Source organism: Glycine soja, chromosome 9 (genome assembly GCF_004193775.1).
Source record: "Glycine soja cultivar W05 chromosome 9, ASM419377v2, whole genome shotgun sequence".
Classification (NCBI taxonomy): Eukaryota; Viridiplantae; Streptophyta; class Magnoliopsida; order Fabales; family Fabaceae; genus Glycine; species Glycine soja.
The window spans coordinates 17,407,584-17,479,672 of NC_041010.1; the positions used below are offsets into that span (position 1 = coordinate 17,407,584).

Genomic DNA, 72,089 nt, shown 5'->3' on the forward strand with positions numbered 1-72,089 from the left:
GATATGTCGCGGGGGTCAGGAGACCTTGGGGACGTCAGGTGGGGTGCTATTGTCCAAAACCAAGCTTGACCAATCCCGACCCAACCCGGGCATAGTCGGTCAGTGAGAACCTGTGATGTACCTAAACAGGCGAGCTCCTGGCAGTCAACAGATAAAAGGAACAAAGACCACAAAGCAAGGAGGCTTGTGGTGGCTGGCCAGCTGTGAAACTTGATTGATATGTGAGATATGGTCTCTGGTAATCGATTACCAAGGGTGGGTAATCGATTACAAGGCTTAAAAATGAAGACAGGAGGCTGAGATGGTCTCTGGTAATCGATTACCAAGGGGTGTAATCGATTACCAGGCTTGAAAACAAAGTCAGGAAACTAAGGGAGCCTCTGGTAATCGATTACCATCCTGTGTAATCGATTACACAGAGGGATGGGTCACTGGTAATTGATTACCAGGTATGTGTAATCGATTACATAGTGCATTTTTGCATATTTCGTGTCCTGAGGCTGTGTAATTCAAGTTTAGCCTCTGGTAATCGATTACCAAGGCTGTGTAATCGATTACCAGAGATGAAAAGCCTTAAGATACTCCTTTTAATTGCATGTAGTGGTTATGAGGCGCATTGTGCGGCGGCATAGTTAGATTCTTGTGAAAGAGTCTACCCCTTTCTTTTCTTTCTTGTAGATCGTGATGGCGGCGCAGCTAATCCGTGATCGAGTAGAGATGGAGTGCCTAGAGGGAGCTTGGGAGACCCTCGAAGGCAACACGAGGTGCCGATTTCGGGGCACCATTCGATTCACGGCTACTTCTTTGGTGCATCCAGATGAACCTGCAAGGACGCTTCAGCGCACGGTGGAGTGGATACTACCCACGCCTACACCATATCGTCTAGTGGAGCCCGTCCAAGTGATCGAGGTGACGTCATCCGAGGAAGACCCCGAGGAGGATCTGGAGGAGCTACCTCCTGAGCCTGCCGTGGATGCCCTTGACTTTCTAGAGGGTGATGAGGATTCACTTCTTGAGGTGGATTCTCCCGAGGAAGTCATGTCGGCATCTGAGGCAGACTCTACGGAGGATAGTGGCCCGGGGGAGATGGCGATCAGCGGAGGCTCTTCATCATAGTGGACAGTTCCATGGATTAGTTTTATATATTTTTTGGGTGGGTGTATCTAGGACTGACTGTTAGGTTTACTCTTTTGTTTTATATGGGTAGACCTGATGTATAGGAATTTGATAATTGTATACATGTGGCTGAAGCCACCACTATGGACACCTTTGCTCTGGATGACACTATATATTTTGTAAAACTCCCATATTTTGGACAGCTTTAAATGATGAATGCATTTATGATCGATTTTGTTACTTGAAAAGAAAGCATTAGCAAATTTATTTGTAAAAGAGTTTATCGACCGTATTTTATTCTTTTATTTTCACGTGACGACCTAAAGTAATGGCTGGTACATTCTTCCTTTTGAAAAAGCAAAATAGTTTAGAGAATTATGAGCGGTAAGAAAGAAATGACTCCGAATAGAGTTGTGAACTGGCCATTCAGGACTTTATAGTGAGGATTTTCCTTCTACACCTAGTTATTGTGAAAAAGAGAAAGATATGAAAAGGGAAAATAAAAAAAAAAATCTACCATGGTTTTCATTATTTAAATCATTACCACCAAACCAATCATTAATTTAGGGACGCCACACGCTTAGCTAATTGATTCTCGTTGAGCGCATCATGAAAACTCATCTGCTTCCAAGATATTCTTCACGCTTAGCCATAAACTGCTACGCTTAGCAGATGGATCGCTAAGCCAGAGAATTGGCTTAGCGAGCGGCTCAAAATCAGCATTTCCACAAACTTGCTTATTTAACCTGAAATTGAAATGGAAGGGTTATTAAATACACAAAAGTGGGATACTAAGTACTTATTACCTATATTTAACAAAAATTAATTACAACACTACAAAAAGAACTGTAAATGGAAGGAGTCAAATTTAATTTACACTGTTTTTTTGCATACAAGTTAGTCGTATTAACCGACTAATAGTGAGCCAGAATGTTTCGGTGAGGCTACGCATGGGAATGACTCTATTGAGTGGGAGCTAGCATTGAAAGATGAGATGACATCCATTCAGAAGAATAAGATGTGGTCTCTAACTAAATTGCTAGAAGGAAAGAAAGCGTTTTAGAATAGGTGGGTCTATAGGCTAAAGGAAGAATCTGACGGTAGAAGAAGATACAAGGCGAGACTTGTGGTGAAAGGGTTTCAGCTAAAACATGGAATTGATTTCACAGAGATCTTCTCTCAAGTTGTAAAAATGACTACCATCAGAGTTATTCTGAGTATTGTAGCTATAGAGAATCTTCACTTGGAGCAGTTACATGTTAAAACTACATTCTTGGATGGGGATTTAGAGGAAGACATCTATATGACCCAACCAGAAGGTTTTGAAGTGCCAGGCAAGGAGAATCTTGTGTGCAAGCTTCATAAAAGTTTATATGGCTTGAAACAAGCACTGAGGCAGTGGTACAAGAAGTTTAATGAGTTTATGAGCAACTCAGGATTCAACATATGTGACATGGACCATTGCTGCTATGTTAAGAAATATACTAATAGTTATGTTATCCTTGTCGTGTATGTTGATGACATGTTGATTGCAGGATCTAGTATGGCAGAAATTAATAGGTTGAAGTAGCAGTTGGCAGAAAACTTTGAAATGAAGGATCTTGGTCCAACTAAACAAATCCTTGGTATGAGAATTCTTAGAAACAGATCAGAAGGAATTTTGAAGCTGTCTCAGGAGAAATATATACACAAATTGCTTGACAGGTTTTACCTTGAAGATTCTAAGACCAGGAATACCCCTTTGGGATCTCATTTGAAGTTTTCAAAGAAGAAATCTTTGTAGACAGATGAAGAAAAATGTTACATGTCAAGAGTACCAAATGCATCAGCAATCAGGAGTTTGATGTATGCTATGTTGTGTACCAGACCTAACATAGCACATGTAGTGGGAGTTGTCAGTAGGTTCCTATCAAATCCAGCAAAGGAGCATTGGGAAGGCATAAAGTGGATACTCAGATATCATAAGGGTACTTCAGAGATGTGTTTGTGCTTCAGAAAAAGCAATCTCACTTTACAGGGATTTTCAGATGCAGACTTGGGAGGAGATTTTGATACCAAGAAAAGCACCGCAGGCTACACTTTTACTTTGGGAGGTATTGTTGTGAGTTGGCAGTCTAAACTTCAAAATAGAGTTGCTCTCTTGTAAGCTTTTATATGTGCAAATAATAAAAAGTTCTGTGTAGCCGTGGACGTAGGCACATACATTGTGCGCTGAACCACGTTAAACTTTGTGTTTTCTCTCTTCTCCTTATTCCTTTCTCTTCTTATTGCTCTATACTAACAAAGGATTCCCTTTAAGTAAGAAATAAAGTTTTTGATCGGGGTATGAATCAAATGGGGGGTTCCCTTAACTATTTAGGGGTCCAAAAGAATATGACAATAACATAAATTCATGTTAAATCTTCAACAGCCAAACCACATGACTGTTTTTCATGATTTAGCATGCATAATATTTTTTTAGGATAAAAATTCTACATACACCATTGTGCCACTATATGAATGGAAAAACACAATTCATCATGTCTCACTAGAAATAGTAGCCGTACAATGATTCACAGGATGAATCCAGAAATAGCTTGAGGTTGAAAAACTATAGTCAATGCTTTCTTCCCTAATCCTTTTTATTTATTCTCTGGTTAGAAAACAAACCAAAAAACTATAGAAGAACAACCTATATAATAATAATAATAATAATAATAATAATAATAATAATAATAATAATGAAAAAAAACCAAAATATAAGCATAAGCACATTCCTATGAGTACGAAAAGTATAAGCAACTAAAATTTTGATTTCTTAATATCTACAAAAGTGAACCACTTCCCAAAGTGCATCCTTTTTTAAGGAACACAAAGAAATCAAACATACAATAGCAAAGTGGAATCTTGAAATATTTTCTTGGCTTTTTATTAGAAAACAAACGAAGAAACTATAGAAGAACAAAACCTACATAATAATAATGATAATAACAATAATTAAAAAAAACAAAAAAAATAACACAAACTAATAAAATGTATAAAGAAGACCTATGCTTGTTTAAAACTTCATTTTTTTGCCCCACTCAACAAACCAACAATTTATTTTCTGCACTTGTTTAAAAAATTTGGAATTTAGGGGTAAAAATGCTGAATCTAAGTACCCGCGAATCTGTTTAAAAGCATTCAATCCAGACAACATAATATTTACATAAACCAGCAAGAACAGAAAGGTGTCCTAGTAGAATACCCAGCTTTGTATTCTTATTATTAACTTCATGAATACATTATACATGTCTCAGCAGAAAGAAGGGTCCAATAACTATCAAAGAGTACACTTTTGATTCACTTTCATAGTTTTCTGACAATATTATCTAGATAAGTATTTGCAAGCCACCAAAAAGTTAAAACTTTGAAAATCATAACCAATAGTTGTTAAACCTTTTAATGATTTGACAATATGCGATTAGATCAAAGTGTAAACTCAATGATACAAATTAGCTTTTAAACTCAAAGATGAACCATTTCCCAAAGTGCATCCTTTTTAAAGGAACCCAAAGAAACCAAACATACAATACCAAAGTGGAATTTTGAAATATTTTCTCAACTTCTAATTAGAAAACAAACGAAGAAACTATAGAAGAACAAAACCTACATAGTAATAATGATGATGATAATAATAATAATAATAATAATAATAATAATAATAATAATAATAATAATAATAATAATAATTAAACAAAACAAAAAAAGCACTGCGTAGCATTACCCACACATCCTTACCCCATAGCTACAGTTCTGCAAATTGCTCACAGTATCTAAACAGAACAAAGGAAATATATAATAGATATTAGCATTCAGAAGAAAAAGGAGTGGAAAGAGAAAATACCACATTTTTCTTCATTATTCGTCGAATTGAAAAATCAAAGGGACGGTATCAATCGATCTCCCTCGAACACCAAAAGAATCGAACAATTGACAAAAATATAAAAATGAAAACAAAGAGAAGGATGGTGTTGAAGAAAAGTAGAGATGAACGAACACCGTTGAAAAGCCATAAACACAGCTGTTAGCCATTAGAACACCGTTGAACGTACACTTTTTCAACTCCTCTTGATCTATTGCCCAATTAGAATCCTCATCTATAAGAAAAGCCATAAACACAACGGTTAGCCATTATACTGAACAAAAATGTCAATAAGTCAATTTGAGTAGGCATGCAATGGTGACAAAAACATTGTGATAGAAATTTTTGCTGACCGGTAAAGCCAGTGAATGTGCTCAGTAGATAACAAACACTTCCGACCACAGAAATAAACAATATTTATCAGTTTTAGTGTATACTGAAATCTAATTGAATTTCAATAAATATTTAAGTGTTTAAACATAGGATTAGCTGCAGTCTTTCATCACATGGATACAATAAAAATGACTCTAAGAAGACATTTTTATGGTATCTACTTTCAGGTCCATGTGTTTTATTTACAACATTCATAGGCTTTTTGTTGGAAAGTATCAAATCAAAATACCAATTTAACAAAACCATAACTTTGATGTGGAAACCTACCAAACTGCTCAAAAAATAGCATTTAAAAGAAAAATAAAAAGAAAGAAGAAAGAAGAAAATACCTGAAGGTGAGTGTGTTGCAGTGGAGAAAGAGAAATGTGAATCCGAAAGGAGAAGAGGTAAATGTGGCGGTGGAGGCTGAGCTATATCCTACAGGAACGACAGCAAGATAAACCATAGCTACCTAACCCATCCTCACCCTAACCAAAATTGTAAAAAATAGAATGAAGATGAGAAGAAAACCATATTAAAAACAGAAAATGCAACACGCACAGCACAAAGAAAATGACTTTCTTGCGGCTGGTTGTGTTCGAATTGGAAGAGAAGAGAAGAGAAGAAAATAGAAGAAGAAAGAAAGGAAGAGGCAGCCAAAACTGTGCTCTACGAAAGAAATAGAGAGAGAAATGGAATTGGGCACAAATACACATGGAAAAAGCAATGAAGGTGCAACAAGCCAGCAAGACACATGGCACAAAACAAAGCAATCCAGTAAGCCAGGTGGTAGAAAACTAAGGTCAAAGTTGGAGGGGTAAAATGACCAAAAATCCAGCAAAAATGCCACATGTCAAAATTTCAAGCATGGGCATAATAGGCATTTCATAGTCCTTCTCTTTTATTATATAGATATAGATACAATGACAATGATTGAAAATAAGTGGAATTGTCCTTGTAGCTACTTTACATTACTATGGCAAAAAAGTTATCACAGCCCTCATAGAATTGGTTATCTTTTAAGCAATTTAGGCAACTAGGATCACTAACTAGTTCCAAGTTTATCTATTCCTTTGCATGACAATGACATAATTTTTCCTTTGAAGTAGAAGCTTAAGAGCAGTGGTAATCTTAAAATGCATAATATAAATCAAGTGATAAGAAACTGGTCCCCTCAGTGAATGAAAGAGAGTTTCTTAGCTTTGGTGAGAACCTTTGTTTTCTATCTTGTGAGGAGGAATCTATGTCCAAAAACTCCATACAAATAAATGGAACACCCGTGAGTGACTCCACTACAAACAAAGGTAGCACAGAGGGTCCACCAACAGTGGCAGATATTGCACAAATTCCTCAAACTTGCAGAATCTATTTTTGGGGTAGTAAAACAAAATCATATCGAAAATGGAAAGAACCAAAGAAATGGGTTCCATAATGCATAGAATATCTAAAATGTATCAAAACCAAATTTCAGAAGCACAAAGATACTAATAAAACCCCAGTTTTCAGTTGCAAGATGCAACATAAGCAAAAATTTGTGTTGGAAAAAATATGAATCCCTTAACTTGGTTTTCCTGCCAACAAATCTTCAATTCTCCCTTCATTTTCCTAAATCTTCTAATTATAAGTAGTGGAATCAGAAACTTAAAATTCTACTCAGAATAAATAATGCATCATCCTTGAGTACATAATGTTAAGTATCTCTCTCACTCCCCTGCACAACCCAAAATAAAATCAAATTATATAATAGATACAGCCAACCAAAAAAAAACATCCAAACTTATCCAATACCTGAAAGCCCTCTAATAAATAGTCATTTTGCTAAACCACCTAGACTTCTACTGTTCCTGTGTCATTTAAGAGATCAAAACCTGACACCAGCATGCTCAATAGTCAGTGAAAGTGAAAGTCCAATCTTTTTCTTTAACATGAATTCCATCTGGTCCAAATTACATTGACCATAGTCTCAAATAATTATCTCATTAGCATGTACCAAGACATGTTGCTGAAACTTAAAGTTACAAGGATAGTACAGTAGTTAGGAGCTCAAGTGTTTTACTGCTAGCACATGAGTGGAATGACATATCACTAACTAACTCTAAAAACTATACAATAACAGATGACATGCACTTCATATAAATAGTATAAGGTGGAGAGTTCTTGTGACACTTAAGTCTCTTCAAACCTAAGAACACAGTTTGTGGAAAAGTTCACCAGCAAAACAATACAACAAACTGAACATCTTCAATCATAAGATTTTGCTTTATCCTTGACACCAACAAAATAAAGCATGCATAAACCCACCATCCTTGCCACAAGAAACACAAAAGAGATGGCTGAATTTCCTCCTGTAGAAATAGGCACCAGAGGCACAGTTGGATCCCTTCTAATGCAAGAAATTGAGTACTTTAGCCGGCTTGAATTCAATTTCAAAGACTGGTCACAGGAGAACAAGTCTCAAAATATCAACATGGGCTCCTCAGTCAGTACTGATTCCAGACCCACAATTGTGTCCAGAGTAGAAAGTACAAAGAAAAGACGAAGAAGTAGCAAGCTGCCAAGCTCCTACCAAAGATGTGTTCTATGGTCAATGTATCTGACAACAGTAAGCAGAACCGGACCTCTCCGTTTGGCTACAAGAACCTGAAGTCTGACATAAAATTTCAACTTTAGGTAACGCTCTTGAAGAGCTTAGAGAAACCCAACTTCTTGAGAGAATTTGGTATAGGGGTAGCCCGAGTTTTATCTACATAACCACATTTGATGTCCACTACTTCAACAATTTTAGATTTTTTCTTCTTATCCTTTTTCTTCGTAACTGGACTTGCCTCCAATGGAAGGTTCTGGGAACCAAGCATGGGTATTTGATGGGTATGCTTGCCATTAAGTTTTGTTTTGAGGCCAATGCCGGGGCTTAGATGGTTTATGATGTTGCTGCTTCTGCTACTGCTAGCTTCAAATGATTTTCTTGGTTGCGGTCTTTTTGGTCTAGCACTACCTCTCGAAACTGAAATTTGAGATTTACTTGTTGAATATACCTCCTGGTGTGGAACAGAAGACATCTGATCCAATTCCCTTGTCATCAACAAGCCAATTGTTCCAGTGGTTCCTACTGCGACAGTTCCTTCATTGCCCTTAAAACCTTCCATGCTCTTCTTGGCGCCAATCAAACACCCAAATTTTCAAAGCTTTTCAAACGGATATTGCCAGCAAATTTACTGCATCATCAATACATGTAAATGACGCAAAACCAATCAATAACTCAAAGTGTTCCATTGTATAATTCAGAATTGAAAAATGAAAATTTCCAGCATAGTTAATAATACATGCAAATAGTGTATGCAAATTATAATTAGTAAGTAGCCCTAGTTTACCATTAACAATTCATGATTGAAATCTGAAAGTAAATGCCAATAATTAATAAATAAGCAATAAATCATCAAATCATACGGCAAGAAAGAGGGGTGTAAGGTGTCACCAGGCTCACACTAGAAAAGCATCGCATCAACCACAGCATTTGAAACCCCTACTTGACTACTAGAAATATTTTGAGATGCAAATCACAAAACAAGGAAGCCCATTTTCCAAAAACAGCAAATTTGAGTAGGGCAAGCAAACAATGAATGCTAAAATTGGGTGAAACAAACACAAATTTGAAAGCACGTAGCCATGATACGTCATGTGGCAGCCTCTCAACCACAAGATACCAACCACAGATCAGTTTGAGAATGCCAGCTACACGCATCTTCATGCATTTATGACCCAAAAGGAAACAAAAATAATAATGATATTTTTCAATTAAAAATATAAGGAATGAAGAGGTAAAGAAACAAAACCCAAAAGGACCACCGACCCAAAATGGTTAGGATGATGCAGAATCAAACCTACTAAAAATCATCCAACCTTTAAATGGACTACATTAGCAGAATCCAGAAAAGGGTAGCAACTTCACCAAAAGACTTAGAAATCAAACACCAAAAATCCATAACATTTGACTATATGAAAGAGTATTCGCAAACAGAATACCAAAGACTTTAATATTAAAAGAAGTAACAAACAAACGAAGAAGAAAAAAACATGCACTCAAATTTAATCAAACTGCTAGTTTGATCCTAACTAAACATACATTGTAGAAGCAAATCAGAACATAGGAAAAGTTCAAAGGGAGTGGAAATGAGGTTAGCTACCTTACTCAGAAGCATTATAGTGCATTCCTTAACACAGCTCCTCACATTTCAAATTTGAAAACTTGAAACTGACCCAGCTAAGATTTTGTCACATAAAAGAGAAAGGGAAAAGAAAAAAAAAAATCTTTTTGCAGATTAGAATCTGGGAAAATGAAAGTTTGGTTTATAGGAAAAAATAGGACAAAATGGCTTACAGCCAAAATATTTTTTTTCCCCTTATAAAAAACAAAAAGACAAAATCATATCTAAATCCCACTTTAAGACAAACTTTTTGAGTCTCTACAACAGGGTGTGTCGGATTCTCTGTTGGTTTGACAATAATCATTGTAGGCGCCGCGGGGTTAATTTCCAAACCAAATGTTCATATTCTCCCGAAGTATTCCCGTCGAATGCGTTACTAATTTTTATCATAGACCGTGAGCTTATATAAAGTATTTTCCTTTTAAAATAATTTATTTTGATATGCTTTGCAACATAATGTTTATAAATATGATATTATTTTTTAATATTATAAATTGTATGTTAAGTATTAAAAAACATTAAACAAGTGTTTAGATATTATTACTTTTAAAAAAATTATTATTTTTGTTAATTATTTTATAATTGATATTAGCATACAGTTTTTATTTTTGCAAAATAGTGTGATCTTTTAAAAAGATAGGTTCAAGTCATGTAATTTTACCGTTTCATTTTTAAAAAGATAGGGTCAGTTTTTTTTTTTTTTTAGAGTGTATCCTTATTTCTAGAGAAGTGTCGCTATTTTAATCTTTTTAAAAATTGATATTATTTTAGTTATTTTATTATTATCAAATATCGGCAATTTTTTATTATTATATTTTAAAAAAAATATAATTAATTCAATCTTTATAAACACTAATATAGTTAGTTTCTTAATCATGAAAATAGTTTCAATTTAATCTTTCAATCATATAATATAAAATTAATATTGAGTTAACTCTGCAACTAAATAGTTAACTAATTTAAGGCCCGTATATTTTCAAGGTTTAGTAGAATTGATTTTAATTGAATTATTAAGTAGAATTGAAATGTGTATATAATATCGATCATAAATGTACACTGGAACATGTGTTTTTTTTATTATTGAAAAATACAAGAATTAATACTCCAACGATAAAATAAAAAAGAAACTTAATTTATTAATATCAAATAGGACAATTTTTACAAATAGAAGATTATTCGAGATAAATATAGTAGATTAAATTGGGATAATATATAGAGAGTATATGTTCTCTAATATAAGAATGAAAGAATTAAATATAAATAGCTGAGATGTAATGTAAAAATAATCGTCACATTAAATCTTAATTATATATATATATATATATATCCAATAATCGATCAGGCAACAACAAGTCTAAACAGTCCAAAACTCGGGAATCAAATGTTGATTAAGAACTAATTAAAACAAGAATCAGTCAAAACTGAGTAAGAACCTGTACAAAGTGAATTGATTTTTTAAAAAAAATTATTAAATAAAAGGTTTAATTGTCCATTTAGTTTCTATAGTTTCAAAACTTATCCAATTTAATCTTTATAATTAATAAGTGGTTTTTTTAGTTCATGTAATTTACCTTTTAATTTCCAATAAATTCATGTCATTAAAATTATTTAACACCTTAACTTTGTATAGCATGAGTTTTTAATTGAGATATTGAAAATTAAAAGATAAACTACATGAAAAAAAAATCACTTATTAACTATAAGAATTAAATTGGATAAGTTTCAAAACTATAAAACTAAATGGATAATTAAACCAAAAAATAAATGAAAACTCTAAATATATGTAAATACTGTTAATATTTAAATATTATGATTTTTTTGAAACATTTTCCTTTATGGTAATGTATAACTTTATTTAAGAAATGATAATTTTCTATTAATTTATTGCTTAATCATAAGCATTACTCATAGCATTCACTTTAATTCTTTCACCAATCGACATGCAATCATTGTAATACATTTCTGTAAATTATAGAACGGTTAATGAATTTCCTAAAAACAGTCACTGACGTCTTAGGGTCAATACTAAATAATGAGGAGCTTTGCATTTTAGCCTTTACAATGAAATGATCAAAATTCCAGCCCAACATGCTATCATCATTTGCACAAATGGCTGTGCATTAACAGATGTACAGCAGAATCAGTTATATTAATATTAAAGAGTTACCTGAACGGGAATCGGTTATATTAAAGAGTTACCTGAACGGGAGTGGGAGTTATAAGATTGATTTTAAGATTAAAAGAAAATGAGGAAAAAAAGAGATTGGAAGTTCCAATCTATCTCACTAATAAATTAATAATTAATATTGACCTTTTAAAAAAGAAAAGAAAAAAGTTATCTGAAATAAATATTTTTATCTGAAATAAATATTTTTTCTATTGGTAACATTTAAAACTGAATCTAATGCTAGGATTACAAAATTGAGCAGCTATAATTTATGCTGTCCATTTTTAGGACAAGAACCAAAGCTCATGTCATACAATTAACCAAAAAAACAGAGTATTTACAGTAGTTACTACTACCATACCCTATATTACCATGGCCACCCAAAAACACCCACAAGCAGCAGCCCAAACTCACCTTTATAGTGGAGTTGATATGGTATAAGGACACGCATTGCAGATTTATGGTCCTTCCATGCACATATTTATGACAGGGATTGTTAGCCTCAAATGCTACTTGCGCTTGTACCTGAAAAGCGAATTTGAATTAAGACTTTATTTATTAGCGTTGCGCAAACAAGTGTTAAGTAATTGTTGAGATGCATAAAGTAAATGTTGAGAGCACACTGAATTTTCACCGTGTTGTACAGCAAAAAAACAAATAAATAGCAATTTATTGGATCCAAATATCGAATTCACCACAAAAATATCAAATTCAATAAACCAAAGGAAATGAAAATGAGTGCAAAAAAATCGATTGCCTATATCATTATTGTTTAGTAGGGCTTCTCAAAAGCCTCACCACTCCAGATCAATGATTATTCCAACTTTAGAAGCAAAGAATTTTTGGACTCAATCAAGATGGAATCAATAATATGTTGGATGCTTAAAAGCTCAGAAACATGCAACTAACTAGTTTCTGAAAAGAGACAAGATTTTTAATTGATACCTTGACTTGCTTTTCAATGAACTCTTTGACTTCTTTCCTCCTCCCACACCTCTTCTTTTTGACTTTTTATCCTTCATGTCAGTCTGGAATAACTCCCGCATCTCTTCTGTCCTTGAAGGAGTTTTTCGGGAATTATTATTAGATTTCATTTTATTCTTCTCCACAATCTTGCCAGAATCTAAGGCCTTCTTGACAGCCTTCACTGCTTTTGCCCGTCGGTAAGCAAGATCAACAAGTGACATTCCACCCTTTTCTTTTTTATTTCCCCCCTTAGTCTGCAATTATATGCATTTCATTTTCAGTGTAACAAAGTAAGGAACAAAGAGTATATTTCAACCTTCACTGCACAGAGAATGTTAATAGGAAAGGAAAGGACTAAGGAGTACATACCTCTACTTGTTTGTCATCCTCCTCCTCCTCCATCTCTCTAGCTGCTTCCAACTTTCTACGCTTCTTTCTAGGCAAATGTTTCTACACCAAAGACATTCATCAAGTAAATACATAGCAACACATACATGCAAGCCTATTTGAATTTTATATGTATAACAAAAAAAATCGTATGCATAACAAAATTGGTGAAAACTTTTTACCTCTCGCTCTCGCTTCCTCTTCTCCTTCATTCTGAGGTCTTCAGCTTGTTCAGCACTAATAACCTCTTTCCCAGAACTCGCAACTCTTATCCATGGATGCCTGTTTACAATCATTTCATTTCTTATCAACACAGGTAAACATTTCACCTAATTTATAAAATAATTTTATATTATTTTATTACTTAAAATATTATATAATACTAAAAAATATATATATATTTAACTACTACCAGTTCAACCACACTTTAACCATAATAGACCATTGAACCTTGAATCAATGTCTTCCCTGGTCAGTGGTCAATCACCAATCCCGTTTTAAAACCATCGATCATAACCAATTAGGAGCAATCTTGGGAACTAATTAAGTTGTGTAATTATGATTGAATCATTGTAATTATTATTTAAGTACTAGCATTAGTTGCATGTTTGGTTTAGCTTTTATTCAAAGAAATAATCATTATTTTCCAGATACTTTCTTAAAAAGCAGAAAATGAGAGATTGTTGCCTCAAAATAAGCTAATTTGGAAATGCAATACAGTAATATAGAGAGACCTTGTGCGGACTGTCAAGACACAATTTATCCCTATTCCCGAGTCAAAATATTCTTAGATTTCTCAAGTATAATGTTCCATTCTAAAATAGGAAAATAAATGCCAGTAATTTGAGAAATCATTTTAACAAGATGAAATAATATTGTACCTTGGATGCTTTTGCAGCAAGCTTTTTCTCCTTCTCTGTGACAAACCAGGTTCTTTTGGGGCGGGAAAAGATCTCTTCCCTATGTGCAATCATGTTTTCGGCCTGCCAATAAGTGCATAATTGTATTGAGGGAAAATGTTAAGGATTAGAAAATGAAAGCAATCAATACCATACAATAAAATTTTCTAAGTGATGCTACTTTGGAAATGCTATTTTGCAAGACAAGATGAGAACACACAAAAACTGGACATAATTACATTTGTGTAATTCAAGGCATACCTTACATTTGTGTAATTCAAGGCATACCAAGATTAAAGTTTTGTAACATTCTATTTTTCGTAGATTAAATTAAAAAGGATTATTATTTATAAATAAATAGAATTTTATAAAATGATAAAGTTTTTATAATTAAATAAATAAGAAAAAATAACTTTATTAATTAAAATAATAATTTTAGAGAAAATATTTCACATTGACGATGCCTCCTCTTTCCCCTTCTCCCCGCCAAAATCCTTTCTTTTTCTTGCAGATCACCAAATCTATCTCAGAAAAACGATGATCTCGGACTCATTCACCATTGGATCGTTGTGAAATTTAATCACTAGGTTTGCAACCCAATTCCAAGCATTCTCACCGTTGAAAATTTCGAAATAATGTCGGCGCTGAGAGAAAAACACTTTGCATCGTAGCTTTTTCTTTTCTCGCAGAAACCCAAAACTGTCGAAGGGAGATAACAGAATCGAACGAAGACAGTACAAATGAAAGCTTCAATCCTTTCTCTTTCTCTCTAACGTTTGAAAACCCTATCAGAGTAATTAAAGGAAAAAATTGAGGAATCTCAGGAAATTGTTAGAGATGCTGTTATCGCTGTCGGAAGACACGTGAGCTTGCTTAGAGGTAAGGGATGAATTTATCGTAATTGAGGGTTAGAATGAACTAAATTTGGGTTTATTTTGGGATGTTTATTGAATTATAATTTTCCCTTTATGATTATAAATACAATATTGTTGTGTTCTACGTACCAATTGATGTTCTGATGAGAATTGATTGATAAAATTGAGTACTTTTGATGTTTTTGTATTTTGATCCATGATTTTGATTAATTGATTTTGATATAATTGTGAGAAACTATTTCAGGGGTTTTAGACCCCATGTTGTGATAATATCTTTTGTATAAATTGATATGTTGAGATTATGAAATGATGATTCAAATTGTGAGTATGTGATAACTTGAGTATGTGATAAATTGTGAGTATGATGAAATACATGTGTATTGGGATGAGATGTGTGTATTAAGTTGTGAGCTATGAACTGTGCAATCACACAATTGTAAGACCCTTTAAGGGCGATGAGTATTGTGATGGGATCCACTGTGAGAACCCAATGAGTTAAAATGATTTTGAAAATAATTGAGTAGTTGTGTGTATTGCATAGTTCATAGGTAAAGAATATATGATTCATGAGGTGTGATAACATGCTATTTTGAGATTTACCATTGTGATTGAGATTGAGTGTATGTGATAAACTGAGTATGCACGTGATTGAGATGTTGTGTGCATTGAGATATTGTATGCATTGAGTTGTAAACTATGGATTGTACAATCACACGACTATAAGTCCCTTTAAGGGCGACAAGTTAATGCTAAGACCCTTTAAGGGCGACGAGTTAATGCTAAGACCCTTAAAGGACGACGAGTTAAAACTATTTTGAGAACTATTGAGTAATCGTGTGTTTTGTACAGTTCATAGAGTCTGTGTGCTAAAATATTTTCTGGGTTGGACATGAATCAGGAGGGAGAGGTCCTGATGGACTCTTCAGAGTGTAGGTCTTGGGGGTCACTCGGTTTGAGTGCTCCTTTAAGCCTATATTGATCCCATACGGTTGGAGCATTCTCACAAAATATTGTGACCCTGACTAGTCTCCCTATGATTTTACCTAGTGAGAGTGACTTGACTTACTAGTGTGTGGTTTGTCTTGTTATGTACTCCTAGGCACCCAACGTGGTTTTTCACTGACATGATACCACATTGCATATATGATTGAGTCTTAGTGTATATGTTGCATAACGCTTGTGTATTGATCGATATTGATTGACTTAATGATATTGTGTTTTGATCCTTGAGTACGTGAATGTTATAAAAATGAATGAAATGTGTGGTGTTGCGATGTAATGTTGTGCGACAAAGTGGTGAAATAACGTGAGTGATGTTTAAGTAAGTTGTATTTTGTTTATATGATATTTATACCTACATGTTATCTTGTTTCTCTCCATTAGTTAGGAATGTGATAACTCACTCGTGTGTATTATTTGTGTTTGGATCCTGTGATGATCTTGAACTTTGTATTCGGGGAGCAGATGAATAGGTCGATGACTATTAAGTAAGTTGTATTTTGTTTATATGATATTTATACCTACATGCATATGTTTTCTTGTTTCTATCTATTAGTTAGGAATGTGATAACTCACTCGTGTGTATTGTTTGTGTTTGGATCCTGTGATGATCTTGAACTTTGTATTCGGGGAGCAGATGAATTGGTGGATAACTATAAAGAATCTCATGCTAAAGGACACGAGAACACAACGCTCTGATAGGATGTGACATTAGGATATAAATTCTATATTAATTGTATGAAGCTTAGACGACCTTGTTTGAGCCGAGATGACTTTATTATTTATTTGGACAAGTTTGAATATGATGTAAAAGAAAGGAAATGTGAGCCTTTTATTCCTTTGAAAGGCTTGTATTTAAAAATGTTTTAAAAATACTTTTAATTTATATTTAAATTTTTATTCCTTTATTAGTATATATGTGAGAGGTAGAAAGTGTCACAAAAGTCAAGTAAAACAAAATAACTCAACAATACCTTTTGTGGCCTCCATTTCAGCTTTTCTTAGAACTCTTTCTTCTCTGAAATAAATTGAAAATATAAATAAATACAAAAAAAAAACTGAAAAATGAAAAAAAAATGAAGCCTTAGCAACTATATAAAATCAAAACCTCTCTTCATGAAGTACTTCAGAAATTTGGTCTTCCATTTGCTCAATTATATGAGACCACTTATGTATAGATTGCTCAGCAACAATGCGGCTTTTCAGCTTTGAACCAGCCCTCTTTGCCTGATTAATTGAAAATCGACGTGTATAAGAAGAGATTATATAATGACTCGTTTAAAACATCAACTTTCTTTTTCTTTTTTCAGTTTGTATGTTCTCTACCTGAACAGAGAATCAATAAGATTTTCAACTAGGAAAATCCAAATTACTAGTACGTAGAATTAAACATACAGCTACATGTAAAAACAATAAAGGTATCTATATTTCTTCCGGTATCTTTTTAAAAGGTGATTAATAGGAAAGGTCAGTGCAATCAGACCAAACGAAAACTAAAATTAGTAGATAATAATAAATGGGATATTTCTCTGTAGAGGATGCTATATGAATGTTTGATGTATAAACTCTCATGAAATGTCAAACTTGAATAACTAATTGGGAAAAATTTATATTTGGTGACAGAATCTATGTAAACGGGACCCAACATCCAGATCAGCATGCACAACTTTTTTATCTTATAACGAAAACAGTGCAAGGAAATATGAAATAAAGCTGAAAAACAAATGCAGCAACTCTTCAAATGATACTCACAATGGCTTTTAAAAGTGATCGGTCATTGTCAGTCACAAAAGTGACAGCATATCCTTCTCTTCCGGCTCTTGCAGTACGACCCACTCGATGAACATAGCTTAATACATAAAAATAAATAAATAAATTATCAGGAATCCCATACTGAGAAAGAGATCATCTTTAAGGTGAGATCAACATTTATCATTTATTTTGCAACGAAGGAAAGTGACAAAAATTGCAGGAAGACAATAACACACAACATTTCAAGCAGAGTTACTACCAATATGGATCATAGATTATACCTGGTAAGATCACGTGGACATGCAAGGTTGATAACTATTTGAACACCAATAATGTCAAGGCCCTATAAATAAAGTCATATGCAACAGTGTCAGATCTATATCCAAAATCCAAAATGCAAATAGGGAAAGATTTAATAATTGTATGTTCGCCAAACAGTTGGATCAAAAAGGGAGTGTTTGAGATAATAATACCATTCAAATTTAAAATGAGTAAAGAAATAAACATCAAGGATTGACTCTTACACGGGCAGTCACATTTGTTGCAACCAAAAAATCCACTTGCTGCTTCCTGAACTGTTCCAAAGCCTAAATAGACAATCAGAAGTCAGAAAATCTTGTGACAACCATAATTAATGCGGAAAATCCTTTCAACAGGAAAATAAATAACAAATGATCCAAATGAACACCATCATTTTAGTATCCCAAAAATGTTGATAGTAACACAACTACAAAGGCAACCCAAGAGCTAAAATACACAAATAAACACATCAATATTAGCAAGTAGCAACATACTTCAAGGCGCTGCTGGGCCTGAGTAAGATTTCCATGAAGCTCAGAAGCTTTTAAGCCAGCTAATCCAAATATAATTTTCAATCTATTTGCAGGTTGCTTTGTTCCACTGCACATCAAAATGATAGATTTTACAGTTTGGTTAGAGGTAGCAGAATAGTGGCAGAAGGGAAATAATAATCATAAAGCAGTGCAAATGAAGGAGCAGACTTAAAATCTGAAATAAAAAGACTTGTAGATGATGAAATGAAAACCTGAAGATGATGACTTTGGAAGTAAAAGTTTTGGAGCACATTGAAAGAAGAACAGCTTCCTGATTTACTTCACTCATTCTTCGTATTCTAACAACCCTGAAAAGAAAAACAGTAGTTAACAAAGCTCAAAGGATTTTACTAGATGCTAAAACCCAGCAAACTTCAAAATATTTAACATAATAGTTTTGCATAATTATCTTTTATGTGTAAAATACTCTAAACAAACATGAAACACACACTTCAAAGGATTTTACTAGATGCTAAAACCCAGCAAACTTCAAAATATTTAACATAATAGTTTTGCATAATTATCTTTTATGTGTAAAATACTCTAAACAAACATGAAACACACACTTCATCTGTTCATCTGTTTTTAGAATTCAAAAAGCCGCTCTGGTTTCTATGTTCATTCCCTCAAAAGCTTTGCATATAAGGGAGAACATTGAAAAAGCATTACTTATTTAATTTTCTTTCAGAACAACTTGTGATTTTATCACTATCATATGGCATACAGCTAATATCAATGGAAATTAGAAAATATAAAGGGAAAGTGAAATAGTAAAGAAATTACTCCTCGGTCAAGGTTGCTGGCCGTTTTGTAGATGGGTCAGCAGAAAGACGCAAGGGCTTTGGCAGGGAAAGTTTAATAAGTTCATCAACCTCCTCAGTCATTGTTGATGAAAACAACATATTCTTCCTTTTTTTTGGGACACAAGCGAACCTGTCAAACAATAAAAATCGGTTTAAGATTTTTTTCATCAAATACTAAAATCAGGATAAATTATAAAAACTGCATATTTAACTGTAACGATTCTTGCACTAAAACTTACAAGTTCTTGAATTTCAGCACTAAATCCAAGCTCCAATAGACGATCTGCCTCATCATGGATTAGAACAGCAAGATCATCCAAATCCACAGACATAGCATTGCGTAAATGGTCTATCATATTCATGCGTCCTGGAGTAGCCACAACAATGTCTGGCATTGTTCTCAAAGCAGCCTCTTGCACCTAGGATGAGAAAACACCATTTTTAAAGAATAAATATTAAAGGAGGCAATCTGCATTACCTGCGTTACCTATCAACTAGATAATAGTGGAACTTTTTATAGCTGTAAAAGCCACATTGCATGCTCTCATCCATTAAAAAACCACCTAATCATGTGATATATATTATCAGTAAGATAACATCTGGTCAAAATGAGAAACCACATATTATGAAATCACCAATGAACTTTTGTTTATCAAATACAATCCTTCGTATTTTCCCTTCTGATTAGTTTGAACTTTGAAATATTTCTTCAAAAGGCTCACTATCTAATAAGGCATAAGGGGGTGGCCTACCCAGCAACACGTCCCCTCGATCCACACCACCGAACAGAACTGGCTTTGATTCCAAGTTAAAGTTTGACCAGACATTTGAAAGGTCCCCTTAAAAACCAGTTCATAAAGAAGTGGCCTACCCAGTTATATAAGCACTTATCATGCTCGTTAACTACTCGATGTGAGACTCGCAACAGTTACAGCAATACATATCATCTACAAAAAGAGATCAGATAACATACAGTGCTCAAATATGTCAAATTTAAGTTAATACTAGTAGGAAAGAAAAAGCATCTCTTGAAACTGAAGGATTGATTATTGTGTCAAACAGACAGGAAATGTATTGTAACGGGACCCAAAATTTATTGGAATTGTAGATGGAAATGTATAAAAGACGGAAGGTGGAAGAGGATATTTCCAATGGACAAACAAAACCCAAACAGCTGACTGCATACTGAAAGCATCACAAGAAGCAAATAACTCTATTCTGAACCATCAGCATATCTTATAATTACAAGTCATCATGAAATTGAAACAGTGATCAAACCTTTGTTGATAGACCCCCAACAACCAGGCAACACCTTATATCAGTAAACTGAGCAAGCTTCTCTATCATACTGTGAACTCTGTCAAAAATAATTAGAAATAAGTATTTTAAAAGCGATTTACATGAATCATGGAAAGAGTGCTTTGAAAATTTTACATCTACAACCTTTCACTGGAAGTATGATAAAATTTGTATTCACATGAATACAATTATATATACATACATATAGCATTGATTTAAATGAAGCATAATTTGAATTAGAGCATCGACAAGTTTGTACTTATATTTACAACAAAAAATTATTTCAATAATTTTAAATAAATAATTAAGGTATTGAGTAATGCAAAAATTAGATGCATCCAATGCACAACCATTGAGCCATGTATACTCAATGAAGCACATTAGTTCAAGCTTTTGCAAAGGTGGGAATGAAGAACATGCATGCAATCATTGCCATGATGCAAAGCCATATATGCTAGTAGGCACACCACACACAACATACTCAGCTGAATAAAAGAAGACAACATTCTTAGTGCACTTCAGTATCTATGGGCCACTTGCCCTCCTAGCACAACTAAATATTTTCAATATTTTTACATAATAAATATGATCCAGATGAAAAAATGAGAACAATTATAAAAATACTTACTGGACTGCCAACTCTCTCTGGTGGGAGTAAGAATGAGGACCCTTATTGCACGCATGCGCTTTGGACGGAACAACAACCTCTCTAAAGTAGGTAGTGCAAATGCAGCCGTCTGCATGGAAACACAATAGCAGGATATGAACAAAGGGGATTAAAAGAAACACCATCATACAGAAACTCAGGCACCAAACCACAGAAGCAAGGCATTACGTACAAATTAACAAACAAACACCCAAAGAAAGTAACAAAGAGATTACCTTCCTTGACCCGGTAATGGCACTACCACATATATCACGACCACTCAATGCCAATGGAATACAAGCTGCCTGTTATCAAAATTCAAAATCCCAAAAAAAAAAAAAAGTAACGAGAAGCTTGAAATTAAAAATGGAAACTCCGAACAAATCCAAACGACAATAACTTTTTACTTGGATGTCTGATTGACTCCCGTAATATATCGATACGCTCAAAATTAGAAATTGAAGATCCGAGCAAATTTAAACGGCAATACTTTTTTCTCAGATGTCCGATTGAGTCCCGTAATGTATCGAGACGCATGACATTGAAAACGGAATATCCAAGCAAAGTCAAACGGCAATAACTTTTTACTCGGATGTCTAATTAAGTCCGGTAATATATCGAGACGTTCAAAATTGAAAGTGCAAGATCCGAGCAAATACAAATAACAATAACTTTTTACTCTGATTCCGAATTAATCCCATAATATGTCGAAACACTCAAAATTAAAAATGGAATATCCGGGCAAACTCAAACAACAATAACTTTTTACAAAGATTTCCGATTGAGTCCCGTAATATATCGATACACTCATAATTAAAAATCAAAGATCCGAGCAAATTTAACCGGCAACAAATTTTTACTCGAATGTTGGATTGAGTTCCGTAATATATCAAGACGCTCAAAATTAAAAATGGAAACTCCATGCAAATTCAAACGGAAATAACTTTTTACTTGGATGTCCGATTGACTCCCGTAATATATTGAGACGCTTGAAATTAAAAACATAATATCCATGGATATACAAATGGCAATAACTTTTTAGTCAGATTTCCGATTGAGTCTCGTAATATATCGAAACGCTCGAAATTTAAAATGGAAGCTCCGTCGAAATTCAAACGGCAATACTTTTTTTCTCGGATATTCGATTGAGTCCCGTAATATATCGAGACGCGTGAAATTCAAAATGGAAGATCCGAGCAAATTCAAACGACAATAACTTTTTTACTGAGAAGTTCAATTGAGTCTCATAATATATCGAAACGCTCGAAATTAAAAATGAAAGATCCGAGAAAATTCAAACGGGAATAACTTTTTACTTGGATGTTCGATTGAGTCCTTTAATATATTGAAACAATCAAAATCAAAAACGAAAGATCCGAGCAAATTCAAACAGCAATAACTTTTTACTCGAATTTCCAATTGAATACCGTAATATATCGAGACGCTCGAAATTAAAAACGGAAGATTCGAGCAAATTCAAACAGCAATAAATTTTTACTCGGATGTAGGATTGAGTGTTGTAATATATCGAGATGTTTGAAATTAAAAATGGAAACTCCGTGCAAATTCAAACGACAATAACTTTTTACTTGGATGTTCGATTGACTCCTATAATATATCGACATGCTCAAAATTAAAAATCAAATATCCGAGCAAATTCAATCGGCAATAACTTTTTACAAGGATATCCGATTGAGTACCATAATATATCGAGACGCTCAAAATTAAAAACGAAATATTTGATCAAATTCAAAGGGTAATAACTTTTTACTCAGATGTTCGATTGAGTCTCAAATTATATCGAGATGCTCAAAACTGAAAACGGAAGCTCCCAACAAATTCAAATGGCAACAACCTTTTACTCGGATGTCTGATTGAGTCCCGTAATATATAGATACACTAGAAATTGAAAATGGAAGATCCGAGCAAATTCAAACAGTAATAACTTTTTACTCGAATGTCCGATTGAGTCTCATAATATGTCGAGAGCCTTGAAATTAAAAACGGAAGATCCAAGCAAATTCAAACGACAATAACTTTATATCCAGATGTCCGATTGAGTCCCTTAATATATCGGGACGCTCGAAACTGATAACGAAAGCTCCCAACAAATTCAAACAACAATAACTTTTTACTCAGATATAAGATTGAGTCTTGTAATATATCGATACGCTCGAAATTAAAAACAAAAGATCTGAGCAAATTCAAACGATAATAACTTTTATCTCGGATGTTCGATTCAGTCTCGTAATATATCGAGACGCTCAAAATCAAAAACGAAAGATTCGAGCAAATTCAACCGACAATAACTTTTTACATCGATGTCCGATTGAGTCCCATAATATATCGAGAGTCTCGAAATTAAAAACAGAAGTTCGAAACATATTGAGATGGCAATAAATTTTCACTAGAATTTTCGATTGAGTCCAGTAATATATCGAGATGCTCGTAATCAAAAACAAAAGTTCCGAGCATATTCAAACGACAATAACTTTTTACTCGGATGTCCGACTGAGTCTCGTAATATATCGAGATGCTCGAAACTGAAAACGGAAGCTCCCAAGAAATTCAAACGGCAATAACCTTTTACTCGGATGTCCGATTGAGTCCCTTAATATATCAATACGCTCGAATTAAAAATGGAAGATCCAAGCAAATTCAAACGGCAATAAACTTTTACTTGAATGTCCGATTGAGTCCCGCAATATATCGAGACGTTCAAAATTAAAAATGGAAATACCAAGCAAATTCAAACAGCAATAACTTTTTACTCGGATGTCTGATTGAATCCCTTAAAATATCGAGATGCTTGAAACTGAAAACGGAAGCTCCCAACAAATTCAAACAACAATTACTTTTTACTCTTATGCTCAATTGAGTCCCACAATATATCAAAATGCTCGAAATTAAAAACAAAATTTTCGAGCAACTTCAAACGGCAATAACTTTTTACTAGGATGTCCAATTGAGTCCCATAATATATCGAGACGCTCGAAATCAAAAACGAAAGCTCCCATCAAATTCAAATGGCAATAACCTTTTACTCGGATGTCCAATTGGGTCCCATAATACTTGGATTTTCGATTGAGTCCTATAATATATTGAGACCCAGATGTCCGATTGAGTCCCATAATATATCCAGATGCTCGAAATCAAGAACGGAAGCTCTCAACAAATTCAAATGGCAATAAACTTTTACTCAGATGTCTGATTGAGTCCCGTAATATATCGATATGCTCGAAATTAAAAACGGAAGATCCGAGCAAATTCAAATGGCAATAACCTTTAACTAGGATGTCCAATTGAGTCCCGTAATATATCAAGACACTCGGAATTAAAAACAGAAGATCCAAACAAATTCAAACGACAACAACTTTTTACTAAGCTGCTCGATTGAGCCTCGTAATATATCAAGACGGTCAAAATCAAAAATGAAAAATCCGAGCAAATTCAAACAACAATAACTTTTTACTCAGATATCAAATTGAATCCCGTTATATGTCGAGACACTCGAAATTAACAACGGAAGATCCGGGCAAATTCAAACAGCAATAACTTTTTACTCAAATGTCTGATTGAGTCCCTTAATATATCAAGATGCTCAAAACTGAAAATAGAAGCTCCCAACAAATTCAAACGACAATAACTTTTTACTCAGATGTTCGATTGAATCCCGTAATATATTGAGATGCTCGAAATAAAAAACGGTAGATCCAAGCAAATTAAAATGGCAATAACATTTTACTCAGATGTCCGATTGAGTCCCATAATATATCAAGAGACTATAAATTAAAAACAAAAGCTCGGAACATATTGAGACAACAATAATTTTTTACTCGAATGTCCGATTGAGTATCATAATATATTGAGAACCTTGAAATTAAAAACAGAAGCCCCGATTATATTCAGATGGCAATAAATTTTTACTTGGATGTCCGATTGAATCCTGTAATATGTCGAGACGCTTGAAATTAAAAAAGAAGAGTAGAGCAAAGTCAAACGGCAATAACTATTTACAAGGATGTCCGATTGAGTCCCATAATATATAAATACGCTCGAAATTAAAAATCAACGATCCGAGCAATTTCAATCGGCAACAACTTTTTACTCGGATGTTGGATTTAATCCCGTAATATATCGTGACGCCTAAAATTTAAAATGGAAACTCCATGCAAATTCAAATGACAATAACCTTTTTACTTGGATGTTCGATTGACTCCCGTAATATATCGAGACACTTGAAATTAAAAATAGAATATCTGAGGAGATACAAACGGCAATAACTTTTTACTCAGATGTCCGATTGAGTCCCGTAACATATGATACACTCAAAATTTAAAATGGAAACTCCGTGCAAATTCAAATGGCAATACCTTTTTTCTCAGATGTCCGATTGAGTCTCGTAATATATCAATACGCTCGAAATTTAAAAATGAAAGCCCCGTGCAAATTCAAATGACAATACATTTTTACTTGGATATTCAATTTAGTCCTGTAATATATCGACACGCTCGAAATTAAAAATGAAAACTCCGTACAAATTTAGACGGTAATAACTTTTTTTTTGGATGTCTGATTGACTCCCATATTACATTGAGACGCTCAAAATCAAAAATGAAAGATCCGTGCAAATTCAAAAGGCAATAACTTTTTAGTCAGATGTCTGATTGAGTCCCATAATATATCGAGAGCCTCAAAATTAAAAACAAAAGATCCGAGCAAATTCAAATGGAAATAACTTTTTACTCGAATGTCCGATTGAGTCCGCTTATCTTTGTAAATATTAGAATAGGTTTTTCCTTCGTTTGGGCCTTGTATTTTGGTCATTCTAGTAGTATAGGGTTTTAGCCTTGTATTTTGAGGCATTTTGAGTTGTCTTTGTAGTAGGGATTTTTTTTTATTTTCATGTATTTTGTCATGGGGGTGAGCTTAGCTATTATAGGGGGTGTGTAGCTAAGCTCTAGCTTCTCATCTCAAGGAGGTGAGCTTAGCTATTAGAGAGGTATGTGTCTCTAAGGTCTAGCTTCTTTAGGAATATTCTTAAGGAACTTCTCAAGGAGGTGAGCTTAGTTATGAGAGGGATGTGTGTAGCTAAGCTCTAGCTTCTCAAGGAATTTTTCTCAAAGAAGCTTCTCAAGGAAGTTTTCTCAAGAAAGTTTCTCAAGGAAGCTACCTAGTCTATAAATAGAAGCATGTGTAACACTTGTTGTAACTTTGATGAATGAGAGTCTTGTGAGACACAACTCAAAGTTCAACTTCTCTCCCTTTTTCTTCCTTCAATTTCGTGCTCCCCCCCTCTCTCTTTCTCTCCCTCTTTCTTTTCCTCCATTGAAGCATCTTCTCCAAGCTTCTTATCTAAGGCTCATCTTGGTGGTGAAACTCCTTCTTCCATGGCTTATTCCCTAGTGGATGGTGCCGCCTCTTACCTCTTCTCCTTTGTCTTCCGCTGCATCTCCATGGTGCAAAATCACCATTAAAGGACCTCATTGAAGCTCAAAGATCCAGCCTCCATAAAAGCTCCACAAGCAAGCTTCCATCAAGTGGTATCAGAGCACAAGAGCTTCAAGTAGGTGCTCCTTAAACCTCCATTAATTTTTTGCTTTACCTTCTCTTCCATTGTTGTTTCTTCATTTTTCTCCATGTATCTCCTCACATGTCTTGTGCTAAATGTTGTTAACATGATTCTTTAGAGTTTCCACCGATTAAACTTGCTATAAAAGCTAGATTTGATTGTCTATGGTTCAAATTTCTTGTTCTTGTTCTTGAACCATGAATTGTGTTGAGTTTAGGTTCCTTTGAGTTTTGTCATGTTATTTTTTGTGGCTGAAACCTGAACCATAAAATTCTTACAAAAATATTAAAGTAGAAGAAAACCTCAAAAATCTAGAGTGACTTGTTCACCTATCGTAGTTTTGTCATAGAAGTCATGCCTAGTCATGATACTTGTCACATAAGATTTCTTATGTTGTGCTGAATTTTATTTTCTTGTTTCTTTGTCTAACTCATTTGGTCATGAGTGTATGAAATTCTTTTAGCCTATTATTTGATTTGAGTCAAATCTTTCATGTTAATTATTCCTTAACATGTTCATGCAAAATTCTGAGAGTCTTTGATTGTGAACCTTTTCTTGAACTTTTAGGTTTCCTTGTGATTGTGTCTATTGTGAATTTGAGTTTTGGTGATTGAATTGCTGGCTGAAATGTTGATCCTAAGTGAATATTGAACTCCTAAAACTGTGGTAAACAATCCTAGTGAGTTCAACATACATAGGAAGGTTGAAAGTAAGCCCTAGGCAATCAATATACCATGCTTAAAAAAAAATCGCTGGTGCTGGCAACTTGGACATACAAACTTGTAAAAATTACTGAGAATTGGTTACTTCGAATTTTGAGCTGAAACTTTTTACTGAATTTTCTAGACATCTGGAAAAAAAGTTAGAAAAAAAGAAACAAGTGATTTGGATAAAAGGAAAAAATAAGAAAAATCACACAAGTTGGCAGAAAAATCAGTATCTAGGAAAAAAAAACATTGAAAGGGAAGTGTGCTTGTTGTTTTGGCTCAAAATTTATTCTATAATTGGTGCCTATGTTATACCAATCTTAGTTCCAAAATTTCAACTGAAAACTACTGTGAAAAAAAGTGCCAAAGCTAGAGGTTTGTTGAGTCTTTTTTTTTAGTTTTTTTACTCTACTCTAGAGCCATTCTAAGTTTCTCTTTGAGTCCTAGCTTGCTTCTATGTCCTTTTCATTGCTTTAATTGTTGAGTAATCCTTGAAAAATTTTCTTGTTAAAACTCAATTGGTTTAGCTTTCATTTCATTTTTTTGTTCTTTGGTTATTGCTTGTCTCTTTGTTTCCTTGTTTGTGGGTTGCCATATAGGGAATTAGAAGGAGGAATGGTACCATCCCTTGAAGAATTTGAGTCAAGAAGAAAGGGGCCAACCACCTTAAGAGCTATTGGACTAAGAAGCACTCCAAATTGAGTGAATCACCGAAGAGAGAACAACCACCAAAATTGAGGACCGTTTTGTAATTTTGTAATTTGCAATTTACTTACCTTCATTGCTTTTAAGTTTTGAAACAAAAAGGCCTTTCATTGGAAGTGTGTTGGGAGCCTCCAATAGGTTACCAAACTTCCATTTGTGTGTAATAATTTTAGGCAATTTTTCCTTAGGATAGTGAGTGTTTTGTTGGGAACCTTGAATGTGGTCATCCAAATACTCTTAGGATTCGCCTAGTTTACATTTCTTGCTTAATTTCATAGCTTATTTCCTTTACCTTCCATTGTCAAACCGCCTAGATAGCTTTCCTTTTACCAATTAGTTTTTTTACCTTATCTTTCGCACCTCTTTTAGTGTTTATTTTGGCTAGTTACAACCATAGTTTCTTTTACCTTTTGTTTTCAAACCTCCAACAAGAAAGAACCACAACTTAGGAACCAACATGAGTCATCATTCATCTAGTGTTAATGGCGAGGGTACTAGTCATAAAGACCCTTTATCTAGAATCTTAGATGAGTTGAGTTCCCTCAAGTCATGGAAAGAAAAAATAGAGGGAAAAGAAAAAGGAAAAAATTAAAAAGAGTGGAAGAAATAAGTCAAGATGAAAGAAAGAAAATAAGAGAGGAAGAAAGAAGAAAAATAATGAAAGAAATGAAAAGAGAAAAACATGCCTCCTATAGTAGTCATAACTCTTGCAAGAGCCTAAGTGAAGAACTTAGTAACTATTATGAAGGAAGACATAGGTCACATCTTAGACCTCACTCCCATAGAAGAGAAAAGGAAAGAAAGCCTTAAAAGGCTAACATTAACCTCCCATACTTCCATGGGAAGGACAATGTAGAGGCTAACTTAGTTTGCAAAATAAGGGTAGAGCAACAACTTAAAAAGAAGTCTACATCAAAATCTTATGGCTCTCACTCTTATCCAAAGAAAGACCAAGGTCAAGGCATCTTAGGGATGACACCTTCTAAGCCCAAAGATGATAAGGGGCAGACAATAGAAAAGCAAGCCCCTAAGGCTAGTATGCAAGAGAAAACTAGCTTTGTAAAGTGCTTTAAATGTCTTGGAAGAGGACACATTACTTCTCAATACCCCACCACAAAAACCATGATTATGAGGGGCCAAGACATTTATAGTGGCCAATATAAGGCTACTACTTCACCTTCCTCTAGTGAAAGTGAAAAAGCAAAAGGGGAAGAATCTAGTGAAGAAATCTAACCCAAGAAGAAGGACAACCATTAGTGGTTAAAGAGAACTGTAAGGAGGTAAGTGTCTCCTCCAAGAGGTTAGCTAAGAAGGAAACTCATTTTACAATAAAGACAAACATTAAAGAAACTTTCCCTCTTAGACAACCTCCACATTTTCTCTTTTGTAAAAAGACACTGATGCAAGCTCCATTGGAGCTTGTAGGCCTAGGATCTTCTTCATCAATGGATTCCTTTGCTTCTTGGAAGATGAATGGCAGCGGAATGGAGAAAGGAAGAGAGAGAGGAGATGCCACTTCAAGGAGAAGATGAGTCTAGAAGAAGCTCACCACCATAGGAGGCCATGGATAAGAGCTTGGAGGAAGAAGGAGATGAATGAAGGGAGAGGGAGAGAAGAGCACGAAATTTTGTGCTCTAAATGAGCTTTGAGATCTGAAGTTTAATATTCAAATGATCAAAGTTGAAAAAAAATGCACACACATGACCTCTATTTATAGCCTAAGTGTCACACAAAATTGGAGGGAAATTCAAATTTCACTTGAATTTGAAATTGAATTTGTGGAGCCAAACTTTGGAGCCAAAATTTCACTAATTATGATTAGTGAATTTTAGTTATGGTTCAGCCCACTAATCCAAGATCAATTCCAAGATTCTCCACTAAGTGTGCTTAGGTGTCATGAGACATGAAAAGCATGAAGGACATGCACAAAGTATGACTATATGATGTGGCAATGGGGTGTAGTAAGCAAATGCTCACCTCCCCCTCTAAAATTTAATTGGATTGGGCTTCTACCAATTCAATTAAATTTATTTCCAACCACACACATCAAATATCCACTTAGTGCATGTGAAATTACAAAACTACCCCTAATACAAAAACTAGTCTAGGTGCCCTAAAATACAAGGGCTGAAAAAAATCCTATATTTCTAGGGTACCCTACCTACATTATGGAGCCCTAAATACAAGGCCCAAAAATAATGAAACCTTAATCTAATATTTACAAAGATAAGTGGGCTCGTACTTAGCCCATGGGCCTGAAATCTACCCTAAGGCTCATAAGAACCCTAGGGCCTTCTCTTGCATCTCTGGCCCAATCTACTTGGAGTTTTTCTATCCAATGCCCTTGCGGGTAGGATTGCATCAGACACTTGCTAGCATTGCCACACCTCTTGGGCTTGAGTTTATTCCTCAAGTAAAGAAGTTGTTGGATGAGGGTTTGGTTCGCAAGAGCTTAAATCCTTGTGCTTTGTTGGTGCCCAAAATAGGTATTATTAGGCACCAAGTCCCTATAATAGGTGGTATGATGAATGTTTTGAGTGGTGCAACCCTCCTTTGTAAAATCACTCGTGCACCTAACATCTATATGGTGTGTGTACATAGGGACCCATTAGGTAGGTTTGTTCTTATTTTTAGTTTCAATACAAACTTAGGTACTCATATGAAACACCTTAGGTTTGTCATACTTTTTGGTAGGAATAATCAATATGAAAATACAGAAAAAGGTATGCTTTATTGCGTTACTTTTCTTAATTTTTCAAATAGTGATCAAGGGGTTCCCATGAACCCAAAGAGAATAAAGGTCATTCCTAAGTGGCCCACTCCACCAAGTATAAGAGAAATTTGGGGCTTCCATGACATAACAAACTTTTACAAAAGGTTTGTTCCATATTTTTCTATACTTGTAGCACCACTCATTGAGTAGGTGACAAACCATGTTCCTTCATGGGAAGATGCCCAGGAAATGGGTTTTTAGGCCTTACCTTACTTCAACATACCAAACACCACTAATACATATGTTTTTGTTCTTTTTACAGGTGTTGAGAGAAGGAACCCAGAGTATGAAGAACATCAAGATTTGAGGTCAAATCCCTTCCAAGGTGGAGGGAATGATGCAATCCTACCTCACAAAGGCATTGGATAGAAGACTTCAAGTAGATTGGGCCAGAGATCCAAGGGAAGGCCCTAGGGTTCTCATGAGCCTTAGGGTAGATTTTGAGCCCATGGACCAAGTATGAGCCCGCTTATCTTTGTAAATATTAGAATAGGTTTTTCCTTCGTTTGGGCCTTGTATTTTGGCCATTCTAGTAGTATAAGGTTTTAGCCTTGTATTTTGAGGCATTTTGAGTAGTCTTTGTAGTAGGGATTTTTTTTTTATTTTCATGTATTTTGTCATGGGGGTGAGCTTAGCTATTATAGGGGGTGTGTAGCTAAGCTCTAGCTTCTCATCTCAAGGAGGTGAGCTTAGCTATTAGAGAGGTATGTGTCTCTAAGCTCTAGCTTCTTTAGGAATATTCTTAAGGAAACTTCTCAAGGAGGTGAGCTTAGTTATGAGAGGGATGTGTGTAGCTAAGCTCTAGCTTCTCAAGGAAGTTTTCTCAAAGAAGCTTCTCAAGGAAGTTTTCTCAAGAAAGTTTCTCAAGGAAGCTACCTAAATAGAAGCATGTGTAACACTTGTTGTAACTTTGATGAATGAGAGTCTTGTGAGGCACAACTCAAAGTTCAACTTCTCTCCCTTTTTCTTCCTTCAATTTCGTGCTCCCCCCTCTCTCTTTCTCTCCCTCTTTCTTCTCCTCCATTGAAGCATCCTCTCCAAGCTTCTTATCCAAGGCTCATCTTGGTGGTGAAGCTCCTTCTTCCATGGCTTATTCCCTAATGGATGGTGCTGCCTTTTACCTCTTCTCCTTTGTCTTCCGCTGCATCTCCATGGTGGAAAATCACCATTAAAGGACGTCATTGAAGCTCAAAGATCCAGCCTCCATAAAAGCTCCACAAGCAGGCTTCCATCAGGATGTCCGATTGAATCCCGTAATATATCGATACGCTCGAAATTAAAAATAGAAGACCCGACCAAACTCAAACAACAATAACTTTTTACAAGGATGTCCGATGGAGTACCGTAATATATCAATACGCTCGAAATTAAAAATCGAATATCCGAGCAAATTCAATCGGCAACAACTTTTTACTCGAATGTTCTATTTAGTCCCATAATATATGGAGAAGCTCGATATTTTTAAAAATGGAAACTCTATGCAAATTTAAATGACAAGAAATTTTTACTTGGATGTCTGATGGAGTCCCGTAATATATCGATACGCTCGAAAATAAAAATCAAAGATCCAAGCAAATTCAGATGGCAATATATTTTTACTCGAATATCTGATTAAGTCCTGCTATATATTGAGATGCTCAAAACATAAAATAGAAGCTTCCAACAAATTCAAACGGCAATAACTTTTTACTTCGATGTTCGATTGAGTCTCATAATATATCGATACGCTTGAAATTAAAAATGGAAGATTCGAGTAAATTCAGATGACAATAACTTTTTACTCGAATGTCCTATTGAGTCCCGTAATATATCGAGATGCTTGAAATTAAAAATGGAAGATCTGAGCAATTCAGATGGCAATAACTTTTTAGTCCGATGTTTGAATGAGTACCGTAATGTATAGAGACACTCAAAATCAAAAACTAAAGATCCGCACAAATTCAGACGAAAATAACTTTTTACTCGGATGTTCAATTGAGTCCCAAAATATAACGAGAGCCTCGAAATTAAAAACGAAACCTCCGAGAAAACTCAAACAGCAATAAGTTTTTACTCGGATGTCCGATTGTGTCTCGTAATATATCAAGACACTCCAAAAAAGACGAAAGATTCAATCAAATTCAAACGACGATAACTTTTTAGTCGGATGTCCGATTGAGTCCCATAATATGTCGAGAGCCTCAATATTAAAAATGGAAACTCTGAGAAAATGCAAACGGCAATAACTTTTTACTCGGATGTCCGATTGAGTCCCGTAATATATCGAGACGCTCGAAATTAAAAACAAAATATTCGAGAAAATTCAAACGGCAATAATTTTTACTCGGATATCCGATTGTGTCCCGTAACATATCTAGACTCTCGAAATTAAAAACGGAATATCCGAGAAAATTCAAACGACAATAATTTTTACTCAGATGTCCGATTGAGTCCCGTAATATATCAAGACACTCGAAATCAAAAACAAAAGATCCAAGCAAATTCAAACGGCACAAATATTTTACTCGAATGTCTGATTGAGTCTCGCAATATATCGATATGCTCGAAATTAAAAAAAGAAGCTCTTGCAAATTCAACCGGCAATGCCTTTTTACTCGGATGTCTAATTGAGTCCCATAATATATCGAGACACTCCAAAGCAAAAAGGAAAGATCCGAGCAAATTCAAAGGACGATAACTTTTTACTCGGATGTGTGATTCAATCCCGTAATATATCGAGATACTCGAAATTAAAAATGAATGTGCCGCGCAAATTCAAACGACATTAGCCTTTCCACCGAATGTTTGAATGAGTCTCGTAATATATGGAGACGCTCGAAATTAAAAACAGAGGATTCGAGCAAATTCAAACGACAATAACTTTTTACTTGGATGTCCGATTGAGTCCTGTAATATATCGAGACGCTCGAAATTAAAAATCAAAGATCCGAGCAAATTCAAACGACAATAACTTTTTACTCGGATATCCGATTGAGTCCCGTAATATATGGAGACACTCCAAATCAAAAATGAAAGATCCGATCAAATTCAAACGACGATAACATTTTAGTCGGATGTTCGATTGAATCCCATAATATATCGGGACGCTCGAAATTAAAAATGAAAGTGCGAGCCAATTCAAACAACATTATCTTTTTAGTCGGATGTTTGATTGAGTCTTGTAATATATGAAGACGCTCAGAATTAAGAACGGAAGATCCGAGCAAATTCAAACAACAATAACTTTTTACTTGGATGCCCGATTGAGTCCCGTAATATATCGAGACACTCGCAATTGAAAATGTAAGCTTCATGGAAATACAAACGGTAGTACTTTTTTACTCGAATGTCTAATTGAGTCCCGTAACATATCGAGACACTTGAAATAAAAAATGAAAGATCCGAGCAAATTAAAATGGCAATAACATTTTACTCAGATGTTTGATTGAGTCCCGTAATATATGGAGACGCACGAAATTAAAAACAGAAGATTCGAGCAAATTCAAACGGCAATAATTTGTTACTCAGATGTCCGATTGAGTCCCATAATATATCGAGAGCTCGAAATTGAAACCAGAAACTCCAAACAAATTCAAACGACAATAAATTTTTACTCGTATGTTCGATTGAGCCCCGTAATATATCGAGACACTCGAAATCAAAAATGAAAGATCCGAGCAAATTCAAACGGCAATAACGTTTTACTCGGATATCCGATTGAGTTGCATAATATATCGAGATGCTCGCAATTGAAAATGTAAGCTCGAAGGAAATACAAATAGTAATACCTTTTTACTCGAATTATCGATTGAGTCCCATAATATATTGAGACGCTAGAAATTAAAAATGGAAGATGATGCTGAACACCTTCCCCTCAGCCCCTCACACCTATTTATAGCAAAACAAGGGGAGCAGGTTGCAACACAGCTCGCCCAGGAGAGCTCAGCTCGCCCAGGCGAGCTGGTTACTTCACCTTGAAGTTTACTAATGGGCCCAGGTGGGCCCAGGGGCTGAAGAATGCCGCTAAATTGACCATTTGGCCCCCATTTTGAGTTTTTTGCTCATTTCCTTCTGAAACTTCACAAAACCCTACAGATTGCGTGACAATTGGTGTTAAGTAGCTCAACTCGGTTGGCGAAAATCCACATGTTGACAAACAATCATCCCCAAATGAAATTAGGGTATGACATAATGGTGTTAGACAAATGGCCTCAATTATCTTAAGAAGGGGGGGGGGGGTTGAATTAAGATACAAGAACTATTCCCCAATTAAAATTTCACTCTCTCTTTTTGGATTAACAATGCACCCTTAACATGAATTACTTAAAAGACAATTCAAAATAAACTTCTTTCAAGCCAAAGATAAATAACAATAAATAAAAGAAGTTTAAGGGAAGAGAGAAATGCAAACTTGATTTATACTGGTTCGGCCACTTCCCGTGCCTACGTCCAGTCCTCAAGCAACCCACTTGAGATTTTTCACTCTCTTTGTAAAACTCCTTTTACAAAGTTTGAACCACACAAGGACAACCCTTCCCTTGTGTTCAGGAATCCTTTACAACAAGAGACCCTCGGTCTCTTAATCCCTTTTCAGGAGTAAGAAGAATAGAAGAAGAAATCTCTCTTGAAAGAGATAGATTGTACAATGAAGATCAATCACAATTCCTTATTGAATATGCAAGTGTTTGACCAAGGAATCTTTGAGAGAATAAGATATTTCAATTCAGAAAAACTCTCTTAATCTTTTGAGAGGATAAAACTTTTTGGGCAATGAAAACTCTCTTCCAATTCGTGTTTCCAAGTCACATATAAATAGACCTTTGATGGTCATTCATAAACCATTTGAATAGATGTGACTCTTGGAAGTTATTTTCTGAAAGTCTCCTCTGGTAATCGATTACAGGATTTGTGTAATCGATTACAGGTTTTAAAATTTGAATTAAAATGTTTATTAACTACTGGTAATCGATTACCAATATTGTGTAATCAATTACATAGTCTAAAATTTGAATTCAAATTTTTAATAGCTGTTGTAAACCATTTTTGGCCATTGTGGTAATCGATTACCAGAGAGTAAATCTCTTGAAAAACACTTTTCAACTTAAATTACTTGGCAAACCTTTTGCTATTTCAATTAGGAATTCCTTTCCTAAAATACTAGTGATCATCTTGATGTTGTGTCTTGTATTGTTGAATCATTGTCTTGAATTAAACTTGAAAAGCGCATTTGCATCAAATCATCATGATCATCATCAAAACATCAAAATCATTTGCTTCTAAAATCTCCCCCTTTTTTATGATGACAATTTAAGTCCTGAAATCAAGATACAAGCAAGCAATGTATATGCATAATATATTGCGTTCACTCCCCCTATGTTTTGGAATTGATTATCACTTGATTTCTAAGCTTTTTCTAAGCTTTCTACCACCCCATTTTTCTCCCCCTTTGGCAACATCAAAAAGCCAAAGTTCATGGGAATCAATACAGATAAAATAATGAAGTGGACAAAGATCAATTATAAGTCATAACCAACCAAAATCATAAATAAGTCATAACCAAAATATAATCCAAACAGTCATAATTCAAAACCACATAGAATCTAAACATAAAAGACTAAAGTCCAAATACTAAAAGATAAATAGAGTGCAGAAAATGATAACTTAAATAGCATAGCCAAAATACAAGGCTTAAAAGAAAATTAGAAACTAAACTCTAAGAAGGTGGAGGTGGTGGTGGAAGGTCGAAGCTCTGATGAATATAACCCACATCTTCTTCAAGCTATGTGAGACAGATATCCATGCCGGCAAAGCGAGTATCCAGAGAATCAAAATGTTCGCCAACATAAGTACGAAGACCCCATAACTCGGAAAGAACTTCAGTCATGAGGGCTGAATCATCTCGTTGAGGAGGAGGAGAAGGAGTACGCTCATCTTGAGGAGGAAGTGCATCTTTCTTTAGCCATTGACCATTCCGATCCTTACGGTATCCAAAATAAGTCACTGCACCAGCACCAATAGCAAAGGAACGCTTGACTTGAACAAATGGTTTATCATCAAGCGGAATTTGAAAATGACGGAGAAATAGAGTGACCAATTGAGGGTAAGGGAGAGGTGCATTGGCCCGTAATGCCTTATGCATTCGGTACCGAACCAAGTGAGCCCAGTCGATCTGACAACCGGTAAGGAAAGCCCACATCAAAATCAAATCCTCCTCAGAGGCTTGAGCCAAATTTGAAGACCGGGGAAGCAAAATTCTAACAATAATGTAGTGCATGATGCGATTATCAAAGGGTAATGATCCGGCCAGCAATCTACTGGTCATTTCAGCCTGGTCATTGCAAACCATACGACGAGCATCATGACTAGAATAATCAAATTTCCAGTCATCAACAAGGGTGCCCTCAAAAGGTGCACCTTGACTGGGTAATTTAGTCAAAGAAAAGAACAATGATTGATCAATGATCATGGGAATACCATGCACCTTAGAAGAAATAATGCCATCCTAAATTTTTAAATTGCAGTAAAAGACTTTGACAAGTTCAGGATAATAAGGCAATTTTAAAGACATGAAATCAACCAAGCCAGAATTTTGAAACACTTGATAACAATCAAATGTCTCATCATTGAAGAAATTTATGTCTAGGTACTTAGGGTCTAAAATGATCCTAGAAGAAAATTGAGAGAGGCACCGTAGACGTTGATCATCGGAAGAAAACAGAGTGGATGATCTTGGAGATGACAAGGAAGAATGGATAGGTGCTGTTGGTGCTTCAGATGGTCCATGGCGGCGATGGCCAGCAGCAGCGGCGATGGAGGATGATCCCTTTCTCTTCTTTGACGATTCTGCCATTTGATGAAGTTTTAGTGAATTTCAATCGGTGTAATCGAAAGAGGAGTGAAAAAGAGGAGGATTGGGCTTTACGGGACGTGTTTTGGTGAAGAATTGAGGAAGATATGAGAATTTGAATATTAGGGATGAAGGAGGCTCGAGAACGAGGGTAAGGCTACACAGCGTGACTGGTTTCGTGGGTATTTATAGAGGAGGATGAAGTGTAATCGATTACAAGGTATGGTAATCGATTACAGGAGTAGTAAGCCTTCTGGTAATCGATTACAGGATGTTGTAATCGATTACAGGCTGCCTGTCCTTGTGTAATCGATTACACTAAATGGTAATCGATTACCAGAGCATAAACTAGGCTAGTTCCTCAAAAAATTACCTATGTCTATGCTAAATACATCTAACACTATCAATCATCATCACTAATATGTATTTAATTCATTCAAACAAATATTAATCAAACAATTAACACACACCAATCAAATATAATCAAATACTTACAATTAAACACAATCAAACAAAAGCAATCATCAAAACATAATCAAAAACAATTATCAAAGACAAACAACATAACTATCAATCAAAAACATTAATGACAATCAAATATTTAAGTAGTAAACAAGCATCAAAACGCAATCAAAAGTTAACAATCATAGACAAAAATCATCAAAGTAATCAATCAAAGACAAGTGACCTGTTGGTATCATTTGATATTACTTGTTGGGCTTGTTGATCAAGTGACCTTTGTTTGTTGTCTCCATAAATCACATATCCATTTATCTTGGGCAGAAATATGAATAAACTTTGATGCATGCCATGTGTTTGGAGAAATTGTTATCAATGTATCGCCTTTGCTCTTCTCCGTTTTCATAGTCTTTCATCATGATACCCACATTTATGATTTTATTTTTCTGAATCACTTGAAGAATTTTTGTCATTTTCTTCCCAAGTGATTTATGCTTTCTTTTCTTTCTTTTCTTTGAGATTCCTCTTGTTGGATTTTTCAATTCTTCTTTCAAAGACAAGATAATCGAATCTCATGTGCCCAGGTTGATTGCTTTCATAGCATGTTGGGGCTAAGGAGGAGTCTTCTTCTTTCTTCTTTGTATTGATGTTTGATTCCCTTTTATTTCTTTTGTTTCTCAGAAATTTATTGAACCTTTTCACAAAGAGTCTGAAATCATCATCATCTTCTTCTGTTTCAGTCAAGTCCTCTTTGTCACTTTCTTCTTGAATAAAAGATGATGAGGCTCTGAGTGTTGTTCCTTTTCTCTTTATATCATTCTCTTCATGTTGATGGAGTCTCATAAGTTCCATTTCATGTTCTTGAAGTTTTCCAAAGAGAGTGGCAAGAGACATATTAGTGAGATCCCTTGATTTTGCAATTGCTGTTACTTTTGGTTGTCATTGCCTGCTTAAACATCTCAACACTTTGTTAATAAGATCTTCATTAGGAAATATTTTTCCCAATGATGCAAGATGATTAACTATACGAGTAAATCTCTTCTGCATATCTTCTATGGTCTCATATTGAAACATTCTGAACATATCATATTCATGTGTGAGAGTGTTTATTCTAGATCTCTTGACATCAGTTGTGCCTTCATAGGTTACTTGCAAAGTATCCTACATTTCTTTTGCATTTTTACAATTTGAGACTCTAAAATATTCATCCATCTCTATTGCAGAAGTGATTATATTTTTGGCCTTTAAATTGTATTGAACCTTTCTTCTTTCATCATCATTCCATTCTTCTCTTGGTTTTTCTATAGTTGCATTTCCCACTACCTTTGTAGGAATAAAAGGACCAACTTCAATGGCTTCCCATATATTTAAATCTATGGCTTCAATAAGGATTTGCATTCTGGTTTTCCAATAGTGATAACCCTCGCCATTGAACATAAGAGGCCTATTAATAGAATTTCCCTCAGGAAATGGAAAGTTGGATGAGGCCACATCTATTCTTGAAGTTTTTAAACTTTATACAAGAATCCTGCTCTGATACCACTTGTTAGACAAATGGCCTCAGTTATCTTAAGAAGGGAGGCTTGAATTAAGATACAAGAACTATTCCCCAATTAAAATTTTACTCTCTCTTTAAGGATTAACAATGCACCCTTAACATGAATTACTCAAAAGACAATTCAAAATAAACTTCTTTCAAGCCAAAGATAAATAACAATAAATAAAAGAAGTTTAAGGGAAGAGAGAAATGCAAACTTGATTTATACTGGTTCAGCCACTTCTCGTGCCTACGTCCAGTCCTCAAGCAACCCACTTGAGATTTTCCACTCTCTTTGTAAAACTCCTTTTACAAAGTCTGAACCACACAGGGACAACCCTTTCCTTGTGCTCAGGAATCCTTTACAACAAGAGACCCTCGGTCTCTTAATCCCTTTTCAGAAGTAAGAAGAATAGAAGAAGAAATCTCTCTTGAAAGAGATAGATTGTACAATGAAGATCAATCACAATTCCTTATTGAATATGCAAGTGTTTGACCATGGAATCTTTGAGAGGATAAGACATTTCAATTCAGAAAAAATCTCTTAATCTTTTGAAAGGATAAAAATTTTTGGGCAATGAAAACTCTCTTCCAATTTGTGTTTCCAAGTCACATATAAATAGACCTTTGATGGTCATTCATAAACCATTTGAATAGATGTGACTCTTGGATGTTATTTTCTGAAAATCTCCTCTGGTAATCGATTACAGGATTTGTGTAATCGATTACAGGTTTTAAAATTTGAATTAAAATGTTTATTAACTATTGGTAATCGATTACCAATATTGTGTAATCGATTACATAGTCTAAAATTTGAATTCAAATTTTTAATAGCTGTTGTAAACCATTTTTGGCCACTGGTAATTGATTACATCCTCTGGTAATCGATTACCAGAGAGTAAATCTCTTGAAAAACACTTTTTAACTTAAATTACTTGGCCAAACCTTTTGCTATTTCAATTAGGAATTCCCTTCCTAAAATACTAGTGATCATCTTGATGTTGTGTCTTGTATTCTTGAATCATTGTCTTGAATTAAACTTGAAAAGCGCATTTGCATCAAATCATCATGATCATCATCAAAACATCAAAGTCATTTGCTTTTACAGATGGATCAGCTCCAACATCAAGCTTTCGGCAAGACCTATGGAAAGATCTAGGATCTAGCTATGATAGAAGTCTCTGTTGAAGCCATTGCATCCCTTACTCAGTATTACGATCAACCACTAAGGTGTTTCACGTTTGGGGACTTTCAGCTAGTACCGATCGTGGAAGAGTTTGAAGAGATCTTCGGATGCACGCTAGGAGGAAGAAAGCCATATCTTCTCTCTGGGTTCTACCTTTCTGTGGAAAGGATAGCTAAGGTGGTCAAAATCTCGGCGCAAGAATTGGACCAAGTAAAACAAAATAGAAATGGGGCAGTCAGAATACCTAGGAGGCACTTAGAGGAGAAGGCGAAGGCATTGGTGGATCAAGGGGAATGAGCTTCGTTCATCGATGTCTTGGCGCTATTGGTATCGTCCTCTTTCCAAATGAGGATGGGCTAGTGGACCTAGCGGCGATCGACGCCTTCCTTGCTTATCACCATAGCAAGGAAAGTCCAGAGATGCGAGAAGAGCGGCACAAGGATTGTCTGTTGGACACCCACTCTTTATGTATGGCTGATCTCACACCTCTTTCATCATGAAAATAGACCCGTTTGTCCCCTGCAAGGTCAATTAGGAGCAACTCTTGGCTAGTATGGTAGGGGCATCCATTAATTGGTTCCCCTATGGAATGAAGGAAAAGCTGGGGTTTTGTCCTAATGTGAGGGATTCTCAAGCGTCCCCTTGATGGGAAAGAGGGGTTGTATCAATTATAATCTCGTCCTTGCCATAAGAAAACTTGGATATCCCATGAGAGGATCACCGTTGGAAGAAAGCATCACACTTTTCATTGCATAGGGTTTCAGCGACTGTTAGTCGATGAATACGACTAACTTTTATGTATAAAACCTGTGTAAATTGTATCAAACTCCTCCAATATATGGTTATTTTGTAATGTTGTAATTAATTTTTGTTAAAGATAGGTAATAAATACTTAGTACTCCCATTTTGTTTGTTTAATAATCATTTCCTCTCAATTTCAGGTTAATTAGGCAAGTTTGTGATGTGTTGATTTTCATCCGCTCGCTAAGCCAATATGTTGGCTAAGCAAGCCATCCGCTGAGCGCAACACTCCTTTGGCTGAGCGCGAGGAAGAATCTGGAAGAAGGATGAGCTGTGCATGTTCGCTGAGCGAGGGCTAATCCTGCTAAGTGCACCGCTTGAGTCCATCCACTGAGCAAAAAGACGCGCGCTAAGACGAAATTCACTAATGCACGCTAAGCGAGCTACAGTTGCACTAAGCGCGCAAGCACCAACAAGGCCACCTATTTAAGACTGAAATCAGAAATGGAGAGGGAGTTTGGGCAATTCTTGAAGCTTTTGCATGTTTAGAGATTTCTAGAGAGAGAAAGGTCCAAGTTCCAGAAAGTTTTGAGAGCTTTTGTTGTGAGAAGACTGGCAGAGAACTGAGCGAGAAGAGGAAGTCATCTTGAGAGCATGAGATGAGTCTGTGAGTGATTGTGAGGTTTTAGAGGTGGAGGAGACATCCCCAGTACTTGTATTTCTTCAATCCTTTATTTTTCTCTTCTCTTTGTTGTAAAGGAAGCTTCCCAGATATGGAGAGCTAAATCCTCTGTTGGTTCTTCCTTGTAGGTACTTGATGTAAATACTTGTATATCTATTTAGTGATGTTTTATGTGTTCTCTGTGCTATCAGTACGTCATTGCAGTGTGCTTTTTCCTTGATCACGTAGATGCATGCTTTGTTAGGATCATTCAACAGTGGAAACTGGTATGATTCTTAGAACTTGATAGGACAGGGCTAGTTTATCATATTATATATCATGAGGGATCGGGGTACAGTAACCTAGTTGTTTGTATGTTTATCTTAATGCGATTCTGGTCGAGTTTAGTCCAACAAGAGGAATCTGAGGACGATGCTTGATCAAGATTAGGCTATACTATCATGAGGAATTGGGGTTTAGCATTTCAGGAGACACCATAGAACACATAAGCATTGTTAAGTAGAGAATATTCTTTTAACATCAGGCACCTAATAGGAAGACCAACATGTTGTCTACTTGTGTTTACACATCATTACTCACGTGATTTTCCTTTTAATAGTTAGTTTACATACCTGTGCATAGTTGACACATCTATTTTCAAACTAGACACCTATTCACTGAATATAGCTTTACCAAGTAACACAAGTTCCCCGAGAGTTCGATACTCGGTTCTTACTGTTTTATACTACTTGCGCGATCTGGTGCACTTGTTGGGTTTGAACAGCAACCCCAATGTAAGGATATTTCAAAAAGTCTAGAAAGCATGGAGTACGGTGCAAAGAAAAGATAAAGAGCTTAGGGGAAGCAGCAATGGGATCATCGACGGCTATCACAAGTGGTTGAAGGCTCGGACGCAAGAGTTAGTTTGGCTCCCAAAGCTAAAGACCTCAAGTGAGGAAGAGACTAAAACCCCTGAAGAGAGTGAGGAGGTGCATGCCTTAAAGGCGGAACTTGAAAGGGCACAAGCGGTCAAGGAAAAGTTCAAGACGACGACCATCAAGGTCCAGAAAGAGTGCAACAAACTGAGAGACGTCAATGTGGCCACAGCCAAAGCATTGGAATGGGAAACAAAGAGGGCCCGAAACAAGTTCTGAGGGGCTTTGTGGGGCAGCAACAATGAGCTTAAGCTTCCAAGGGTCGAGAGAGACCAGTCAAGAGTCGAAGGCATGATAATGGAAAACAAGTTGAAGGCTTGTCAAAGGTCAAAGAGGAGTTTGTTCGAACAATTGATCAAGACGGAAGAAAACATGTGGGCCATCATTGACCAACACAATGAGAAGCTAAGTCTAGCTGCAACCCATGAGCAAAGGCTGTTCTGATAAGGTTTCCAAGCATTAGTGAGAGGAGAAGGGATTGAAGCCTCTATTCCATTATCTACGTGCGATGAGTATTTCTCCCTACACAGACATTATTTTTCAAATCCCAACAGTGTAGATGTGCGGAAATTAATCGCATACCACGTATCAAAATTTCATGGCAATCCAATGGTTAATGAGTCCGGGATCATAGTTTTACTGAGATAGTTTTGGGTTTCTACAGGAAAAGAAAAAGCTATGATGCCAAGGATTTCTCTCAGCTCTGACATGTTTTATAATTCCCAACGGCGAGAATGTTTGGAAATAAGTTCCGAACCTGGTGCTCAAATTTCATGACGATCCAACGGTGAATGAGTCCGAGATCGTTGTTTTTCTGAGACATGTTTGGTGGTATGCGAGAAAAAGAGAGGGTTTTGGGAGGAAGAGAAAGGAAAAAGTAATTGAGAGGAAGAGTAGGCATAGGAAGTATCATCAGTCTCAAAACTGACCTAACCATCAAGTTTGAATGAAAAAGGATGACATTCACAAAACTGCTTTCAGAACACATGAGGGACATTATGAGTATCTAGTTATGCCCTTTGGGCTAATGAATGCACCGCACCCTCTACCTTCTAATCTCTCATGAATGAGGTTTTTAGAAAGTTTCTAAGAAGGGGGGTGCTAGTTTTCTTTGACGATATATTGGTGTATATCAAGGAATGGGAGGAGCATATGGAGCAATTGAAAGGTGTCTTGGAAGTTCTGAGGAAGCAACAACTTTATGCCAACAAGGAGAAGTGTAATTTTGGGCAAAGAAGCATAGAGTACCTAGGACATGTCATTTCAAAGCAAGGGGTAGAGGTGGACCCAAACAAAGTGAAGAGCATGCTGGATTGGCCAATTCCCACTAATGTCAAGGGAGTACGTGGGTTCCTTGGTATCACAAGCTATTATAAAAAGTTCATCAAAGACTATGGAAATATAGCTAGACCTTTGATCGAGTTGACAAAAAAAGATGGCTTTGGGTGGAATGACCAGGCTCAAAAGGCTTTTAAGGAACTAAAGAATAAGATTACTTCAGCCCCGTCCTAACCTTGCCCAATTTTGAACAAGAATTTGAGCTTGAATGTGATGCATTCGGTTTAGGAATTGGGGCCATTTTGAGGCAAAGCAGGAAACTAGTGGCGTACTTTAGCAAGGCTTTAAGTAGCATAAATGTCACTAAATCTTCTTATGAAAGAGAGTTAATGGCAGTGGCGTTGGCTATACAACATTGGCGTCCCTACTTACTTGGAAGGAAATTCATTGTCTATTCCGATCAAAAGAGTTTGAAGCAACTTCTCCAACAAAGAATTACCACAGGGAGCCAGCAAAATTCGTTAGCTAAGTTGTTGGGGTATAATTTCGAGATTGTATACAAACTGAGTTTCGAAAACAAGGGGGCAGATGCATTATCAAGAAGCATGAGGGAGATGGAGCTTAATTCCTTAGCATACGTACCGGTGTGGTTGGACTGCCAAAATTTAATAACTAAAGTGCATGAAAGTTCCACTTGGAGGAAGGTTATTGAAGACTTGAAGCAAGGTCAAGGAAAACATATCGGTTTTGAGTATAAACAAGGTGTGTTATTCATCAAAGACAGATTAGTCATTTTTGAAATCTCAAACTAGATTCCTAAGTTAATGGAAGAGTTTCATGCCACTCCCCAAGGAGGACACTCCGGCTTTTACCGTACTTATAGGCGTCTTGCTTCGAATCTGTTTTGGAAAGGAATGAAGGGAGATATTATGAGGTTTGTGCAAGACTGTGATGTTTGTCAACACCATAAATACTTAACAAAAGCCCTTGGAGGTTTATTGCAACCTTTACCAATATCGGATCAAGTATGGGAAGATATATCTTTAGATTTTATCTCGGGGCTCCCAAGATCTAAAGGGTTTGAGGCCATTCTAGTCGTGGTAGGCAAGCTGTCTAAATATAGTCATTTCATTCCATTAAGACACCCTTACCCAATACAAGACATAGCTGAAATATTTGTGAAAGAGGTGATTAGGCTTCATGGGGTACCCAATTCTATTGTGAGTGATTGTGATCCATTGTTTATGAGTCTGTTCTGGAAAGAATTCTTCAAACTACAAGGTACAACACTCAAGATGAGCACAACCTATCATCCTCAAACTGATTGTCAAATCGAAGTCACTAATCGGTGCCTGGAAACATACTTGAGGTGCTTTATCATGGATTAGCCAAAGGGATGGGTCATTTGGCTTCCGTGGGCTGAATCTTGGTTCAATACCACCTATCAAGATTCAATAGGCATTACGCCATTTGAGGTAGTTTATGAAAGAAAGCCTCCAATGATGGTAAAGAGTATACAAGGAGAAGTGAAGGTGGAAATAGTTCAAAGGGAATTGCAAGATAGGGATGAAGCTTTGAGACAATTGAAGAATTACTTAGCAAGAGCACAAGATAGGATGAAGACACAGGTGGATAAGCATAGAAAGGAGATGCATTTTGAGATAGGTGACTTGGTGTTCCTCAAATTGAAGCAACATAGGCAGCATTTTGTGGCTGCAAGAATCAGTCTGCAATTAAACGCTAGATACTATGGGCCTTTTCAAGGTGATTGAGAGGATTGGGGAAGTTGCTTATAAGTTGAAATTTCCTACAAGTTCCAAGATACACCCGGTTTTCCATGTGTCCTGGCGCAAGAAAGAACATGGAGATTACAAAGTTGAAAGCGCACTACCTAGTGGATTGGAGGATGACCGTGAAGGAGAAATTGAACCAGAACTGGTGTTGGCAACTCGTAGTATAATGAAGAGAGGCAAAAGAGTCAACCAGTGGCTAGTCCAATGGAATGGGAAAAATGTAGATGAAGCAACTTGGGAAGACGAATTGACATTGAAGAGCCAGTTTCCAGAAATGAGTCTTGAGGACAAGACTTTACTTCAAGGAGAAGGTGTTGATAGGAACCAAATTTGTAATGGGCCTTTGGAGCCTTTAGTTCACAAGATGCAGAAAGGCCCAAGGGAATGGTTAGTGTATTCCCGTAGAAAGAAAAGAGGGGTAGAATAGGAATAAGCTAATGGGCAGTTTGTTACAGGAGAGAGTTAGTGGGCAATTTCCTTTCTATTATTTAGTAGGTGTAGGGATAGCTTTTGGGGGGATCTTTTTTCTGTTTTTGGGGGGAATAGAGAGAACCTACGAGGTACTCTATTTAGGAGCTCAGCTTTGGGACAAGGGGGACTTCTTCTTTGTAGTTTTTATGATTTCCAATCTAATGCAGAATTACTACTTCTCATTTTCCTGAATTCTCTGTTTTATTATTATCTATTTCTGAGGTTTCGTATTATATTCCTTTGATTGAGTTTCTTCCCCTGCTTCCCCCCAAGAAAAAGAAACCCCAAAAGAAATCTTTTAACTAGACAGTAAAATATCAGTTCTCACATTACAATCTTTGTTATATCCACATATAACTTTTTTTAAATCGTAACCTTTATGATTTTTTCCTCATATATCTCTAGATCCTACCATATGATACATCTTATTGGAATTAAAATTCTGATTGGGAGTTAATTCTAGCTTGTTATAATAATATTTACAAATAAAACCTGTTACAAAGAGCTTGTTATCCCCTCCTCCAGTGTCATTCCCTTTTCGGCACAAATACAACCCTCAACTCCCTCAAAGAAAGTGAAAAGCAACACATAATAATTGTGGGATGAGACTCATGTAATGCAAAGTCATTAACCTCTTTCTCTTTTTGGTTGGGAAGTTATACTGTTATAGGATGTGGAGAAAAGGGAAAGTTAGTTAAGATAGTTAGACTATTAATGAGTTTGTGTGTTAATTAGAGGGGTTTATTAGATGTAAATAGGGGAAGAAGGATATAAGAGAGGGAGATTTGTATCATTTTGTAAATTGAGCATTAGCTTTGTGAAAGGAGAAATCCTTTGTGAAGGGGAACCCTTGGAGAAGACTTATCTCTCTTATTTTCTGTTCTTTTCTTTCTAGTCAATTAAATTCTCGCTCATTTTAATTTTTGGTTCGTAACATGTACATCTCCACTAATTTCAAGAATCATTTAACTTGATATAAATGTAATAATGGAAATCATGGAATTCTCGCTCACTAGAACAACAATTTCACCTTTACTCGGGAGGAAAAGGATGCTTTGTCCCATTCTCAAAGTCCTAATGTTACAACTACCAAGAAAAAGAAAAGTGCCGATGTTGCACATTTAGCGATGGTAATGGCTTTCATATACAGCATGTTCAAGCAAGACTATTTGATGCAGGTAATGAGTGATGTCTTTGTGACCTTACAATCAGCAAAATGAAGAATCCTTAAAATCTTTTCCTTTTGTTGGAGGAAAAGATCATTTCTGCTTTAGATATCAAGATGCCATCAAAAGAATTAGAAAGCTACTGCTAAATGTGGTCTTTGGGCCCCTTCCTAAATGATGAGATAATGCATCAAGCTTGGGAACATATTCACTGAACTGTATTTTGTTTCTTATTATAAAGAATCAGCTACTATTAGGCAGGATAAAATTATAATGCTATAGAAGCACCATTACTTTTCTAAAATTTCACTTTATTTTGTCATTGATCCTTCTCCCCCTTCCCCATTTTTGCTAACAAAAAGTGAATCATTTGATTTAATGTTAATTGAAGTTTTAGCTTTTTACGACTGTCAAAATTTCAATTTTCATAATTTACTTTGTTCTCTTTCTCATTCTCATTTTCTTGCGGGCCTTCTTTTGAGCTTTCATTGCTTACCCTAGTGGTAGCTTTCCCTTATTGTTTCTATGTTTAAATAATTTATTATGTCGTCGTACAAGGTAGGGTTATTGATAATTTATTATGTTACCTCAACAAGTTCTTCCCTAAAGATAATCCTTTTCCTCATCATCCATAAGCACCAACAAGTCGCATGCCAAAAGATGCCTTTAAATTTGCGAACCTTCCTACCTCAGAAACATAGACCCAATTGCGTATACAACTGGTTAATATCACCTGGAATAGAAAAAGACTGCATACCAGAGTTGAGTTGAGAAGAGACACATAAGGAACAAGTGATTGACTTCTTCAGGGGAAGCATTGCAAAAAACACAAGATTGTTCCAGATTTAGAATGTCAATGCCTCTCCTTTGTAATTGTACTCTGGTAACAATCTCCATGAAAATACAAAAATTTAGAAGGGACAATACTATACCAGAATTTTCTAATCCATGGAATTTTCGTCTGAGCATCTTTATTTGCAATTAACATACTGTGAGATGAAGTCTATTATATGAAGAGGAAACTGAGAAAAAATGGATGCCTCTAAGTTCCAACATCATGAATCTTGGTTGGATTCTCGGATAATCGCATCCCTCAAGCTGGCTTCCAAAGATGATATCAAGTTATCAACAACCCTCCACACGGCCCCCATATAAAAATCTGAGACAAGCTGATTATTCACTATTTGAAATAGCCTAGGAAAACCAACATATCATTGATAAGAGTGATACTGGATTCGGTCCCCTTAGGTAAGATCTTGGGTTTGAGCCTTCTGGTTGAAAAAACATGATTGAGAGGAGATACTCTATTAAAGGTGGTCAGTCAGGTTCCGCAACAGAGATTAGTTATTAGCAAAACTGGTGGATACTTGGCACCAATGTCACTGGTACAAAAAAAAGCCTCGGAAAGTCATCTTTTAGAGTTGAGGGACCAACCCAGCGATCCAACCAGCAAAAGGCTTCCTTCCCATCACCTACTTTCTTGCTAACTGAATCTGATAATCAATTACCAGGACAACAAACAAGGGAATCAAGAGAAGTAATATCTCACCACAAAATAGAGGAGTTGAAAACGTGAATAGAGATGTTGGACAAAGCATGAATAACTCATTTCATCTATTATCATGTATGGATAAGAAAAACCAACAACGGTTGACATAAGTGATAACGGCTTGTGTCCCTTAATCAAGTGATTCAGGGTTTGAATTCTGGTTGACCCTTTGGTGTGGAATAAATTGTGTTGGAGGGAAATACTTATCTTGTGTGCACTCATGGTTCCTGACGAAGGTTAGTCACTGCTTCCAGCGAAGACTACTTCAAGAATCACGAGTAAAGCCCAACCATATTTGATTTTTAGACCCTTTTTTTCTTCAAGTGTGCCCATGGCCATGGTGTTCAAGTTCAATCCATCTAACCTTGTTGAGAGCAGGGCAGAGGCTCAAGGAATCGATAATTTGACTTTGACAAACTAGAGATACAATTCTTGTAACTAGTTAACCATGCAGAAAATATGATGTTTGGGTGTCTATATGCACTGATTCTATATTAAAATTTGAATTGTGTAATTGGACTTATGATGGTTTAGGGGCTATGAATAAATTATTGGTTACTATGACTATGGAAGCAAACCTTAATAAAATAATTGACATTATTTGTTGGATCAAGTGGCCTCAGAATAATTAAGAATGGGGGGTTGAATTAATTATGAACGTGTCTTGACTAATTAAAAATCTATCCTTCTTGATATTACTAGATTCTATTAGGCTTTTACTACAAAGTTAAGAAAGTAAAGAACAGAAATAGAAACTTAACCAAAAGTAAAAGTGATAATTAAAAGTGCACAACAGAAATTAAAAAGTGTAGGGAAGAAGAAGACAAACATAAGATTTATACCGGTTCGGCCACAAACCGTGCCTACATCCAGTTTCCAAGGAACCTGCGATTCTTGAGACTTTTTTCAACCTTGTAAAATCCTTTACATGCCAAAGATTCACAAGGGATGTACTCTCCCTTGTTCTCTTAGAAAAAACCAAGTGGATGTACCCTCCACTTGAATTGATCCACAAGAGATGTACCCTCTCTTATTCTCAGTATAACAATTCCCAAGTAGATGTACCCTCTACTTGTACCACAAAGGATGTACCCTCCAATGTGTTGGGAGAAAGAATTCTCAGGCGGTTAGTCCTTTGAATCTTTGTAAAGGGGAAACAAAATATATCTTAGACGGTTAGTCCTTTGAAATCTTTTGCTTAAGGGGAAGGGAAGAATCAAAAGAATTCTCAAGTTGTTAATCCTTTGAATCTTTTGTAAGGGAGAAGAGAGACACAAAAGTATTCAGGCGGTTAGCCCTTCGTTCTTTTGGCAAAGGGAGAAGAGAATGAAAAAGATGAATAGCACAAGTTTTTGAACAAAGAACTTTTCTCGGAAGAGAAAGTGTTGAACAAAAACTTTTATAAAGATAAAGAGAAATGAATTAGAAAATTGTGTAGAAAGAGTTGAAAGATATTGAATGATGTTGAGAGAAGATTGAAAGATAGATTATTGATTATTGAAATTCATGTCATGGCCACATATTTATAATCTCTTGATAACTCAAGTCAAAGCTTGTGACTCTTGGCAATTTCTTTAAAACTAGTCACTTAAAAAGTTGTGACTTTTGAAAGAATCTTCAGAAACAAGTCACTTGAAGAATTGTGACTTTTGGAAATGTATTTTTCGAAATCAGTCACTGGTAATCGATTACCATTAAGGTGTAATCGATTACACATCAACAGATGTGACTCTTCATTTTGAATTTTGAAAATTAAAACGTTTAGAAACACTGGTAATCGATTACAAGTATTGTGTAATCGATTACACAAGTTAAAAATGTTTAAACACAAGTTGTAACTCTTGAAATTTGAAATCTTAACATTTTAAAACACTGATAATCGATTACTACCTTCTGGTAATCGATTACCAAAGAGTAATTAAAACTCTTTGGTAATGATTTTGTGAAAACTTCTTGTGCTACTCAATGTTTTGGAAAACTTTTTTTTGTACTTATCTTGATTGAGTCTTCCCTTGTTTCTTGAATCTTGAGTCTTGAATCTTGATCTTGATTATTCTTGAATCTTGATTCTTGAAACTCGATTCTTGAATATTGATTCTTGAAACTTGATTATTGAATCTTTGGATTTTTCTTGACTCTTGATTCTTTGGCATCATCAAAATAACCTTGGAAGACATTGCTTCCACATTATTAATCCATTGGTATTTGGGTTCTTGGTCTTGTCAATACTGTGCATTTGATTCACAGGAGGTAAATGATGCGTTACACTATAAGGAGAAGATGGAAAAGTTAGTTACCATAGTTAGACTATTAATAAATTAGTTAGTTAGTTAGTTAATGAGATTTATTAGATATAAATAGGGGAAGAAAGATATGGGAGATTCAAATTTGGATCATTTGTAATTGAGCATTAGCTCTTTGTGAAGGAAAAACTCTTGGAGGAGAGTTATCTCTCCTATATTTTGTTCTTTTCTTACTATTAAATAAAAATCCATCTTTTTTCCCATTGGATCCTAACAATTAGTCCAACCTACATGGAAAGGTGATTATAGACCTGAAACAAACATGAATCTCATAAAAGAAAAATTGTTGGGCATGAGACAAATCAAGAAATTACTTCTTAAATTTAAGGAAAGATACCTTCAGATGGTGGCGAAAACTTGGTCAAAAGAGGAAATAAGTCAGAAAAGGAGAACAATGACAGTAATGGGTCTAGAGACGATAATGAGGAAGAGGAATCCAATTCTTGTGGGTTACACCATCATTCTTGCAAAATAAGCATTTTAGAGTTGAAACATGGACAACTAAATTTCAGGAAATGTTATTGAGGTTAAAAGGGAGGAAAGAAGGGAGGAGGAGCATCCCTCTGAAATCAAGTTCAAGAAAACCATTGCAGAAATTTAAGAGATCAAACAAATGCTACAATTTATGATCAAGAAAAAGGGCATTGGTCTTGAGTTCAAAAAAGAGGACAAACAACCCATGCAAACAGTACCAACTTTGCAGTTGGGGTAACAAAGTCACAACAAGATAGTGATTCAGTAAAAGCCCTTAAGTGTTTTGCATATGAGAGAATTGAACCCACCAGTGAGGAGGAGCTTGGTGTCCAAGACAAAGACTCGAGAACCATTGAGGCCAAGGTGGTAGAGAAGATCAGGGTGGAAGAGGCCGAGAATTTGTAGCAAAAAATGCAGGAACATAAAGGAGATTTTGCAATTATCATCAAAGAATTTCATTCTTGGGTAATAAATGTTTCTAGGGCCTCTAATTCTACAATTTAATGAGATGTTCTACAATGTGATTGGTTGCTTGAATATATTCTTCAAACCCATAAAATCCTTAAACCCCATAACTCTATAAGCAATTTATACTTTGAACCTTCATCTGCCTAACTCCTAACCCCTTAATTTATCGCAATACACATGGAAGGATCAACCATTAGAGCTTGTAGCTTCTAAAATGTTGTAGCACTTTCAAACATAGAATCATCTTTCAAACAACCTCAGGTATTTTTAGAGCATGCCTTGATAACTTCTCTTCAAAACAACAAAAGGAACCAAACAGAACAAGACAAGACTTGATTAGCAAGCTGCAAAAAAAAATAGACTTCTAAAACTTTCTTCTTTGTTTCAAGGCATGATGACAATCAATCCTCTACTCAAATATCTTCTTTCTTCAAATCCAAGTAACCAAAGAATGAAAAACCAATAGAAAATTAGTAGAGAGTAAAGGGGTGGCGCTTCTAATTAAGCATCACCAATGATTGGTCCAGCAGCAAGAATCTCCTCTATCATTTGGTTGTTCTCTCCAATGGTGAATGTTTCAAAAATTTTGTTGAACAATCCAGCTAGCTCCAACAACGTGTCCTTGTAGGCTTGTTTGTCTAACCACTGAAATCAAACAAAATTTTGAATTTGTGTCAAAAAAACTTTGAAAGTGAAAAAGAAAGATAGTTGTGATGATTGAAAATGAGAGTTGCAGGACCACTAACTGTGTTCTCAGGTTCAAGAATTTCTGAGGGGACTCCCTCCACTTTATTGGGGCTCTCAAGTCCAAAAATCTCAGTCTTCTTGTACTTCGCATCCAATAGGCTTCCAGAGTGAATAGCATCAATAATTTTTCTCATATAAGATAGTTTAATACGATTTCCACAACCATAGCTGCAGTTTTGCTCAAGAAATAAAAAAGTTGATTTTAGATTTTTGAAGAGAAAAAATATATATTTTTATTACACTTTTCTATAGAGAAATTTTATTCGTACAACAAATTAATGACAATTTTTACAATGAGAGAGAGAAAAGAGAAAGAAGTATGAGTAATGTGATAGAGAAAAAAATAGAAAAATATACTGTTGTATAAATTATTGTATGAATTATTGTATTAATAATTCCTTTTTCAATATTCTTTATCTAACACCTCTTCTATTGGTTTTAATTCATTTGGGACCTACTAAAAATGTGGTTCTCCTTCTCCATTTGGTGGGTTCATTCTTAAATTAGTGGATCCTATCTGAATTTCAATCAATTGAAAAAAAGTGTATTTGAAAAAAAAATGTAGAAATGTGTTTGAAAAGATCGTAAGAGTACGTTGTTAGCACTCTTTTTTTAATTATTATTATTATTACTACAAAAAGCTTACCTTCCACCAGACCGGCCTGTGTTAACAAGCCATCCATTAGCACCATGTTTTTGCATCTTTTCAGCAAGCATAGCTGCATACTTAATTTGTAGGGTGTAGCATTATAAATGCTGCACCAAAACAAGCTGAAAATGTTGCCTTTGGTTCCTTTAAACCCTCTTCTGTGCCAGCTACCTTTAATCATCATAAAGTAACTCGAGAGATATGCATAGGAAGCAATATTAGCCAAGATAAAGGTTTTAAATATCGGTTCACGGTCGCATTAGTTAATATCATGACAAATTGTGGATAAATATGAACGATACGGTCCCAATTGCAGTCACGTTATAGTTGTGAACAGTTACAAAATCTTGATGTTGTAGCCCAAATCACGATGATTTTTTAAGAAAATAATTAGTATTATTTCTTCATGATGGAGTTAGAGAGTAATATTTATTCTCTTCTACTGCATGATAACAAATATAAAAGTGTACTTTTTTTTACCAGAATTATAATAATATACTATGAAACATATTACTTAATTAAAATATCTTTAAAATTTAAATGTTATAAAATGCTTAATTAAATTTAGGTTTAAATAGATTTTTACTACCATGCAATTAGGGATGAAAATAGGCTTAATAAGGTTAAACTTTGTTAGACTTGACCTTGCTTTGGGCTAAAAGTATATGACCATTATCTGTCAAAAACTTTGTTAAGGATGTAAGTCTAACATACATAAAAGTTTGATTTAACCTACAAGCTTATTTGTGATAATTTAATATTAAGATAAAAATAAAAAATATGTATGTGAAGTCCTATAAGAATCAAATCTAATATAAACATATTTTAAAGGTTTAATATAACATTCATAATCTTATTTTAATATATTTTTGCAACAAAGACATTTAAAAATGACATAAATTTATTTTCCAATAAATTTAATTATAAACTCTAATTTTACTTTCCATGTAGACCAATATGATTAACATTTTAAAAAAAAATTAAATAAATTATAAAAAATTTAATATAATAATAATAATACTAACAATGAATAATTATTTATAAATTTCAAATAAATCAGTCTTGTTAGGTCTAATGGAATTTTTGAATGAATTAGTATCTTACCTATTCAACTAAATAAGAATTACTAAAAGCTTTAGATTCGTCTATTTTTTGAAAAGGTATGATCTAACCAGGATTTGATGTATGTTAGGTCATAAGCCTCTCACCTAGGTTTGATGTATGTTTTTTTTATTTATCCTAAAAGAGCTTTAATTTAGATAGTATTATGAACAATAAAAAATGTTATCTAAAATACTTTAAAGATAAAAAATAAAACAAACACAATTTATAAAAATTAAAAAAAATACGAGACCAAAAGAAAAAATATTAAATTATAAGGACTAAAAAATATTTAAGCCCATAATTTTTTAGTTTTACATAACTATGTACTCATTTACAATTTACGATGTATTATAAAAATTGATACAATTATACTTAGTCAAGATTTTGTTTTTAAAATAATTCATAAACTTATAATCTAAATTCATGATGAGAATATAAAATTATATTATTGTAATATATATGCTCAAATCAAATTAGTATCCTGAGTATAATAGAGATGGAGAGAATTTCTTTTTATTTTTTTAATTATAGTTAACTTTTCATAAATATAATTTTAGTTATTTCTCATTTTTGAAATTAAAATATGAAAAATTATAATGTTTTGCAAGTCGCAAAATCATCAAAAAAAAAAATCAATCCAATTAAGTAATACAGTGCAGGAATGGTATGTATGTCATCCTAAACTTTCTCATCCCTATATATTTCACCATAATTTATTCCTATTTAATGATCATTAATTTATGACCTTATGAACAAAAAATATTAAATTTATTCGTATTTATGTTTTATTTTTCAAAATATAATATTAAAATACTTGGTAGTATTTATTAAAAAAAGTAAAATGGGTAATATTAAACTATATTGTTGTAACAATGACATTCAAATTTTTGTAGGATTTTCAGATTAGTTTATGTTAGGAAACTTAGTAATTTTTTATTAAGGATGGAATTATAATAGATTATTTCTCTTATTCTTAATATTTATAATAATGTATTGTGAGCCATATTACTCAACTCATTTATAAAATTTAAAATTTTCTAAATATTTAATTTTATTTATTATATGATACCTTTACTCTTTTACTATATTATTTATGATATTAGAAAGTCAATACATTTATTTACATTTATTTCCATATATTTATTTAATATATTATGTTTTCAATGGCCTAATATATATACTTTTTCTTTTTAATAGACTTAAAGAGGTAAGCTTATTTTATTTTGATTTGTTATGATGTTATATTTCAGAAATTTTAGAAGAGGAACATTTTCTTCAAAGTTAATTTGTCTAAATATTTAATTCCATTTATTATTATGCTATAATGATATTAAGTACTTGACTTCCCAAACAAATTTCCATTCATACATAGATAGAACTATTAATTTCATTACCATTTTTATTGGTCTTGGGTTAGACACCATTGGTGTTCCCCAACTTATTGAGTGAACAATCAATCTCACTCGTGATGTGTGATGTTCAGTAGTTCAAAAAAAAATTCATACATGAAGATAACTAAACAGAGATTATTCTACTAAATAAATCTTTCTTCCACCTATGAATGTCTTACACTACTACATCATTCTATGGGTTATTAAATTCACTTGTAACAATAACAATGATGATACTTATCAATTAATTTAAATATCTTAAAAATATTAATGATTCCAAATATTTAATGTTATTTTTATTCAAACAAAATATTTAACATTATTTATTTTTAATAGTTCCTATAATAAATTATTTGTTTTGAATGAACATTTATGACCATACAATAAATTATTAGATTTATTAGAAAAGAGATAAGAACCTTCATAAAAAGATTTAATTTTTCTGAATATTTGAAATAAATATCAACAATCAATAAATGTACCTTTTAATCAATTTAAATATTTTAAAACATTAATGCTTCCAAACATTTAATGTTATTTATTATTATAAGCTCCTATAATAAATTATTTGTTTTTAACTGACATTTATGACCTTACAATAAATTATTACATTTATTGATAGTGATTTTTTTTCTAAAATTTATTTCAAGGACTTCATTAGAAAAGACGATATTGATAGTACAAAAGTAAGAATCTTCGTACGAAGATTCATCAACATTGTGAGTGCAAAACGAAGGTGAGTGCAAATCAGAGGGGTACTGCTTCAAGCTTACTACACTTTCACCCTTGAAGATAAGGGGGTGGGAATCAATTAGGAATTTAGAGATAATTATTTGATTGGTGATTTGTTGTTATGGTTTTTTTGTTTCTTTGAAACGACTAAAAACATGCTCAAAATCAATTGTAGAATTTTAATTATGTTTGGGTGTTTGATATCAATATATTTAGAGCCCCTGAAAGGTCACAAAATGAAAAAATTACAAACCTAAATTATATAGAATTGCAAATTGATGCTAAGCATATCAATTGTTGTGGTGTGAATTATGCTTGAAAGAGGTACAGAGCATGAGAGCTATCTGAACCCCTGGCACCAAGCATCAAACTGGTGCTAAGCCTTACATATTCTAACGCTAAACATCAAACAAGAAGAAAGAAACCCATTCTTTAACCTCTCGGGGATAAGAATGGGGGGTTTCTGCACTAAGCATGGGATCCCTAAACCTTTTTCATGAGAGTGATGAATGAATTAGACTTATCTGTCTTCATAAGAAATATACCCTTAGATGTCTGCTAAATAACAACTTTGGAATTGAATCACTAAAAAGTAAAGTTTATAGCTCAAGATATGGTCATTTTAGTGAACAAAGATTCTGAGTGATGTTTAGTGACAAATGAGAATGGTTTTAATACAATTCATTGTATGCTTAGTTTGAGATCAATTGTATGTTAGACTCTCTTTTTTAATTATTAAGACAAATTGTTCTTTCTAATTTTTTTAGTACATCTATTTAATTAAGTTTTGATAATTCAACTATTTCATTGTCTATTAAATGATGGTGAACCTATACATGCAACACTAGTATCCTTTTGCATTCCCACTAACTATGACATTGATAGTGACGATGGGGTTGATAACCCAAAAAATGAGGTATATATTTAATTTTTAATTGAAATTTTTTTTTTCAAAAGAATTCAAATTTTCCATTGTTATAATTTTCATGTATATATCATCTAATCATACATTAATTTGCACATTTTAACAAGAAAAATTGTGTGTATTTTATATGTCAAATGTTCTAACTTTTAACTTATTTGTATCATTTATATTAATATTTGCCCAATTAAGATGTTTGTTAAACAAGTTTATTTTACTAAATTATAGGCTAAATAGCTTATAAATTTTAAACTAAAAAAATAATTAACAATTTTCAAACATATGCATATGATACATTGAATCCTAAAAGATACTCCATCATGTATTTGCATAGTTTAAATTTTTGCGTTGATTTTCATGAATATTTTTTTCAAGCGCGCACGTGTGTGTCTATATATATATATATATATATATATATATATATATATCATTGCACACTTTATATTTTTATTTACATTTTTACCAATATGTTTACCTGTATACCTTTCTATTGTTATTAGAATGAAACCTCACCTACGACACAAAATTCAAAGCCAAAAAGAGGAAGACACTTCAAATCGCCACCTGAATCGATTAAAAATTGGTACGTTATATGCAAAGAACGAAAGATCAGTAATAGGTTCGATACGGTACGTAATCCAATGAAAATGAAAATTTGATGTTTATTTATTTTCTTCCTTTGAGTTAAGATAAGATGAGTGTTTATAAGTAAATTTATCAATTCAATTGTTTTATTATGTAAAAAAATTTAGAGGGAAAATTAACAAACTTGTTTATGAATTGATTGAATATATAGATTTATTTTTTAAATATATTTCTTAAAGTAAATAGTTAGTTTGAGCAATATATTAAACATTTACAAAATAGTTCTTTTCAAACTATGATGAGTAGCTTTATACAAGAATCTTCAATATAGAAAATAAACTCTATGTTCAATCAATTCATAACAATTAAATACAAATGAAAAATAAGTTATTGAGATTTGTGCACAAACTAACCTCTTTAGAGATTTCATCCCTGGCATTAGCTAATGCCCTAAGTATTATGTTTGTTAGACCTGTTTAGTTTTTTTTGCTGTCTTTAATCCTTTTTCCTTGATTAAAAAAAAAGCTCTCAACATATACACTGCTATAAAAATAATTTCATTTACTATCTATTTTACATTAAATTAGCCTTCACTATAATAGTCGATCTGTGTAATAAAATTGAAATGTTAGTACAAACGTTTGTAAAAATATACATACACTGATCTAAACATGCAAATAAATTTAAATAGCATATTTAGATCAAATAGCGGAAATTAAAAGAATTACGAGCGTACCTTCAGCCATTGCAAATTGAACGGGAAGCGACGCACACACGAACCTGAAAGACAGTTTTGTTCTTCCAGACCCTTACTCACTCTGAATAGATGGTGTATTTTTTTTAATAGAGAAGTGGGTTTGGTGATACAAAACTGAGAGCACCCCATCCTATTTATAGAGTCTGTCCATCACAGAGCTCTCTCAACTTGTTATCAGAACGTGAGATAGGAAGTTATCAGACGTAAGATAAGAAGTTATCAGTACGTGAGATGATGGGTACGTGATTTGTTACTGAAGGTGGTTGCAAATATATTTGCAAAGATATGGGATGAATGTGGATGGAAAATGGACCAGATTCAAAATAACTAAATGTTCCAAAATAATAAAATAAAAAAGGAACGTGGGACGTGAATGCAACGTGGGATTCCAACAACGTTGTGATTTTAAAACAAAAATATGATACTTTTGTAGATCATTCAGGTATAAAACATTGGCATATGTCATCAATACATCAATTATATATTTATAAAATACATCATACTTTAAGAAAATATAGGAAAATCAGCTCTAAAACTAGGATATTACATGGAAACAATAGAGAAAACAACATCCTATATAGTTAGATACCAACAAGCAATTCTTGTAGTAGGGTTAATAAACCAATAATACAATAAGCAATGTCCATGCTTTACTTTGGAAAAAACCGTATTCCTAGTAACCTTAATATGATCAAGATATTCCCACAAATTATAATTGTCATTATTCCAAATGAGGAAAAAATGGAATGTTGAGTATATAGGGTTTAGAGTTTTATCCCACTGTTTTCCTTCCATATATAAGTAATGTCTAAGGCATAAAGCATCAACAGGAGAACCATGACTCTTTGCTTGAAATCTCTATAAACATTTTTCACCTCAACATTCATTCTACCTTTAGTTTATATTTTGATCAATAATGTTGAGTAAGTTAGATCCTTAGGTTAAACGTGTCTTGCTTTTGTGTCATCAAATAATTTTCAAGCCACAACATATTTGTTCTGTCTTCCATATTCCTCAATTAGTGCATTATAAGTTAATGTTATTTTGATTTCACAAGTCTCTATCTGTCCAAATTTACCCTTAAATACTAAGGGCTAAGGACCTTTATGTCTTAAAGTGGAGTGTGATGAAAAATCCTAAGCTACACTATTTCTATGATCATCATAATTGTACCCCGTCCCCTTTCCCATTTATATGTCATTTTATATTTTCCTATTTAACATGATAGAAATGAATGAATTGCGAAACATCAACTTTTTTAACAAGTTTTCTCTTGTTTGGTTTTTTTTTATGATCGCCTATTTTATTATCTTTTTTTCTTGCAGATTTTTTTATATTTTCCTATTTAACATGCTAGGAATCAATGAATTGCAACATCAACTTTTTTAACAAGTTTTCTCTTGTTTGCCTTTTGTTATTATCACTATTTTTTTTTGTAGACCTATATTCATAAGGAGACATGCTTTCGGTGTCGGTCTTTGGAGGAGATTAAAAATTACGAGAATCATGAAATTCCTCCTCAGTGTCACAAAGTGAAAACACAAGACAAAGAAGAAAGCGATAACAAAACCAAAAATGAAACAGAATTGAGTATATTTATTTTTAAAAAATAAGCAGTGCTAACAATGAATTTTTCAACACATTTTATTATTGGTTAAAGTATATTAACAGCTACAAGCTCATGACTGATTAGAGATAGTGGTGATTTTTCATTTCAGAATTATAAAAAAGTTTAGTTTTCTTTTATTTCTGGGGTGCATGTAAAGTTTGACATTTTAAATCACAATTCAATGTCATATTTTAAATTTTTTCCATCAACGTATCCAAGAAAAACAATATCAGTAGTAATTTTCATATTCTTTTTAGTTTTACTATCTAGGATGTTTTTTTGGAAAATGATAACTATAGTGAGTATGCTTCTTTTGGGAGTTTGGAATCTTTTCCATTGCTATTCAAAATGTTGTTATTGAATATTGCAAAAATTTCAAACAAATGATGGCTAATAATTAATGAAAGTGATGTGAGTATGCATATTTTGAATGTTTTATATTCTCCTATATTATAATGTTTTTATTTTTGTTTACTTTTCCATATGTTTTTCCAATTTTAAATTCCTGGAATGTTGAGAAATGTTTGCTAAAGAAAATAACAAAAAAGTGGAAATTGAACTTTTTATTTATTTATTTTAGAGTTTAATGTAATTTATCACCATTCAACATGAAAATTTAATTTCTATTATCAATGTTTCCAGTAAATAATGTTGATGAGAAAAAAATACAAATTGGAACCTACACAATATTCATCACTAAATGTTTCATTCTTTATCATGATTTTTGCAGGAAATGATTGTTACTCAAAGAAAAGCAAAAACATAAGTTATGAGAACCTTTGTTGAAGAATTTCTTTCAGAAGCTCGTTACAATCAGCTTCACAAGTTCAACCCATAATCAACAAAAATTAACTATTATGTAATATTCAAACCGAGTGAAAACATTATCATCAATTTATTTAATACCTATGTTGACAACTTTCATGTGATTTAGGATTTTCATATGATTTTATTTTGACTTTCTATGTTGGATGAGATGACTTTCAGCTATGCTTTATATTTTGGGTTAGTCTAATAATTTGCTAGAAAGATCTCAATCCATTGGTTCCTTTTCATGGTTGTGAAAATTGGGTTAGGCCATGTATTTCTTTTATTCGAACTACTTTTTTGTTGCATCTCTCTATTGTGATGGATCTGATCATTGGTGCACACAACTTATCTCTTACACATTGTGGGTGACTTATAGCTTTAATGTTGATGTTGGCTTTGTAGGACTTAGTACATCTTTATTTGCTGGTTTTGTGGTTTTGTTTACACTAGTTACTCGACTAGTACACCAATTTTCTCCTCTACTAAGTTGGACTAGTTTTGTTTTTGTTGGAAAATTGACTTGAATAGTTTTTAAAACAACTAATAACTATAAATTACTAAATTCAATTTCATAACATTTTCCATCATATTTATGTGAAAAGTTGAATGAAATTTCAATCCTAAATTCATTTTAAAATACCAAAACTTAAGTTTATTTAATGTTCATTGTATAAACAAACTCTTTGATATGGGCCTTTGTATATTACCATTTAATTCCTATTTTATCCTTCTTTAATCCTTAATTACTAAGAGCCTTGATTTCATAAATGGAGTGTGACGAATAATTTTATAAGCTACTACATTCATAATCCCATAACACCCACTTCCCCCATTCATTTATGAATGAATTGCAATATCAACTTTGTTAACGTATTTTTTATCGTTGTTTTTTTTCTTTTTTTATAAAATTGCTAATTTTATTTAAAAATTTATTTTGCAATTTTATCATCATGAAGAGAAAGGGTTTCAATGCGGATCTTTAGTAAGGCTGAAAGATATGAGAAGCACATAATTTGTACTCAGTGTTGTAGAGTGAAAAAATAAGACATAGAAGAAAACAATACTAAAACTAAAAATGAAATAAAACTAAGTACAATTATTTGCACAATAAAGAAAATTAAAGTCTTTCATCTGAGTTAATTCATAATTTCATATAACTTCAATGAGTCGTTACATTGTGTTAACCGTTAACCTCTATATGCAAAAAAAAAAAAAAAAAAAATTATATGCATATGGAAAACTAAAGTATACAGAAAATTCAACATCTTAATTTTAAAAAAAAAAACTAATAACATAAGTATAGGTTATAAAACAATATATTTATTTTGACCTCAACAACATCATAAATATGGAATAACGTAGAAACCCTTATTATAATAAAAGAAGTTTGTGATTTATTTGGAGACAAGAAGTTAATTCTTTAATAATATTTAATTCATTCGAAAGTTATTTTGTTTATTGGGTAACAGTTAATTCCTTAATTATATTTAATTTGAGACTTAATATACGTAACAAACTTCCGTTTTTATTTTTTCCATAGACTTTTTTATTTATTTAAGATAAATGTTTTGCAAGAGAACGCACAGTTTCATTAACAAAAAAAAAATCATCAATTCATGGGTTCTACCATGTAGGAATGGATGTTAGTCACCAATGGTTTGCTTGCACAATGAGCATACGCGTGTAAAATGAATAGGAGGGTACAATAATTAACAAAATTGTGTCACACTATATGGAAAAAAAAAACATATTTATTTATATATTTGACTAAATATTACATTAATAGGATTAAATGCTACATTATTATTTTCTCCCAAGTTTAATTTATTTATATATTTTTATCAATTTCTGAATATCATATTCATAAACATTTGAATGTGTTGCAGGATTTTAAATAAGTATCTAGGTATTATCATTTATATGAAAAATTTGATGGTATGGATTTTGACCAAAAAAAATTAATTTTATAGATATCAGCATTTATAGATGATATAAATGTACTTATTTATATATTTGTATAATTCCTAATTATATTAGTATCTATATTAATGTATTTTTTTATATAAATTTTCTTACGTTGGCATATCATTACTATAAATATAATATCAGCCTTAAATTCTATATTAGCATATTTATCTATATATTAAAAGTAAATTAAATCACAACCAAATTTGACAATCCAAAATTGTAAGTGTCAAGTTTGCGAATTTTGATCACATATATTGCTCATTGAAAAATTATGGGGTGAAGATTTACATGTGTTATCCAAGTGGCAGTTCTTATGAATATTTTTCCTACTCCTAGATAATGTGAATTTTAATCTTTCATAGATAAATTTTTTAGTGATTTACATATTCAGAGACAAAAATAATCATATGCCCCTAATTTTATGATTGATGGCTTATGACCTTATATATAAAAAATATTAAATTTATTTGGATTTATATTTTAATTTTAAAAAAATTATTAAAAGACTTGGTATGATTTATTGCAAAATGTCACATGCATACTATAAAATTCACATTGCTGCAACAATTACATTCAAATCTTGGCAGGATTTTTTTTGAGTAATTTGTGTTTAGAAAACTTGGTAATTATTTTTAAGCAATTAAAAAGATTATTTCTTATATTCTTAATATCTATAATATTGTAATGTAAAACATATTAGCTAAAATATGATCGAACTACTAGTTTGAGATAGAGGGTCCGCTTTTTAAATTCTTCACTATGCACGCAATTGTTGATCTGTTTGAAATTCCAGAGCAGTTTCATAATCTTCAGGCCACAGTTAGCGATGTGACTTCATTTGCAATAACTCACGGGTTCTCCTTCATGGATGCTTTTCTGCATCTCAACACCTCGGGCAATTGTCTTCGTTCGAGTAAGTTGATATGGCACTCATGCATTCCTCCTTCCAAGTCCTTGAAATTTAGCAGCATGTTTCAACGTTTTAATTTTAAATAACAATCAAGGAGTCACGTATCACAAACAAATGCGGCCATTGTGATTTCAATTGCGATTATATAAAGTTAAAATTATCTTGATATTGCAGCTCAAATCACGGTCGCATGTAGCCCAAAGGCTTTATCTATATGGCTGAAAGCCCCCAAACTTTTTCCAGTTACTTGGTACCTGCCTCCTTATGGATAGAGTTTTATGTCAGAAGATAAGATGCATGCATATTAAGAATTAAATTTTTATCATTATGTGGTTTAAATGCAAAATGGAAAATTGCATTTTAGATAAAGTTTATTTAAATTGATGTATTTAAAGTTATTTTTGTTTCAACTTTTAAGAGAATTTATTTATTATAATTGATAACAATCTTCACTATAAATAGAAAACAGAATTAGTTGAGAAACAGCACACATGAAGAAAGAATGTGTGAGAAGAGAGATCCTAAGATAAAGTCATTTTATTGAGAGAAAAATGTCTTTGTATGAGAGTGTTATCATTTCTTGTAACTATTGAATGAGGTACTTGGGTTTGTAGAGTGATACATTATTTGAGGTGAGTTACAATTTTGTAGTCATTTTTGTGATAGTAAAATACTTTTTTAGACAGTTTCATGAACGCAAGTAAGAAATGTTAAACCACGTTAAATTTTTGTGTTTGTTATTATTTTTCCTACAGTATAATCTTTGTTGTGTTCTTACTAATCTGTTGTGGGTATGGATAATTTTATTTGAGAGAGTGTTGATTACCCAACACTATGGCGAGCTAAAATGTAATTCAGATGTGGCAAAGAGAGGCTTCCCAAGTCATGCTGCAAGTGGTTCCATTTTTAGAAACTGCAGTCGTGGCTTTGTAGGGATCAACCATGGTTTTAAATTGTAGTTGTGGTTGCAATTGGGATTGCTTTGCATGAAGCCAGAAAATCTTTATGTTGCAAAAAAATAGAGTAGATTCGATCACAACTGTAATCGCGGTGCAGTTGCATGCGACCCCAATTGTGGGGTCGGACTGCTATTTAAAACCATAGGGCCATGTTTTGCCTCTTATTTAAGTATCTCTTCATTCTTCCATGAGGAACTGATCATGGCAGCAATTCTTGTTATGGAGATAGTGCTGGAATAGGTTTCCTGGAATGTGATTCATTGTTAGTGGTTCAGGCCTTTTGTTCTTCCCATAATTCACTACTAGTCCCTTCGAAACAGATGGTTGAATTGTGTGATGCGATTTTTTGCTATCACCAATTTCAGGAATTTCTCACATATATCACGAGGGTAATTCTTGCATGGATAGATTAGCGAATTATGGATTATCCATTCATGGTTATGAATGATGGGACCTTCTCCCACTATTTCTTAGATCAGAATAGATTAGGATTAGTATTATTTCTTCTACTGCATGTTAACAATTATAAAAGTGTACTTTTTTTTACCAGAATTATAATAATGTATAATGAAACATATTACTTAATTAAAATATGTTTAAAATTTAAATCTTATAAAATGCTTAATTAAATTTAGGTTCAACTGCATTTTTAGTACAATGCAATTAGGGGTGAAAATAAATCGAGTATTTATTAGGCTTTGTTAGGCTTAAGGTTACTCTGGACTAATACTATATGATTAGAGTCTGACTTGATTATTATCTCTCCAAAACTTTGTTAAGAATCTAAGTCTAACCTACATAAAAATCTATTCTAACCTACAAGTTTATTTGTCTCAATTTAACACTAAGATAAAAATAAAAATATGTATGTGAAGTCTTATAAGAATCAAATCAAACTTATCTATATGATGTAAGCATATTTTAAATTTTATTTTAAAATGTTTTTGCAATAAGACATTTAAAAATGACAAACTTATTTTTCAATAAATTTAGTTATAAACTCTAACTTTACTTTCTATGTAGACCAACATGATTAACATTTAAAAAGATTCAATAAATTACAAAAATTTAATATATATAATAATAATAATAACAATGAATAATTATTTATAATTTTCAAATAAATCAGTCTATTAGGTCTAAGAGGCTTTTTGAATGAATCAGGGTTTAACTAAATAAGATTTATTAGAAGCTTTGGCTTGATCTATTTTCTCAAAAGTTCTAATGTGACTAAGGTTTGATGTATGTTAGGTCATAGGCCTCTCACATAGGTTTGATGTATGTTTATTTTATTTTTTGTCCTTAAAGAGTTTTAATTTAGATAATACTATGAACACTAAAAAAATTATTATCTAAAGTACTTTAAGAACAAAGAATAAAACAAACATAATTTATAAAAATTAAAAAAAATGAGATCAAAAGAAAAAAGATTAAATTATAAGGACTGAGAAAATATTTAAGCCCATAAGACTTTTCTTTTACAAAAGTATTTACTCATTTACAACTTACTATATATTATAAAAATTGATACAATTATTCTTAGTCAATATTTTTGTTTTTAAAATATTTCATAAACTTATCAGCTAAATTCATGACGAGAATATAAAATTATAATATTGTAATATATATGCTCAAATAAGATTAGTATCTACGTATAATAGAGATGGAGAGAATTTCTTTTTATTTCTTTCAATTATAGTTAAATTTTCATAAATATAATTTTAGTTATTTCTCATTTTTGAAAATAGAAAAAAAAATATTCAAAACAAATGTTTTGCAATGCACAAAATCATAAAAAGCAAAGAAAAAAAATCAATCCAATTATGTAATACAGTGCAAGGAATGGTATGTATGTCATCCCCTAAACTTTCTCATCCCTATATATTTCACAATAAATTATTCTGATTTATTGATCATTAATATATGACCTTATCAACAAAAAATATTAAATTTAGTCGTATTTATGTTTTATTTTTCAAAAAATAATATTAAAATACTTGGTAGTATTTATTACAAAAAGTAAAATGGGTAATATAAAACTATATTGGTGTAACAAATACATTCAAATTTTTGTATGATTTTCAGATTAGTTTATGTTAGGAAACTTAGTAATTATTTATTAAGGATGAAATTATAATAGATTATTTCTCTTATGCTTAATATTTATAATAATGTATTCTGATACATATACATGCAACACCATTATACTTTAGCATTCCTACTAATTACGACATTGGTTGTGATGATGCTGTTGACAAACAAAAAACTGAGGTATGTATTTAATTTTCAATTGAAAATTTCTTTTTTTCAAAAAAATTCAAATTTTCCATTATTATAATTTTCTTGTATATATCATCTAATCATACATTAATTTGCACATTTTAACAACAAAAATTGTGTATATTTTATACGTCAAATGATCTACCTCTTAACTTATTTGTCTCATTTATATAAGTATTTGTTTAAATTAAGATGTTTGTTAAACAAGTTTGTTTTACTAAATTATAAGCTAAATAGCTTATAAATTTTAAATTAAACTAATCAATTAAAAATTTTCAAATATATATAAGAATATCAACTAGACTATGACACAATTGCGCATATGATACACTGAACTCCATCATGTATTTGCATAGTTTGAATTTTTGTGTTGATTTCAAGCGTGTGCAATGATATATATATATATATATATATATCATTGAACACTTTATATTTCTATCTACATTTTTATCACACTACTAAAAAAAGGGTCCTTTACGGCACTGTTTCTACGTCGGTTATAACTGGAACCGCCTTAGAAAGTGGTTCGGTGGCAATTTTGCAAATATCGTGGTGAAAATTGCAATTCACGATGCACATTCTAAGGCGGTTATTCAAAACCGCCTTAGAATGTTTTGTATAATGAAAATTGCAATTCACGATGCACATTCTAATGCGGTTATTCAAAACCGCCTTAGAATGTTTTGTATAATGAAATTTACGCTGGTTTTTATTAAATAACCGTCGTAAATAAAAAAAATAGTTGAAGGGGTTTAGTCTCGTTACTTTTCGGCATTTCAAATTTCACTCCTAGCTAACCTTTCTTCCGTCTTCCTTTGCACCTTGACTGCTAACCCCACTCGAACCCTAGCCTTGTTCTTCGTTGTTCTTCCTTTGCACCTAGCTTGACCAACCCAACTCGAACCTAGCCACTTCACGTCCTTCTTTTAACACCAACCCCACTTGAAGTTCCCAGCAACGTTTTCATCTTCTTTCATGGCTTGAAGCTCGTGACTCGAACCCGACGAGAGAGTGAAGAAGTATATTGACTCGAAGTGGCTCGAACTTCACGACTCGAAGATCACTTTTGCTGAAATTAGGTTAGTGAAGGTTGTAGTTAGTTAGGTTAATCATCTTTTAAGCTTTTATTAGGTTAAGCTTCGAACAAACCCAGTCAATAACGTTCATGGTTATTCTATACACTAATTTTAGTAATTTATATAAAGTTCACACTTTTAACAATTCCATAGTTACTTTCTTTAGCTGTAGGTTTGGGAAAAAGACCCAGTAACATCCAACATTTGAGTTTTAAGATAAACATAAAAATATAGAAAACGAATCAATCATATAACTGCCGTCAAAATTATAAATAAATGGGAAAACTTTAAGAATGGCATTGAAAATAACTAAGTGTGAGGGAAGTTCTTTTACTGCTAATGTTTGTTTCTAATGTTGGTCTGATGTTTCCTGATGGTGGTTGTAGGGAAGACGCAGGTGACAAATTAGTTGTTGCTGAACAACAGCTACTGGGCTGCAAACGGGTCAGTGCCAATTTCTTCCTTTTCTACAATATTCTTATTTTTTTGTAATTCATTTATGAACTTGTTTTTCTGATCTGGTTTTACTTGAGATAGCACCTGCAAATGGTAACATATGTAACACATTGAATAAACAATTTTGTTTCCATGTATTAAAAATTAAAACTTATTAATAAGCATAATATTTTTTTTGGATACCACCTGCATCAGGATAGTTATTAATTTTGTTTCCATGAAATTAAAACTTATTAAATTAAAACTTACTTGAGATAGCACCTGCATCAGGATAGTTATTATTTACAGAAGCAGCATTTGTATTCTCATCAGCTTTAGGCTTAGAAGCTAAAGCTTCATGAACTTTGCTTGTATCATTAGCTAGAAAATCAGTGCCAATATTTTGAGTCCTTCTGGATTGGACAGCTTTTGCTATGTTCTCACTTTTCTGCATACAAACTAGAGTTTCACTAACAGTTTTAGGCATTCTATGCAACTTATCCTTTCTAGAAGTAGGTTTTTCAGAAGATGGATAAGGAGAGCTGCAATTGCGAGCCTTTCTGGATTGGCTGATTTCCCAGGTTTTGTTTCCTGAGAAATCCATGAGTGATCATAGGCTTCCTCAGCATTCATTAAAGAATTAGGCTTACGGCCCCTCTTCCTTGGTACAGTATTCAACTGCGTTTCTGATTTTGGTTCCTGAATAGAGTCTAAATTATCAGTTTCCATATTGGCTTTCGCATTTCCTCTTTTGGAGTTCTTAGTTATTTCATAATGTGGTCTCCTATTTGAACCAGATAATTTTATTGCTTCATCGTCCATAGTAGAAGTACCACTTCTTCTGTTTGACTTTGTATCATCCAAAATTTGGACATCTGTATCACTAGTAATATCCAGTTTATGCCCCTTGGTTTCCTGATTAAGAATTAAGTTAAAAGTTTAATACTGCATTGATATTGACAGTTGGTTTTAACTAAGCAAGCGTTGTAATTGTATTTAAAGGAAAAAGATAATTTACATCACACAATTTTTCCTCTGCATCTTTAGGAACATCAAGCTTGTTCTTAGCTTCCTGAACCTGAAGCATTGCAACAAAACCATGTAAAAATTCTTAAGGGGTTTCTTAGACTATCAATTATAGGAAACAACAGGATCTTGAAATCTATGATTCTCACAAACAATCAATAAACAATAGATAATGTTTTGTGTACCTTTCTCCGTAGGAAGACTTGTACCTTTCTTCATAGGAACTTCTGTTGTACTTTGATTTCCTTGGAAAAAATATTGCTGCGGAGTTATCACGATACATTTTCAGCGGCCTAGCAATACTGTCGACAATTCCAAGCCCTGAAATAAAGTTCCGCAGTCAATTAGCCTGAATTGTAGCCTCAAAACATACTACAAATTCAGCTCTCAGATGCAACAACAACTGATGCATACAAAATTACTTTCATTTGTTTTCATTCCATATCATTTATAGGACATTGTGCGAGACTAACTCTGTCTTATTTCTAAGTTAGAATAGGCGATGTTAAACACCTTTCCATCTTGAATCTCTCTAGCACTTTATCGATATATATACTTTCTGAGATAAGCCTAACAATCCTTGTGATCTATTATGGAATATTTCTATCCCTATCACATAGCTTACCTCACCCATATCTTTCACTTCAAAGTTTCTAGAGAGAAATTTCTTAGTCTCATGAAGAAGACCAAGATCGTTAGCTGTAAGCAAGATATCATCAATATACAAAATTAGAAAATAACCCTACTCCCACTGACCTTTAGATACATACACTGATAAACAGTATTTGCCTTAAATCTAAAGGAAACAATGGCATCATTAAACCTCAAATACCATTGGTGGGAAGCTTACTTTAAGACTGTATATTGATTTCTTTAGTATGCACACCATGTGTTCATTTCCTTCAACTGAGAACCCCATTGGTTGGTCCATACAAACATTCTTCTCCAAATCTCCATTAAGAAAGGCAGTTTTCACATCCATCTGATGCAGCTCCAAGTCATAATGGGCTACTAATGTCATGATAATACTGAAAGAATCCTTTCGTGAGACCAGTAAAATGTCTCTTTATAATCAATGTCCTCTTTCTGAATAAATTCCTTAGCAACAAGTCTAGCCTTGTAACGTTCAAGGTTGTCATGAGAGTCATGTTTAGTCTTGAAGACCCACTTATAACCAACTCTCTTACAACCCTTTGGTAATTCTACAAGGTCCCAAACACCATTATGTTCCATGGAATCTATCTCTTCTTTCATGGCATTTAACAACTTCTCAGAACTATCACAACTTACAACTTGTGAAAACAAAACTAGATCATTATCATT

General features: G+C 33.6%; 1 protein-coding gene, 1 long non-coding RNA gene and 1 pseudogene across 2 annotated transcripts; 1 reads left to right on the top strand and 2 right to left on the bottom strand.

Moving 5' to 3' along the window:
* Positions 1–7,265: 7,265 nt before the first annotated feature.
* Positions 7,266–9,305, bottom strand: LOC114367408. Its single transcript, XR_003657184.1, has 2 exons — positions 8,819–9,305; positions 7,266–8,586 (listed from the first exon to the last, which is right to left on the bottom strand). It is a non-coding gene; the product is annotated as an uncharacterized LOC114367408 (long non-coding RNA).
* Positions 9,306–11,959: 2,654 nt separating this feature from the next.
* LOC114368224 lies at positions 11,960–38,663 on the bottom strand (annotated as a pseudogene).
* Positions 38,664–44,366: 5,703 nt separating this feature from the next.
* LOC114368225 (uncharacterized mitochondrial protein AtMg00860-like) lies at positions 44,367–44,816 on the top strand. Its single transcript, XM_028325551.1, has one exon. It carries the CDS (start codon positions 44,367–44,369, stop codon positions 44,814–44,816), a length of 450 nt encoding a protein of 149 aa, XP_028181352.1.
* Positions 44,817–72,089: the final 27,273 nt, after the last annotated feature.

What these genes read in the sequence shown, in the direction of transcription:
- LOC114368225 (XM_028325551.1), top strand. Translation starts at nt 44,367, where the DNA reads ATGAATGAGGTTTTTAGAAAGTTTCTAAGAAGGGGGGTGCTAGTTTTC.